The sequence below is a fragment of the Argopecten irradians genome, chromosome 15, assembly GCF_041381155.1.
Source record: "Argopecten irradians isolate NY chromosome 15, Ai_NY, whole genome shotgun sequence".
Taxonomy (NCBI): domain Eukaryota; kingdom Metazoa; phylum Mollusca; class Bivalvia; order Pectinida; family Pectinidae; genus Argopecten; species Argopecten irradians.
This window is the reverse complement of record NC_091148.1, coordinates 28546327-28618415: the sequence shown is the minus strand read 5'-3', so window position 1 is coordinate 28618415 and position 72089 is coordinate 28546327. Positions and strand designations below refer to the sequence as shown.

General features: G+C 34.7%; 3 protein-coding genes across 4 annotated transcripts; all 3 read right to left on the bottom strand.

Annotated features, from left to right (window-relative positions):
- Positions 1-3545: 3545 nt before the first annotated feature.
- Positions 3546-22417, bottom strand: LOC138308500 (UNC5C-like protein). The gene is made up of 5 exons (XM_069249508.1): positions 22097-22417; positions 8903-9913; positions 8101-8243; positions 6537-6996; positions 3546-6106 (listed from the first exon to the last, which is right to left on the bottom strand). Exons 2-5 carry the CDS (start codon positions 9875-9877, stop codon positions 5939-5941), a joined length of 1746 nt encoding a protein of 581 aa, XP_069105609.1. The 5' UTR covers positions 9878-9913; positions 22097-22417; the 3' UTR covers positions 3546-5938.
- A 9772-nt stretch (positions 22418-32189) lies between these two features.
- On the bottom strand, positions 32190-52950 carry LOC138309164 (cadherin-related family member 3-like). 2 transcript variants are annotated; one of them, XM_069250322.1, is made up of 6 exons: positions 44803-52950; positions 42818-44660; positions 41067-41243; positions 40409-40665; positions 39098-40038; positions 32190-38302 (listed from the first exon to the last, which is right to left on the bottom strand). In XM_069250322.1, the coding sequence occupies exons 2-6, from the start codon at positions 42873-42875 to the stop codon at positions 38203-38205; spliced, it is 1533 nt and encodes a 510-aa protein (XP_069106423.1). In that variant the 5' UTR covers positions 42876-44660; positions 44803-52950; the 3' UTR covers positions 32190-38202. The 2 variants fall into 2 exon arrangements, with proteins under 2 accessions (XP_069106423.1, XP_069106422.1); XM_069250321.1 differs by having other exon boundaries at positions 42818-52950.
- Positions 52951-52958: 8 nt separating this feature from the next.
- Positions 52959-61414, bottom strand: LOC138309163 (uncharacterized). The gene is made up of 2 exons (XM_069250320.1): positions 61305-61414; positions 52959-57741 (listed from the first exon to the last, which is right to left on the bottom strand). Exon 2 carries the CDS (start codon positions 57722-57724, stop codon positions 55739-55741), a length of 1986 nt encoding a protein of 661 aa, XP_069106421.1. The 5' UTR covers positions 57725-57741; positions 61305-61414; the 3' UTR covers positions 52959-55738.
- Between the last annotated feature and the right edge of the window lie 10675 nt (positions 61415-72089).

Here is a 72089-nt window from a genome sequence, read left to right as displayed (position 1 = left end):
TATCTGTCACCCAAATTGTATTCATATTGACTATATACTACAATTTGGTAACTGTTTATTGCTTAAATGAATTAGAAAAAATAAAACTTTCCGTCAAAATCGCTGTACATGCGAAGAAAATAATAATATCTATGGGAATCCTAAAAGTCCTCCCGACCGGCTATGAGTGCAGTTCAATCTTAACGCATGCGCAACATCCACCACTCTCCGTAGTAAACAAAACATGGCTACCGTAGTTTTGAACCAAAAGGTTTCCGCCAAAACAACCAACTGACTCACCTAAAATGCGAAAGGAAAGGCAATGGAGCAGCGACAATCCCAACAACTGACTCGGTAAACATTACGACGCATGGAGAGTGTTAATACAACTTGTTATAGTGAAGAGAACAGTTCAAACGAGCACGCGGCTCCGGACCGCTACTGTACTGTACGTACCTAGGCCTACTACCCGGTACTCCCTGCTCAGCTGATAGTGAGTGAGTCTTCGTATTTTGATCATTATGTAAATAGTCCCTAACATGTGTGGTCACATGTTTCATACCTGTTCCCCAATCGCGTAAAACGTAACCCTGGGGTAAATAGCGGTTCTTTCGTGGGGCCTCTTTAGGGGTAATGAATGCCCTGTATATTTATAAAATGTACCGTTGTAATGCATGTACAGTTAGAATGTAACCGCTAGTGCATTATCAAGCTAAGTTTTTTTTCAATTAATCTATAATATTATGCTACCGGTCAATTCATACAGTTCTGATGTATATATTTATAGATTTTTAATTTGTAAATTTTTGTTCTGTACATGTTCTGGTAGTGTTTTAAGGAATGATTTTTATTGTTTGTTGTTTACTGGTGTGTAAACTGCATTTTTTGTACAGATATTTTAAATGACGCGCGTCAGCGCGTCATGTTAAATATATGTACAAAAAATGCAGTTTACACACCAGTAAACAACAAACAATAAAAATTATTTCTTATATTTACATTTCGATTGACCATTTCATTCAAATCAAGTGTTTAAATAAAATAAAACTCTGTTTTTCCAATGTTATACGATCGTTGGAACAGCCGGTCCATTGATGGAATCCCGGAACAGCTGGCTTCAATTTGGCGGGAAATGTTGTCAAATTTAGAGAGTACACAAAATATAGTTCCACATTGACTTTATCTTTTTTTATCCCATTTACACAATATTTGTTATTTTTTTTATTTGCTGACATATAATTTAAGATTTACATAACATTCATACATGCAATCTATTGAAGATGTTTCATACAGAAACAATAGGCCTAACCGGATGCGCATTCACACTACTTGCGGAAGTCAGTGTTCCGGTGTGTGTATTCTTGCGCGGCAACCACTGCGTTTACGCAAGTGTAAACGATTTCGCAGTTGGTAAGGTTATATAGCAAAGAGAAAACGGAAATGTAAATATATACACATACATTGTATATAGGATTTACATTGTAGGTTTATTGGTAAAATTGTATATGTTCTGATATATACATATGTACATGTAGGTTTTAGCTTGTTCTTTAGATATATTTGGAGGACACATACAGTATTATTTCTGGTCATAATAATAAATAGTGTTTGTATATTTATTACAACTGTACCTGGTTCATGTGTATATGACAAACTTTACAGAGTTGAAATGTACTGCAGCCATGTATCATTTATAATTATTCTGAATTTTTGTTGGAACTATAGATAATGAATTTTGTATCTTTTTTGAAACAATATTTGATTCTATCAAATGCATCAGTGACACATTCACAACTTATAAAATGTTTTCTCTAAAATAAAAAAAAACCCTGTAGAATGAACCTACATTTATTCATTTATATATATTTGAAATTGATCATTTCAATTTTTGTCATATTCAACAGATATAAAAAATTGTTGGTTCTTTTTTTCAGGCACCATGCATGCATAGTGACATGAATACAGAAAGTTCATCCCTTGGACCTGTATACAAGTGTATGTATACATATACATACAATTAGCATCATATGAAGACTGAAGAATGTTGATATGAGTGCTCTTGAAAGTAAACTTTTCCAATATGGACCTAGAAGATCATGAACAGAACATTTAAACAGTATTAATTTATTAAATGTTCCTTTCAACTGTAATCATTAAATAAAATTATGATGCAATACTTTTTCATTGTTTAACTTTGTAGAAATATTTGTTTATATTAGTCCTCTAGATCCAGTGATTATAATTCTTGCATCCATATGCCGGCCCATTTGTTTGTCAGGGCTTGTGAGATAGCTTTTCAATTACTTTTAAAATATAAGGATTTTTTTTTACATATAGCAATATAGATACCATTGTCTTAGGATTTCTAAATTCTACTTTACAAGAGAGTAGACTCAACATATAAATAAAACCATAAAACTTGCAAGTTATCTGAAATGTTAAAAATCTTTTTGTCTGAACCAAATTTCACATTTATTGTCTATGTGTAACTTGTACATAGACCATAAATGGTCTTCACAAAAATTTCACATTTATTGTCTATGTGTAACTTGTACATAGACCATTTATGTATTAATACTGTAGTAACAGTGATTACAAACACATAGACTAAAATGTAGTATGTATAGTACTATGTACATCTGTCTTTGATTTGAGTTCTAAACAAAAAAGTGGTACCTATTGGGAAGTTGTGACTTGGGCGGAGGGTGAAATACAGAAGAAATAGCTACACATGGAAAAAGAAAGATATACAGTACCATATGGATTCAAAGTTGCTCCAAAATCAATGAGACTAAATAACCAAAAAAAGCCATGTAAACCCCAAATATGCAATGACCAGATCAATGATAAAGCACCCTTCCACTTCCAGTTATCTGTAGCTATTTCTTCTATATTTCAACCCCCCACTCAAGTTACAACTTCCCAACCTCATGATTCTTCTGTCTTTTAGCCCCCCCCCTCCACCCCACCCCCACCCCCCACCACACACATACCTGATTGATTGTCATGTTATTTCAGGTTCCTATTCAGGTATTATTCCTAAAAACCAAAAAGGGTATACACACTGTGTACTCTCAAAGGAGGGGAACCACTTCATTCAAAAATGGAATTTACAATTTCATCTTAATTTTGAAATTTTCAATTTAATTATTAATTACTACTGGACTATTAAAACAGTATAGAACCCCTCGGCTACAGACAAAGTACTGTGGTACACATTTCTCTTAATTAATTACTTTTCTTCAACTCAATCATCTTTTTCTCCAGAGCACAAAAAAGAACAGGAAACAACAGAAAAGGAAAGTAACATACATGTAGGCCTATATGTTTTCTGGAAATAGATATGATGTGTTAATTCTCACAGCATAGGCCTACATGAATGTGAAGAATTAAATATTATCAATGTTTGAGAGAATTTCCTAGTTGTAATTCTATAGCAGCTACATGGAATGTACGTTTACATATATACATTGTACGATACATATACATCATAAAAGTTTCTTTCCTTCCAGCTGGACATTCATGTCATCTCTCTCCAGAACTCAAATATTGTTTACAAAAAAAAAAAAAAAAAAAAAAAAACCAGAGACATAGATAATTTAATTAAATCTCTGCAAAAAACTACACGAATAATTGAACACATATATTGTACTTGTAAAATATCTATGTATGAGCTAATTTATTTTCACATCTTTGACAGCTACATGCATGGACGTTCTATGGAACGTTTTCGTGTGGTTTTAAATGGGAAATTATGTTACGATTATTTGTATTTAACCTTCATGATTCGGTTGATGTAAAATACGACGAATGCGATGCTGCAATAATTGCCCCTTGCCGGGGCCCCATCTCTGCATCGGCCGAATATTTGTGTCGATTTCCATGTATAAAGATGCTTTTATCGAAAAAATATTACAAAACATTGTCATTAATGTAAGAATACTTCATTTGCATCAAATGTATCATCTCAAAACAACAATTTACATACCGCATTAGTGGTTTATCACACGAAACGAAACCGACACGACTGAGAAACACATGTCCATGTTGACATTTCCACGCAGCCTCGTTTTCAAAGAGTTTGGAGAATTTATATTTAGAACTGTGCTAAATTTACACAGGGCTTCCCTAAAACAAAACTGGACACCGTAAGCAGAACTTGACCATCATTATGGTATACAATGACTTTTGGAAGGCCAAAGAACGCATTTAGACTGGTTTCCTTTGCCCGACTATTCACTTTAAATCACTACTTTTGTTTATGAAAACAAACGACCTCAATTACAATGCAAACTTTATTCATAACAAGACAAATAACAATATTTCATCTACATATTTCGTCTGTAAATATGTATTTGTGCGTGTGACCGTCGCATCAGACGATACTTTCAAGGCCGGCTCTGCAGTATCTCTGAGGGAATAGTTTAAAAATTATCTTCAAGTTTCCATTATAAGCATCAGATCATTATGTACACAATTTACATCAGTAAGTCTGCCTGTGACGTCATCACCCAACTCATAACATTACTAGTGTAACAGAGTGTATAATGATATAGGATATCATCACTGCCTCTGCCAGGAATCGGGCACAGGACCTCTTAGTTACTAGTAGGTGACTCAACCGATCGAGCTAAAGAGAAGTTCTCTCTAGCCGTGATGTGTATTGCAGCTAGTATCACCCATGGAGACACTAGCGATACCATACAGTACTACAAATCAACACCATTACGATATAAATTTGTTGATTGTTTACGTTTTGCAGTAAAAATGAATATTGAACATTACTCTACAATATGTTGCTAGCTAAACTATTCACATGGTATTATTCGCTGTTCAATGTTTGACAAAAAAGTGCGTTGGTAACCACGGCACAATCCAAATTAGGTCATCACACGAGGTAAAAAAAACCTTTTTATAAAAAGTTTTACGAATTGCATTAAACCTATCAAAACTCATATGTAAAGCAACGATTGTGTGAAAAATAATTTAGTAATGATTTAATTCGTTGGTTGGTGGCAGCGTTTCTGTGGCAAATGTTCATTAAATTTGTTTACTTATAGCATGAGTTCAAGCTCTCCTCGAGTTATAATCTCATGCGGATTTTTTTTTTAAATTGTTGTAAGCCTAGGTTAGTAACAAAGCGAATTTAAATCACGAACTTAAATCGAGGAATTTTTTAGGCTCGAAAACATAAAATAAAAAACAGCAATTATGATAATTATGATAATTAGGATAAATAAAGGTGGATTTGCTTATTCTAAGATTATGTTAAGACTGTACATCTATGTCGAGTAAAGTGTTATCATTCCTAAATTAAACGGTTTTACATGTCATTATATTTTAAACATACATGTTTATTTAAAACAAATAATGCTGAAAGGAAGGCTTCTTAGATCTTTACGCAGAGCCAAGATATACATGTGCGTGTATGATAGTATCTAAGCACTAAAATCAAATAATGAATGCCAAAACGTATAATGATGTAACATGTTCAGTCATAAATCATAATAAACTAATTATAAAATAATAATGTAGATATTCAATTAAGTCGCACATGAAAATAATACTATTAGACTCTTTCATATTTGAAGAGGAAGGGTATTAAAATGCTTACCGAGGGTCACAAAGCATTTTATGATCCCGAGGATAGATTATTCATATGGCACACAGGCAATGACGAACATGGAATGGCACGCTAGATTAATGAGACATTTGGTAATATTCAACATTTCGCTGTCTTAACAATTACTTACATGAATATAAAAAAGGGATACAACCAACATTGATGTCGAATATTTTTTCTAAATAACTATTTTGATTCATTGTATTAGTTTCCATTTTGATAATATACCCTATGATCCACTCAAAATTACGACTTCTTTAAGTCTCCTCAGTAATTTTTCTTCTCAGCAAGCCATTGCATTGCTATTGTAATATGATCACCTTTAAACTACATATCCTATAAATCATTCAACTGAGCACTGTTTGATGAATGGCCTATATTTTCGTTTTCGACAGCTTCTCGATAAGGTTTTAGCTGCATAGTATCAGGTTCTTCCTCCGCTGAGTCCAGGAACTCTTGTATGGCATAAACGGCATCATTTCGTCCCATTTCACTCAGCAGTGTCTGTAACAGAGATTTAAACAGATATTTCTTCTCAAAATAATAATATACAACAATATATCAGCAGTTTCTGTGACGGAGAATTAAACAGGTATTTTTACTAAACACAACGCTGTTTCTCAATATATTCTTTTTTTGGTTGGAAAGTTGGATTTTTAGAATAATATTATATGACAACCAGTGAAATTGTGTAACGGTATAAAGTAAGTAACTTTTGTAACTGAAGAAAAATACTAATTCTTCAGCTTGTGTTTTTGATAGCGAAAAAAATAACATTCATTAGCGGTGGAGCATCTGTATAATTCTAAAAAATTAGATAAATAATTACATATATGTTAAATACTAAAGAGTAATTGATATTTCCTCTCATGTTACGACCACCAAAAAGCAATTTGATAAGGAAATAAGGCCTTTCAATAAGTGTTAACCATACCTTTAGATTCTGTAGCGTATACGCCTTATGTTCCATCATAGTTAATACTTCCTCTGTTGGACTAGATTCCCGTCTGTTCTCCAATAATGGTATCATATAATCACAGCCTATTATCTCCGCGAGGCTCTTCCAGTTTTTAGCTACTGGACTTGAGACATCAAGCATAACCTTCAGTCTTGTTCGGAGACATTGCGGAAATGTTCTATTTCTTGGAAGAGGTAACTGAGTTAGCAATTCCTCATGCCTAACTACGGGTTGAACAATCTGTGCAATTATACGTTCTCGTTCATTTTCTCGACCGTCCTGGCTTACCTCCAGGTTTAGGTTGAATTCGTGCATGTCGGGATTTTCCCGCCTGAATGCTACACTAACGTGAGGACATTGTCCATGCCAAATACTGAGGTACTGGATACGCTCTTGTCTGGAGTCGTCCACAATGGTCCATCCTCGCGACACGTACCTACAACAACAATGCAACATGAGCTTTTTGTCAGTAATGGAACCAGAAAAAAACCACATTCTATCGAGCAGAGTTCCATAACCGAGAATCAATCTCGGGTCGCCAGAGTGATATACCAAGAACTCTACCAAAGAGGCATGCTCCGTCAGACAGGAGAAGTAGCATACATGTTACATTTTTGCCCCTTACCAACAAATCACATTTGTTATTGGTAAGACTTCACGTCAAAACATCGTGTCTCCCTCGGGAAGTCATTTCAAACTTCATGTAGCCCTCTTACGTTGAGCAAGCTTTGTCGTTCGTGTAACGGAACTCAAAGTGGTATTGCGATAAACAAACTAAAACGATGACAGAAGACGTATCCTACTATTGTGGCTAAGGGAATTAGTAATAGTCTTATGGAAAAAAGACAAATATAACACAATTACACGCGGTGTAATATACTATAGATATGAGGTAACAGACAGTTGATTACTCTGAAACATACGCCAGGTTTAACTGAAATTACAACGACTTTAACGTCGCAACAGTGTTACTGTTTGGGCAAAAAGAATCAGTATAATAAAAAATGTATTGCCCTGGAAGTACGGATGTATGACAATTGTTTACGAACGGCAAGCCATATTTCGATATTTATTATGATATGCTTTGCGTTAACAAATCGTCATGTCTCCCTACCGCCAGGCCAATAAATACATAATGTACAAACCGTTTGTTATATCATACTTATAGAAATATTTCGCGCGCAATCTGATGACGTAGAAATCAAACCTATTCCAACAGCAAATATACATTTCTAAGACATATCCAAACGTAAGTAAGACTTTACATCTCCTTTGACTGAGCTTTAATTTCTACCACAATTAAACTTTTGACTAAAAATAATTGTAATCAGATACTGGTGTGAAAGAAAATTTTAAATGCTTTTTAAAAACATTTTAGATTACGTTTCAAATAGAAATATTCTTTTGTGTTGAATCGTCAACAAAATAAAACCTTCAAATGTTCTGATATTAAGAAAGTGGAGAATGTATTAAATAACGCTATGTTAGGCCAATGGTACTCTGTGGTTTTTAGCTGAATGTTTTTTCAAGGCACACTCACGTTAGGACTACGAAGACATCTTTTTCTGTTCCAGACAGCAGAAAGAGTTTCTCGGGACACATAAGTTTGCCGCCATATTGAGCCTCGTTATGGATGGCCCACTGCAGTGCACAGTTTGTTTTGTTGAGGAAGTACACTCTGATCTGCAAAGGTAGTAACAGCAAGTGAAAGAAGAATCACAACATCTGAAAAAAATAACATAAAGTAGCACGTATATATACACAGACAATATTTCTGCACGTGAATTTCACGTGAAATTCTATTGAAATTCACGTGAAGAAACACTGCCTTTGGTTAGATGCTTGGTATAGACAGACAAACATCGTTGATATTCAAAGCTGGCTAAAACATATTCGAGTTATGTTATACGAATCCATATAATCAGTACCAAAGTATATTTCGAAAGAAACACAATATTCTAATCTAAACATATAGGTTTGACTTAACAAGGTATATGTATACGTTCAAAACAATACTAGTAGTAGATGTACAGTAACGCTAGTAGAAGTATATCAACTTAAAGCACACTTCAGGGGAGGTAACTCTGGCAATCTACCTGGTTTTACCGACATCATTAAGCATGTTTTATTTTACAATTAAGGTAATGTAAATATCCCTGTTTCAAAATTATATCATGACTACTACTTTTACCATTTGCTTTATTTTGTTTCATTTGGGATAATGTGTAGTCACAGAATGCTGATCCATTCGAATGACAACTATATCCCAAAATTAGTCTTTTAATGTGTCTTTTGTACACCCACACCGTGGTACCTTATGTCCATTTATGGTGATTACTAACCTGCTGATGTTCGATCCCAGGTTTTATACCTTCTGAGAATACGGCCACCTGGAGCCACTTCTGACCTAGTTCTCCGCGTGGGGGGCACGTGAGACACGTGTACAACGTGAATGTGTTTATATTTAACTTACACGTGTCGGACGTTAACACACATGGCCCTTTCTTATCGTTAGGTTTACACATCACTTGCCAATTCTTGGCGGAGTATAGGTCTGTCTCGCTCTTCATTACCTGTACATGGCGAGCGTCAAACGAACAATGCATGAAGCTAAGAACACATGGCTTGTTTAGTTTAATCCCATGCGGCCCCACAAATACAACGGGGCTGACTAGAGCTTGGCTGTTTTGCATTTCGGGATTGTCTCCTAAATCCCAATTTAACAGTAACGTGATAATTTTTGTTTCTCCGACACTGACCGCTCCTCTCGGTACTTCTAATGAGATGCCCATGTTGTCCAGAACGAGGAGTCCACCATAGTCATCAATACACTTGGTGACATATACCACTAACTTGTTTCCGACTGTTTTAGTAATACATCTATCGGTAGTCCTTTCAATTTCTCTTCCAGGAATCTGTGCTTGGTGCCAATCCTCTGATCGTCTGCCCTCCCGTCTGCCAACATGTAACTGACGATCGTAAGCTCCCCCTTGCGGACGAATGTGATCGTCAGGGTTAAAAACAGGATTGATGTGGGTCGATAATCTGTGGCCGCGTTGCCATGGTCCGTGCGCTTGCCCGAATGTATGATCTGGCTCCCAAGGTGGATAACAATATGGATAATGATGTCTACGACTCACATACTCCTCGTCATCGCGACGACGTGATCCTCCAAGTCGTTTGCATATCATGATACAGAGGGCTGTCACAACAAGAAAACAGAGGAAAGCTAGAGTAGCTAGTATACCTATCAGGTACCATTCGCCGCCCATCTCCTCAGGAGTATCCAAGGATTTAGGTTGGATCAGATCTTTCATTTCACAGAACAGAAATCAACATCGAGACAGTTGGATCTGTAAAAGAACATAAACACATTTTATAGCAGTCTAAAATTACAAATGCATTTTTTATAATTTGATAGATTGTCCTAATAACAATCAGGACACGTTTTCAAAATTGTCAGTTTTTAGAGGTAGCAGAACGCCAGACTCTCCGTATTTACAGCTGTAATAGGATCAGGGTAATACACAGCCAGACCATTAGAGGAAGCAGAACGCCAGAATATCCGTACAGCTGTAATAGGACCAGGGTAATACACAGCCAGACCATTTTTCGAACCAGGAACCTCCCAAACACTATATATATATGGGTTTTGTACCGAGTAAGTTACCTGGACGCCATGCGGTGGGCTCGACTTACCCCGGACTTACTGGTCCGCCGCTGTATTAACTGAGATAAAAAGAAATGTTCCTGGCGCCAAACAAAAACACGACTTTATCACTACAGTAACACCTCTCTATTAAGACCACTTGAGGGTCTGAGTGAAAGTGGTCTTAATGGCGGGGTATTCTTAATACCGAGGTGCATCGGATTAACTTCTAATTCGTGTATTTATAAACCTGATGAAACCTCATAAACTACTGCTCTTTACGGATGTATTTGCTCTTCCAGACACCATACACGAGGGTTTCCAACAAGCAACCCTATGGCGGGTGTCTACTGCCGGAATGATAACGTCACATAAATATCCCTATATTCGGACGATTACACACGGTTTGACATAAACGGAATTGATGTTAAAAGGTCTTCAGATAATAACTGTTATCATAGCTCCACTTCCTGATTGAGATGAGCGCTGTTATCTATTGGGATTTGTACATGGTCCACTCTAGTGTACTATATACATTCAGGTGCCTTATATAAAAATCATAATCAATGTCTGTTTGTCAATGAGTTTTCCATTGCTTATATTAGTGACTTTTCCGCAATTTCCTACCTAAAAAACTGGTTGTTCTAAATAGTATAAAAAAACCTATAATCCCGGTATTCGACGTCCTTTAGTTACATACTTCACTTATTAAATGCCATATCTGTAGGTTAAAAATGTTCCATTCACTGAATATTATAGAATATATTGAAAACAGTTTTATTTAGAAATTAAACTATGATAGAAAAATTATATAACAAAATAACCTATCACGATTTGTTGTAAAGAGTTGTAAGTGTTGTATACAAATATGAAAAATAAATAAATATATTTAAGGTATCTGGTATTCGGTAGATTCCCATCCTAAGACTGTCGTCACACGGGCGATTTAAGTGAAAATATTGACATTTGCCCTCCGCCGACGATTTTTCCTCTATCATTAACAAGAGCAGAGTTACTTGCTTTACCCCATTTTAACCATAGAGAATTTTTGCGTTTCATATTTGAATTCAATATAGAAATATCATAACGAATTAATTGCGTCCAGTCATTGGTTCATGTTGTTGCAAATCTTGCTAAGATTAACTGTAATTAAGCATTAAAGTGTGAACTTATAACCTTTTGGTTTTCATTTTTTTTTATATTTTAGATAAGCTAAAGGCCCACTACCTTTCCGGAGCAAAATATAAAGATTTCTTAAAAACGTTTAATAACCTCAGATGGCCTAAAATGAGGTTACAACACCAAACAGATGCAAGATTTCCTGCGTAATATATGATAACAATGGAGAGTTATTTCGCTGTTTTACATAACATAAGACGTCCCGCGTTATGAAAATTAACATTTTATTTATTTTAATTAAATTGTTTAGGAGGTGATAATAAGTGTAGTATTAACGTTAAGTTAATAACTTTTGCAACTCTACAAAATTATCAATCTCGTTTTACATTCCCATTTTAAAAATCAAAAACCGTTTCGGAAAGGTAGTGGGCCTTTAAAGTCATTTGTAGTTTTAAAAACAAATTTTGTAACGGGACAAAAAAAAAACCAAACACATTTACCCCCTATTTTTATAATGGTTTTACAAAAAGCAACTTTTTTCATTAAAATTGCGAAATTCTAGAAAAAGGTAGCCATCAGATTTTTTGATGAAATCTTGAATCTCTCAAAAATTGTAAAGGAAACGTTGTATTTAATCTTCAACATTTAGGCGGTATGGATTACATAATTTATAAAGCTATTATGTGCAAAATTAATGTGTTCACTGGGTAGTACATGTATTAACCTTTTCTGGGAGAAAACATCGGTGTTGTAAACTTTGCAAGCTTTTAGAATTTGCAAAACATTGCTTTAGTTTGTCGTATGCAAATTCACATGTACTGTCAAATAATACTTTGATTCATAATAGTTCTAAATCAATCACACCACCGATTTATTGTTTTAGATATGGAAATGGACTATAAAATCAATCGTGTCTTTTCAAAATTTGAACATTAACTAACGAGAGTTTGATAAACATGATAAACAATAGTCACTTGTTGGGTAATGTCTATTTCCCCTATGTGAAGCCACCCTCTACAACCCTTCGTTACATTAGTCCGTTGACACAGTGAATCAGCGCAGATAATGCAACGTTACAGATAAAACACGACATACAGAGGTAAGTACATTATACCCTACACCTCTGTACCAGTCGGTGACTAAAGCAACTTTTAAAAATACAAATAAATTTTTATTCATCATGAACAATTTACGTCTAAACATGGAAACTTTCAAATGTATTTTTGGAGAGTAGATTGGTGAACATTACTGTAAGTCAGTAACAGTGTATTTTACTAACTGTGGGTAGCGAACACTTTCCCTTTAATAATATCTGCATTAGGCTTATTTCTGATTGTTGGATACTTATGATATATTTATATACGATATCATTGATTACGCGGAAACAAAAGGCCAGTGACGTCGATCATGGCATCGTGGTCTGTGCTTAAATTCCACTTTTACATATTAAAGACTTATCTCCCTTGGTGGAAGGTATCGATCGTGACGTCATTATTTCTAGGGCGTACAGTAATTAAATATGTGTACTTGTTTCATTTCAATATTTTTATCGTAATACAATGTTCACAAGGATTGCACTGTGGTAGCAACACACAGTAATTAAATATGTGTTCTTGTTCTATTTCAATATTTTATCGTAATGTAATATCCATTAGCATTGCGGCATCATCGCACAGTAGCTGATATGCAAATTACAGGTTCCACAACACTTTAATACCACACCGTTCTGTATAATTATATTTCTGAACACGACTAAACACATATGAACATGCAAGCATGGAATCTTTTATCACGGATGGCCTAGACAATGGCTCCCTTCTCAATAAGATCGGGACAGGTACGAAAAATCTAATTTTAGTCGCACTATTATTGTGTCGATCAGGACTTTATAAAAATAAAACATTTAGATATGCGTTAGTCAATCAATGCGTTAGTCAATCAATGCGTTAGTCAATCAATGCGTTAGTCAATCAATGTGTTAGTCAATCAATGTGTTAGTCAATCAATGCGTTAGTCAATCAATGCGTTAGTCAATCAATGTGTTAGTCAATCAATGCGTTAGTCAATCAATGCGTTAGTCAATCAATGTGTTAGTCAATCAATGTGTTAGTCAATCAATGTGTTAGTCAATCAATGTGTTAGTCAATGTTTACAATTACTAAAAGTAAGGAAGAACATAGTTTTTGCTTGCCTGTTTGTATATATATGTATATTTTTTAATTTTCAAATATTTAAAAATAACATAAGGTATGTCGTGTTAAAATTAGGGAATGTCGTGTTAGGACTAGAGTATGTCATGTTAGGAAAGGAAATGTGTAAGGATTAGGGTATGTCGTGTTAGGAAAGGAAATGTGTAAGGATTAGGGTATGTCGTGTTAGGAAAGGAAATGTGTAAGGATTAGGGTATGTCGTGTTAGGAAAGGAAATGTGTAAGGATTAGGGTATGTCGTGTTAGGAAAGGAAATGTGTAAGGATTAGGGTATGTCGTGTTAGGAAAGGAAATGTGTAAGGATTAGGGTATGTCGTGTTAGGAAAGGAAATGTGTAAGGATTAGGGTATGTCGTGTTAGGAAAGGAAATGTGTAAGGATTAGGGGATGTCGTGTTAGGAAAGGAAATGTGTAAGGATTAGGGTATGTCGTGTTAGGAAAGGAAATGTGTAAGGATTAGGGGATGTCGTGTTAGGAAAGGAAATGTGTAAAGATTAGGGTATGTCGTGTTAGGATGAGGGGATGTCGTGTTAGGATAGGAAATGTCGTGTTAGGATTAGGTATGTCGTGTAAGGATAAGGGTATGTCGTGTTAGGATAGGACATGTCGTGTTAGGATTAGGGCATGTCGTGTTAGGATATGGTATGTCGTGTTAGGACAAGGGTATGTCGTGTCAGGATTAGGGTATGTCGTGTTAGGATTAGGTTATGTCGTGTTAGGATTAGGTTATGTCGTGTTAAGATATGGTATGTCGTGTTAGAATTACAGTATGTCGTGTAATGATTAGGTATGTCGTGTTAGGATTAGGGTATGTGGTGTTAGGATTAGGGTATGTCATGTTAGGATCTGGTATGTCGTGTTAGGATTAGGGTATGTCGTGTTAAAATTAGTGAATGTCGTGTTATGATTAAGGTATATCGTGTGAGGACTAGAGTATGTCATGTTAGGATTAGGGTATGTCGTGTTAAAATTTCGGTTTGTCGTGTTAGGATCAGGGTATGTTGTGTTAGGATTAAGTATGTCGTGTTAGGATTAGGGTATGTCGTGTGAGGATTATGATATATCGTGTTAAAGTTAAGGTATGTCGTGTTAGGATTATGTTATGTCGTGTTAAAGTTACGGTATGTCGTGTTAGGATAAGGGTTTGTCTTGTTAGGATAGTACATGTCGTGTTAGGATAAGGGCATGTCGTGTTAGTATTAGGGAATGTCTTGTTAGGATTAGAGCATGTCGTGTTAGGATAGGACATGTCGTGTTAGGATTAGGGAATGTGGTGTTAGGATAAGGGAATGTCGTGTTAGGATTAGAGAATGCAGTGTTAGGATTAAGGAATGTCGTGTTAGGATTAGGGTATGTCGTGTTAGGATTAGGGTTTGACGTGTTAGGATTAGAGTTTGTCGTGTTAGGATTAGGGAATGTCGTAATAGGATTAGGGTATGTCGTGTTAGGATAAGGTATGTCGTGTGAGGATAAGGTTTGTCGTGTTAAGATCAGGGTATGTCGTGTTAAAATTAGTGAATGTCGTGTTAGGATTAGGGTATGTCGTGTTAGGATTAGGGTATGTCGTGTTAGGATTAGGGTATGTCGTGTTAGGATTAGGGTATGTCGTGTTAGGATTAGGGTATGTCGTGTTAGGATTAGGGAATGTCATGTAAGGATAAGAGCATGTCGTGTTAGGATAAGGGTATGTCATGTAAGGATTAGGGTGTGTCGTGTTAGGATAAGAAATGCCGTGTTTGGATTAGGGTATGTCGTGTAAGGATGAGGGGGATGTCGTGTTAGGATAGCAAATGTCGTGTTAGGATTAGGGTATGTCGTGTTAGGATAAGAAATGTTGTGTTTAGGATTAGGGTATGTTATGTTAGGATATGGTATGTCGTGTTAGGATTAGGGTTTGTCTTGTTAGGATAGTACATTTCGTGTTAGGATAAGGGCATGTCGTGTTAGTATTAGGGAATGTCTTGTTGGGATTAGAGCATGTCGTGTTAGGATAGGACATGTCGTGTTAGGATTAAGGAATGTGGTGTTAGGATAAGGGAATGTCGTGTTAGGATTAGAGAATGCAGTGTTAGGATTAAGGAATGTCGTGTTAGGATTAGGGTATGTCGTGTTAGGATTAGGGTTTGACGTGTTAGGATTAGAGTTTGTCGTGTTAGGATTAGGGAATGTCGTAATAGGATTAGGGTATGTCGTGTTAGGATAAGGTATGTCGTGTGAGGATAAGGTTTGTCGTGTTAAGATCAGGGTATGTCGTGTTAAAATTAGTGAATGTCGTGTTAGGATTAGGGTATGTCGTGTTAGGATTAGATATGTCGTGTGAGGATTAGGGTATGTCGTGTAAAAAATTACGGTATGTCGTGTTAGGATTAGGTATGCCGTGTTAGAATAAGGGTATGTCGTGTTAGGATAAAGTAATGTCGTTATAGAATAAGGTATGTCGTGTAAGGATTACGGTATGTCGTTTTAGGATTATGTATGTCGTTTAGGATAAGGTTATGTCATGTAAGGAATAGGTATGCTGTGTTATGATTAAGGTATATCGTGTGAGGATTAGAGTATGTCGTGGTAAAATTACAGTATGTTGTGTTAGGATTTAGGGTATGTCATGTTAGGATTAGGGTATGTCGTGTTAAAATTTCGGTTTGTCGTGTTAGGATCAGGGTATGTTGTGTTAGGATTAAGTATGTCGTGTTAGGATTAGGGTATGTCGTGTGAGGATTATGCTATATCGTGTTAAAGTTAAGGTATGTCGTGTGAGGATTAGGGTATGTCGTGTTAAAATTACGGTATGTCGTGTTAGGATAAGGATATTTCGTCTTCGGATTAGGGTATGACCTGATAGCAATAAAACATGTCTTGTTAGGATTAGGGTATGAAGTGTTAGAATTATGATTATCACATAACTAGCCTGTCCAGCCATGTCATAAATATCGTCAGATCCTCTATACATGTCGGGTTAGTATTAAGGTTTGTCATGTTCTACAACTTTATAACCAATAGATCCATTAACAGAGTGATTAAGATGTCCCTGTCTATTACGAAAAGCCCTCCACCATCTTAACCTGTCACGTCATTGTATGACCCTGGCTTTTATTTGAACGTTATACTAACATTCCCCAAAAAGCATCGTGATTGATAGTCCACAATATCTAGTTAAGCTACATTACATAACAATAAGTTACTACTAGAATACTTATGTAGTGAAACTTAAATCAATGTATATAAAGCTGATAATGCCAGCTAGAAATAATTCATTTTCATAAAACAAAATAAAACTTTTTTCTTTCAAGTTGTTTTCGGGTGTGCCTTGTAATTGACCTCATCATTTCTTATCTCATTACTAATGACACCATTGTGTCTGGCAGGTTCAGAAGAAACTATATTCTAGGTGTAATAGAGTAACGATATCTAGTTCAGAAATTAGGTGTTAGGGTGTGGCAGTAAATGCAACACAATATAAACACAGGTGACCGACATTCTAACCTCCTTTACTGTACTACATACACCGATATCATCGCCTGATGGTAACCTCGCAATATTAAAGTTTAATTTGCCTTAAATGTCCTACTATTACGACCAAAAGTTACCGATATTTTGAAAATTACAATATTTACAATGCAAATAATTCAATTTTACAAAGTTAAAGTTTGTCCTTATAATGGAATCTGGAATCAATACAATTTTAATTTTGTTGGGAGAGTTTTTCCTGTGAGATTATTTCGCCATCGATTCAGTAGAGCCAGCGATACACACGGCCACGTCATTGGTTCTGTTATGAATTTTAAGCCAATGAAAATGTTCGTTACAAGCTTAATTGCACTATACAGCTTTATTTCAATTTATACTAAAACAATATGTTTTTATTAATCAGATAGTTTAGGTAGTGATTTTGTTTTCAATTGCCTTAAGGATCCGCACCTCCGAGGTTTTAGTCTCGTTGAAGTCTCGTTTAAACCTAGATTAAAGAAGCTTTCAGATTTTAAAATTTATTTTATCAATATCTGTAGCGATAAAAACATACCTCTATTCTTTGTAGATTGTTTTAACAGGGACTTTTAGAAATGACCCATTTTGAATAAGTGCCTTTCTTCGCCTGGCATATAATAAAATTGTTATCGGTTTTTTTTTACTTCAATTGTTTTACTAACGGATGCGTTCTTCTGTGGTTTCAGTCCCGTTGAAGTCTCGTTTTGACATAGATCAAAGAATTTATAAGATTTTCAAATGACATATATCAATATATGTAACAAGGTGACAGATGCAAATTTATTCTTAGTACATGTTTTTATAAGGGCATATTAAGAAATGACCCATTCGGCGGTCATTTTGAAAATGTGCCTTTTGTCGCTTCGAGTGGACCGAAAGTTTTACCGTTTTTCGCTTAAATTGTTTTTACTTAAATCACTGCGCCAGTATTTTTAGCTGTATCAATCTAATTTTGCTGGAAAAACTTAACTGGATTAGTGGTTATCAAAATTTTAAGCACTAATGTGTGAAATTATACAATTTTGTCAATTTGTTTTTGCATTTAATGAAAATTTTAGCACTTCTATTTTTTACTCTAAAATGAGGTAACATGGACCCTAATTTCTGATTTAGAAAGAGAAACCTTTCCCTTTAAATATTTCAAAAAGTTTAATACCAGAACTTTTTCTATAAAGGGTTTAATATGACAAAAATGGCTGAAAATGGTGCATTTTATAGCTCAAAATTAAGACGTAGGGGTAGCATATGTTGCAAAAAACGGTAAAAATACGATAAAATCCAATATTTAGTCAATTAGGTATCTTTGAATGGCAATAGCTAAAAAACAAGCACTCGAACAAATATATATTTTCTTCAATTTTCTTGTGTGGTATGAACGCCTATTTCCAAAAACCTATAAGAGAAAAAAGTTTAATATAGGATAATTTTAATTTCTCAGATGCTCATTAGCTCTATTGAGCTAACGTTTGCTGTAAATCTTTACTAGGTTCATTTTAATCGAAAGATGAAGCATGGATATGGGAAAAAATTATACGCTTTGACCAATTTAATTCAAAATTTTAGGGTAATTTAAACACTTTTAATTTTGAGTATAAAATATTGATAAATAATGACTTTTAGATGAGGCAAGGTAGGCTCACGAAACCTCATTTTCTGTTTGAAGAGCAACCCTCCTGATTGCATTTTGTTATTAAAAAGGGTTAAAGTTCCCAAATTGGCTAAAAATGGTGCATTTTTTAGCTCGAAATTACGGGGTAGATGTAACGCGTGTTGTTATTTTGAGAAAAAACCAGCAGTCCTATTAAGCTTTAAGCATAAACTTTCTTACTATGGCAACAATGGTTTATAAAGATGCCAGCGCAGTACGAGATGGTTGCCTGCAAAGTTCTGGTATCTATATAGACCATAGATTTAATCAATTCCTATATTAACGTTATTAACTCATTCGGGGTCTCTGTTTATCAACGACGATTTGATTTTTAAGATGAATCAGCCAACTTGACGGTGATCAGTTGACGTAAACTTGACGGTGATCAGTTGACGTAAACTTGACGGTGATCAGTTGACGTAAACTTGACGGTGATCAGTTGACGTAAACTTGACGGTGATCAGTTGACGTAAACTTGACGGTGATCAGTTGACGTAAACTTGACGGTGATCAGTTGACGTAAACTTGACGGTGATCAGTTGACGTACTGACGGATCAGTTGACGTAATCATGTCAACATTAGTGTCGTTGTAATGATCACAATTTGGGTGTCAGTTATACCCCCATATACTTTGCCTTGGTAAGATTATATAGTGGCAAGTGAATGTAAATATTTAAACATAATTGCTATATTGTTAAAGATAATACTGTAAAATAAAGTCAGGAAACACCTATATATATGAAACCACTCATTAGGAAATTTTAATTCAATGTGTATATCGTCTAAAAGGAAAAAATCCCAAATCAGCCAATAGTTTGTCAAATAGATACATGGTGATATAGGTGTATACTTAGTTGATGGACGCAGGCAGAGTTACCTTTACGTCCATGTCTTGAATATTATGGTTGATATGCTTGAGATTTTTTTCAGTGGCTCGAAAACGAGAAGGTGGATATAAGTTTTTTTCTTCTATTTTCTTCTATGATATGAACTCATATTTCCAACATTCTATATGAGAAACAAAATCTGTTATAGGAAAATATAGATTTCTCAGAGGTATACATACTGAGGGTAAAGTTATGTAGCGTTAATCCTTGGGTTAAAAGACGAGTTTATTTTGATGCCGCTACTTTGTTAAATAAATTTCTATTTCTATTTATTGTTATTTGGTTTGCATGAGGACAGTTTTAATATCATATACATTTGTTTAGTTAGCTCTGTGAATTTGTACGTCATTATATGTTTATAGAACTCAAACTTAGTTTGCTTTGAGTTATATGTATTTCTGTAGTTTCTTTTCTGTCCAAATCCAGATTAAATCTAAAATTGTTGTGATTCTTAAACAACTGAAGCTATTGAAATAATAATAACACAACTATCGTATAACGGTTTAGATATAATAATGCTATTAATCACGCGTAAGTCTATTCAATCACTATTTATTTTTAGTCGTTGAATATTTTTTCTGCTTGTAGCTTGTGTTGATTGTCTATATATTAAGCAAATAAATTTCAAATACATTAATTATACAATGCGTAACGTTGTCATGGGGAAAATAAGTGATGTCGTATTGCGTTCTTGATTTGGAATTGGATGGTTAAAGTCCTTGAAACATCAACAAAACTAAATAAAAATTGATCATTGACACAATACAGCAGTGACCGTTGTTATTTAACACAAAAATATGAGTACATATTTTACTATTGAATTAATTAAGGGTACTTGAATACACCATTTTGCTTTTGTTTCTTATTGCTGGGATTTGTCCAAAAGAAAATGGAAGTTCTTTCAGTAAATATATCTTATTGTTTGGTCCGATAACTTCCGGTTGCGCGATATATCAAGATAACCTAGTTAGTAACGGATAACAACGCTTTTTGCAAGATAGGAGAAGTACATAGTATTGTTCTATAGAATAGCTCAATAAATCTGGGTGACTTCTGAAAAGGAAGTTTTTAATTTAAGTCGAAAACACCATTCAACAACGGACTAACTGGTATTGAAACACGCTTAGATAACTAAGACAAAGTCATTGATATCGAGACATTTCTACTTTGTTATTTATCGAAGACACATAATTGATTTGTATACATATTCCGTTTTGTTATGTTTTGAATCAACAAAGGAATAATAGTTTCAAATGCTGTCACTTTAGGTAAATAAAAAAAGAAATCATTAACAAATTATATCTGACGGTGTTAACTGAAGTCTATACTAAATATAAATTTCCTCGTATTCCGCTAATGGCTAGATCTCCATAAACCACATCCCCCTGAAAGTTTCTAACTTTACAATACAGGTATAAAACAGATGTAATTGATTCGATTAATTTATTGAAAATATTTTATTAGCAAATTTCTAATACTAGATTACCTCCCATAGTTTGAAACTTGGGATCTCTAAAGTCAGACGTAGAAACAAAGATTACAAAGCCATTTTCCTTGGTACATTGTATGTTCATATTCTGATGGTCAATATATTGCTAGCTAAATATTTCGTATGTATTATATTCTGAAAAATAGATGAATATATTAATAACGTATAATTTGAGTTATGCGATAAATACAGATTTAACGGAAAACTGATAACTACACCTCAGCAAAATGTAGAATACAAAACAAAATAGAATGAATATGCTGGGAGTGAATTAAAGTTGTGCGAAAAATCGAGAAAACTTCAGCTCAATCCATCATTGCTGGTAGTTTCAGCATGTGCACAAATGATAATGTTTCCGATGTTTTCGATATGTGACAATTGTTTTATTTATTTATTTTGCAACAATCTTGAACACAGAAAAACAATGCTTTCGCATTAAAATCGCACATGAAATATATCCTTATATGTTACATCCTTTGATAAATAAAATGGACATACACCATGTATCTGTATTTTCATTATTTTATAGAGTTGATGCAGACAAAATTACTAATGTTTTCTACATGACACGAAACCTACCTTTAATTGCAACAAATGATTCCATTGCTTAAATGAATACATCTGTATTACAACATAGTGTACAGATGATGTCATTTTCTGTCACGTGTAACTTAGTTGGCGTGTCCAGCAGTATTAAGTAGATTCTGAGGTAAAGAAATATATTTCTAGATGTTTGTAATTAGATGATGTAATGATACGAGTTAATACTTGAAAATGTTGTAATAAATATCATGCTCTATGACAAAAGAATATGTTTTTATTACTTAAAGACATACCCCACAGTATCAAACCAGCATTACATACAAAGAATTCCAGATAAGCCGTAATCTTTATTAGCCTGTTTGATAAAGGTACAGCCCAGACGTGTGTATTGTGTACCGATAGTTAGGTATATATATATATAGCTGTGACTTGATATGTTACCTACTGTTTAAGCACTACTGTTACTGGGTAGCTAGCGATGACAATTGAAATATAGTATATATTACCTGTTATATTTGGCGTCTGTATCCATAGCAACATCATTCGCAGTTCCCTCCACTTTTGTCTATACAGCCAGGCCACTACTCCAGGAAATACTGTGTCAAACTTTCTCTATGTATCACGTCTGCTCTATCACGGATTTACACATGTTGAAGTTATTGTGAATAATTTCAAACTCTTCTTACAACAATATGAAAGTCTTCCCTTCTATCATTGTTTGGTGTACCCTAAATCACAGCCAAACCCACCCTGTAGACCGTGTGGCACGAATCAAGTGTAGATATGAAGAAAATGTGTCATATGAAGCGTTCCGGGTACCCAGACTACTTACCTGGAAGACCAGACGGGTATTTCCCAACATCGTTCATTCATAAATCTGATTGGTTAGTAATAACGAATGGGAACTACATGTGTGAGCTTATTCTATTTAAATATTGTCGTGATTCAACATCATTGCTAAAAAATATACTTCAAACACAAACATACCGACACCAGACGTTATGTACAATTCACACAATAAACGTAAATAATATTGTGAATATAAATAGAATTGAGATATACCACATGATATATTTATATCAGTAACCTTGACCTACCTGTACGGATATCATAAAGCCGTGTTATGATCGGGGAAAGGTACGTCAGGTATGTAATGCTTTTACGTTTATTATAAGAGTAATAATAAAAAAATCAACAATAAAAGATCACACCTCATTTATCGTTGGTATCCTGACTTTAACACAATGTAATCATAATGTAAAATTTCAATATGTTGAAATTAAATAAATAGATAAATGATAAAACAAATGAGCTCTTAAACAACAAATTAAAGTGAATTCTAATCTTGGAGCGTGATTTTAGCAAATTATTTGAATAATATAAAAATGAACTTGATCACATTGACAAACTAATTTAGGGATGCATTGCTTTCAGATAACAAAAAAACGCTAAGCAGCATCCATATGATTGTTTGTAAATTGTATCAACAATACTTGCGCTGTGATATAATTTCACCTTTTAATGCAGAACCTCTTTTTGACAACGAATCACGTGACAGTTTATCGTACTGTTAGGGCTGTTTTACATTATATTTAGACTGTATGTATGTAAGGTCTGTAAATAATGTAAGTAATGTCTGCAAATAATGTAAACGAGATCTGTATATAATATTAGTAAGGTCTGCAAATAATGTAAGTGAGGTCTGCAAATAATGTAGGCGAGGTCTGTAAATAATGTGGATGAAATTTGTAAATAATATTGGTGATTTATGTAAATAATGTAGGTGTTGTCTTTAAATAATGTAAGTAATGTCTGTAAACAATGTAAATGAGACCTGTAAATAATGTTAGTGAGGTCTGCAAATAATGTAGGTGAGGTATGTAAATAATGTAGGTGAGGTTTGTAAATAATGTAGGTGTTGTCTGTAAATAATGTAGGTGAGGTATGTAAATAATGTAGGTGAGGTTTGTAAATAATGTAGGTGTTGTCTGTAAATAATGTAGGTGAGGTATGTAAATAATGTAGGTGAGGTATGTAAATAATGTAGGTGAGGTATGTAAATAATGTAGGTGAGGTATGTAAATAATGTAGACGAAAAATGTAAATAATTTAAGTGAAGTGTGCAAAGAATGTTAGTGAGATCAGTAACTAATGTATATGAGACCTTTAAATAATGTATTTTGAGTCTGTAAATAATGTAAGAGAGGTCTGTAAATAATGTTTGTAAGGTATGTAAGTAATGGAAGTGGATCTGTAACTCACATCATTTACATGTCTAACAAACATTATTTAATGACTTCAAATACATTATTTACAGACCTCCCTTACAATGTAGGTTAGGCCTTTAAATAATGTAAGTGTGGTATGTAAATAATGTAAGTGAGGCCTGTAAATAATGTAAATTAGGTATGTAACTAATGTAGGTATGGTCTGTAAAGAATGTAAGCAAAATTTGTTTTTTTTTCTAAAAGAAATTATGCTTGTTTATTAATTAACCTACGGTTGTCATTTAAGTATATTTAAGTGTTTGTTTTAAGGACGACCCACAGTTACATACACAATTTAATACAACTATTTTTTGCGAACCCTGACATTATTCCATCGTTGATTTATTATTAGATATGTGTAATATTATCATCAAATAGTTGATGAATTAATTTATAAAAATTCATTTATTTATGAAATTAATAAAATAATACATAAGAATATACCATTAGTTTTATTATTTGTTTTCAAAATATCTATTAAAGAAATAAAAACACTACTGAATGTTGTTACCGCATTTTTGATATGGTATTAGAATAATGTAACTAATGGAAAGCAGCATAACTGCACTATTCTTTCTTGCTAATGATCGCCAAATTTTTTCTTGACTAATTAATGTAGATTATATCGTGTTGAATGGTCGTCATTCACCATTTCAGAAGCCGAAAAAAGAAAAGAAGAAAAAATACTTTTAATTTTCAGTTATAACTCCAATGTATTTTTCTTCCGTAAGATAGTAAATGAGATACAGAAGAAATATATCGTTTTTATATACAACAAAAAGCACCTGGTTACCACGCGGACTAGCTGAATGTTCTATGTATGGGGGAGATTTATATATCGTTTTTATATACAACAAAAAGCACCTGGTTACCACGCGGACTAGCTGAATGTTCTATATATGGGAGAGATTTATATATCGTTTTTATATACAACAAAAAGCACCTGGTTACCACGCGGACTAGCTGAATGTTCTATATATGGGAGAGATTTATATATCGTTTTTATATACAACAAAAAGCACCTGGTTACCACGCGGACTAGCTGAATGTTCTATATATGGGAGAGATTTATATATCGTTTTTATATACAACAAAAAGCACCTGGTTACCACGCGGACTAGCTGAATGTTCTATATATGGGAGAGATTTATATATCGTTTTTATATACAACAAAAAGCACCTGGTTACCACGCGGACTAGCTGAATGTTCTATATATGGGAGAGATTTATATATCGTGTTTATATACAACAAAAAGCACCTGGTTACCACGCGGACTAGCTGAATGTTCTATATATGGGAGAGATTTATATATCGTTTTTATATACAACAAAAACACCTGGTTACCACGCGGACTAGCTGAATGTTCTATATATGGGGGAGATTTATATATCGTTTTTATATACAACAAAAAGCACCTGGTTACCACGCGGACTAGCTGAATGTTCTATATATGGGAGAGATTTATATATCGTGTTTATATACAACAAAAAGCACCTGGTTACCACGCGGACTAGCTGAATGTTCTATATATGGGAGAGATTTATATATCGTTTTTATATACAACAAAAACACCTGGTTACCACGCGGACTAGCTGAATGTTCTATATATGGGGGAGATTTATATATCGTTTTTATATACACCAAAAAGCACCTGGTTACCACGCGGACTAGCTGAATGTTCTATATTTGGGAGAGATTTATATATCGTTTCATGTAAAAGATGATGTCACCCCATTATTTCATTTATCGGCGCCATTCGCAAACAGAAACCAAGCCCTACTCATGAATAGGGTGTCAAATGAAAGATTGCAAAACTATTAGGAACATCCGGATATGGTTTCATAGTAGGTTTCGTTCTCTTGAGTGTAAAACTTTGTCAAACGTGTCAATATAAGTATAGAAATGATTTTATCTTTGAATTTTTAATTTCCAAAATATTTTTTTTGTTATTGAAAATATTTCTTTTACGAATGGCTATAATCGTTGAGTGTGGTCATTTAATTAAAGTTATATGTGCCGTATTTTTCATACTCACGAATCAAGATGAGCTTTTAATATGTTATTCAGCACCAACTTTTTGAAAATTACAGTGCTTTCAATGCATAGGTTTTAATTTTACATGTACAAATAAAAGCTGAAAATGATTTTTGGCAGTACTGCCAAAAATCATTTATTTACATCAATAGTGAAGTGAAATGAGAACATACGGTGAGACCATGAAGCCAAATTGTGGTCTACAATATCATTACACATTTTTACAATGTTTTTAGTAATTGTAAAGTGACTTATACAGGTATGTTTTCATTTAAACATATTTAAGGCATAAAAACCAACAATTTTATAGTACAAAATTTCTGTGTTGTAACTAACGTCTATAAGTCATCTGAAGCCATTTGAATGATTTTTACAGCTTTATTCATCAAACCTTATGGTTTTTATAAATTAATGATGGAAAAATAGCATTTCAAAATTATCGCCCATTTACAGCACATATAACTTTAACTGAAAAAAAAGTTTATTTTTTAGGGATTTATATTAGACTGTCGCCATGGTTCAGTTCTATTTTTCATTCATTTAAAAAAACTGAATATGGTTAAACAACAGGTAATGACTATATATAATATAAGTTTTCTCCTAGATAACAAAACGCATTTACATCTATACACAAATGAAATGAATTATAATATCTCATACACGACATATTGATATAAGTATAGATTAATTTTAGAACAAAATTAATGAATTGTTTATCTTTCTTGTTTTGTTATATTGTTCGATTGCTGAATTGATTATGCTTGTAAGATCACAAAAGGTTTCCAAAAAGATATGTTGTAAATGGTAGAGATCTTACTATTTTCAGTTATAAACATATAATTACATTAAATAGTATTACCTTGTATAAATGTGGGACATTTTAATTATCTGTTTGAGAAGTACGTACACCTATGTATTGTTTATTTAGATTTTTAATGACCGTATAATATTCTAAATATAGGTGAATCAGAATAAAATGTGAATGCCTCTCTCCATACCCAACCCACTGTCACTAGAATTATTCGTGTTTAAGCCAATAGAAATCACCGCTCAGTAAAGAGACGTATCCAATTAGATTACGGCTTCAGTCCGTGTCCATATCTTATAACACTCGTTTCTTTAAAGCAGGGACAGTTCCTCTTAGCGTAAGAAACACACATATGTTCCGCGTAGTAGTAGCAATATTATAGAAATACAATCACGATATATGCAGCCCACAAATAACTTGTTTAACATGATAAGGCATTCGGAATCATGCAAGGCAAACGTGAAAAATTGAACTTGAATTTTATTTTCTAACACCGTCATCTAACAATACATGAACACGATTCGGTGATGACCTTCCGGGTTCACAAACAAGAATTCGACCCTGATCCTGATATAATCAGAATAAAATGTGAATGCCTCTCTCCAATACCCAACCCACTGTCACCAGAATCATTCGTGTTAAACCAATAGAAATCACCGCTCACTAAAGAGACGTATCCAATGAGATTACGGCTTCAGTCCGTGTCCATATCTTGTACCACTCGTTTCTCCTAAGCAGGGACAGTTCCTCTTAGCGTAAGAAACACACATATGTTCCGCGTAGTAGTAGCAATATTATAGAAATACAACCACGATATATACAGACCACAAATAACTTGTTTAACATGATAAGGCATTCGGAATCATGCAAGGCAAACGTGAAAAATTGAACTTGAATTTTATTTTCTAACACCGTCATCTAACAATACATGAACACGATTCGGTGATGACCTTCCGGGTTCACAAACAAGAATGCGACCCTGATATATATATAGAATTATATCAATCAGGATAATGACGTAGCAGGGAATTCCTTAATGCGCTATAAATAAACTATCCAATGACCTTACACACAACTTGTACACAACATAAGCTCTCCGTGACCGGGTTTAACATGATATCTGATCTAGGTAAATTCTTATTTCTTCTAAAAAAAACATTAGTTTCCTATTTTTAGACGTCGGGCCGTTATAAAAGGAACACTTTGTTGTAATCAGTTTCAACATAAAATATTAAAAACATATTCTGGCTTCTGTGTGGAGCATATGCTGTACTTCATTTTGCTTGTATATTTGTATTTGAAATGATTTTGGTTACGACATTGCCTTCAATCATGAAAAAAATAACACAAGGCATAAAGCATTATCATTAAATATGTTTATTTCATACGACGTATCCATTCTCAGGAAATCAGTAATGTTTAGGACACGTACCATTATTGTTAATGAATTAAACAAAGAGTTTACACTAACTTTTGAACGAAATATTGTGCTGTGTTTCAATATTTCATAGAACAGTTATCAAACACTATCTGTATAATGATACTTTAGAGAATATCAGACATTTAAAATTTATTTCAAAGGCAAACAAAGACAAAGAATATGTTGAATCTAATTACTTATAACGATTTCGGGTACTCCTTTAAGCATTAAAAATTTAGAGACCTTACTAAATTTGGAATCAACACTTTATTAAGGTATGTGCTAATGCATGTATATCAGTCAATGTATGTTGTAGCTCCTTCTACTAAGTTACTTATGGTAATAGTAAGTGTTAGGTTCCATTACTGGTATATTGATTGCGATATTGTTGGCCAAATCAAACGACCACTTAAATGACCTACTAGATAACCGGATATTTAGTGTCCGATCACGTTATCTAACCAATCTGAGGAGTGCCGCCATCACATGAGACAAGTGTTTTTGTGGAATTCAGTCAAACCTGTGGGTTTATCTATCAGGTATACCCTAGAGAGATACTGTAATCAGGGGGGGGGGGTATATCAGGTTTACTACAGAGAGGTACTGTACTTGGCGGACATATATCAGCTGAAGTGAAGTAGTCGGCAGCAGGGGATAATTGAATTACATAATTCAAGTTGACACGAAGAAGTGGATTGGACAGGTCAACGCAAGTGAAAGATTATGGCTGGTCAAAACGAGGCTTGCCCATGGTTGATGACCGAAACCGTAACCAACGGTTGACGCATGCTTCTGTCCACTTCACAATCCCATGTATGATTATGTTTCTCCGATACTTCGATAGACAATTTTGCAAATTTAATAATTTAGGAGCATTTTCATAGCGGCGGCATCACATAGACGTCATAATGCGTCAAAATCAATGATGTCGTCGAGCGTTGTTCCGGCATATGTTGATGACATCACGTCATTGTTGTTTAACTACCCCGATAAAAGGAATGTTTTCGCCAACAACCATCGGATGACCCTGTCAAGTATCAGTTGCGTAGGAAGATGAAACATGTACATTATATATATTTTTTCATATATCATTACAGATAATCCTTGTACACATCTATAGACAGTGGCGTCGCTAACAGGAAATCAATGAATACGCAAATTAGTGGTCGAGTTTTGGGGTCCTGGGGTATCCCCTGGAAAAAATTAACGATTTAGAATGACTGAGATGAGTTTTACGATCTATTTTGATGAATTTGTGAGCGCCGAAGACGCGACATTTTGCTGTTTTGGGGGTCCGGAGTTTTCACCCGAGAAAAACATATTACGATTTGGAATGGCTGAAATGAGTTTTACAATGCATTTTAATGATTTTTCGATTTAAAGTTACCTGCATTTAGAAATGATAATTGTGAATGTCGTCATACCATTATGCAACCCTGCTCAATCTGAACATACCGATTTCACACCATCGGCACATTGTTGTGTAACTCAAAATTATAATGAATTGATTGTCTTGCTAAGAAATATAAACAAGTTAATATTTTAAGAGGCATCTTTTGAAATAGTGTAATTCATTGATGGACATTTTAAGTCTAGTTCATGTGTATTGAATTTTCATTATTCAAGGTTTGAACATTTGTACGTTCTTGATCATTTTAGGAAACGCGACGCGCAACGGAAAATTTTCTAAAATGAAGTACGAAAAATGAGCAGGAGGACCCTTTTTCTTTCAAATATGCATTTCGTTTCGCTTTTGACACAAGTTGGAATTACATAAATGCCTCATATTTATAATTTCACAAAATTCGTATATTACATATAAAGCTACAGTCATGCGTTTTCATGTGTCGCTGTAAACTACTCTATTTTACGTCCTATAAATACATCATTTGCAATTTTAAATATTTCGTGATCAGGGGCTGATCAGTGTGTTTACTTTCTGTACAATTATTATAGAAATATTTTAATTTGCGTTCTCGTGAGATTATGGGAGATTTTCTATCTGGTGACAATGAAGTGTTATACAGAGTCTGGAATACAACGGTTGATTCCTAATGTTCCGTTGGGTTGAGGACAAAACATCTTAGCAGCATGGATTTTAGATTCATATATATATTATGTAAGAAAGTAACATATATCAAAATAGTTGATGTACATTTTTTCTAATTATGAGTTGATGTCAGGGATATAGCGTAGATATGTTTTGCTTTTTGTTCACTTGGATTATAAATGTATCAATAAGAGAAATTACTTTCCTTGCATAGATTTTAAATTCGTTTATATATTGTGTAAATAGGTAAGATATCAAAATTAGCGATGCACGTAAAATCATGTCAGGGATATAACGTACATGTTTATAATTTTTTTCTGCTTATACAATTGTGAGACATTGAAACTATAACAAAATTAATATGCACCATACACTTAATATGGGACAGAAAATTTAATTGAAATGTGATACAACGAATCCTTGAATAAACTTGAACATACATTTAATTATATTTACACCTGCGTATTTATTTTGCTATTTTTGCCATACAACAATGTGTTAGATTGATTCTTCTATATAGAACACAATCGTGAGACATTGAAACTATAACAAAATTAATATGCACCATACACTTAATATGGGACAGAAAATTTAATTGAAATGTGATACAACGAATCCTTGAATAAACTTGAACATACATTTAATTATATTTACACCTGCTTATTTATTTTGCTATTTTTGCCATACAACAATGTGTTAGATTGATTCTTCTATATAGAACGCACATACATACACCATACATTTTTGGGAAGAAAACTGTAGAAAAAGGGTATTGACGAACTAGTAAATATAAGATTGGATGAATAAGTAAATAAATGTAAACCAGTAAATATAAGATAAAATGATTGGATGAACAAGTAAATATTAGATAAAATGATTGGATGAACGAGTAAATATTAGATAAAACGATTGGATGAACAAATAAATAAACTATAAAACGATTGGATGAGCAAGTAATTATAAGATAAAACGATTGGATGAACCAGTAAATATAAGGTAAAAGGACTGGGTGTAACAGTAAATATAAGGTAAAAGAATTGTATAAGGTAAAAGAATTGATTAAGCGATTAAATGAAAAAGTGAATATAAGATAAAACGTTTGGGTAAACTAGAGTGTAGTAAATAAAAAAAGAGATTGTATTAACCCACTGTTCGACTAGACAATAGGCTAGTTTTACCACAACTACACCCAAACGTTCTGTTTACACAGGTAGATAACATTGTCCCTATACACCAAGTGACACACATGTAGCCAGGTAACATGTGGCGATTTATTCGTTGTGATTTGTAAAGGCCTGCTACATTTGCGATGTTAACACGTTTACAGTTTGTATAACGTCAGCGATATTCCGGGTACTGTGTAACTTCAATAATAAATGTTTTTCTTACTTCTGTTAGTTGGCGTTATGACCTCCAGTAATTGCGTGGTAATTAGGAAGACATCGGGAAACATAAGACCATTCGCGTGAAGAGAATAAACATTTAAGTTAATTATGTCTCCATTATTCAGGAATTAAGTGAACTGATGATAATTGAAGTTATTACTTAAGGAACTCGTACAAACGCATTTAAAAAAATTTAAGAGCCGTTTCGGGTAAGGAATATACATTTAAAGATAGAAATACATCCGCCACCCGAACCTTACACAACAAATACAATCATTACCGATGAACGTATTTTAACATTAGCAGGTCTTTTCAATTGGAACGATGTTTATCGTCCACGCAGCAGGTGTCACGGTCAACTAACTAGGAAAGTGTATTTCGCTGTCACTGATTAACTTTAAACCATACAAACGTTATTCGGTGTACATCACACCATTTAACCATGAGTATTCTGTCATAATAACCGCGTCTTTTTTTCTGGATAATTCTCTGACACTGCGACAATTGAATAGTGAAGTTAAGTTTCAAACATTTATTATAATAACTGAAAAGTATCACAAGGAAGTAAGATGTTTATTTCTTTTATTTAAAACAAGTCAGAATAATTAACTTTAATAATGGCAAATAACTGGTGAAAAGTCAAAATTTTCTGATGACTTACCTTTTTTTGGAAAAGGAAATTTATACCGAACTTAAAAAGGTAATAAAAATGATATGGTTGTGTGCCTGATTTTGAGATATTAAAAATGAATCAAAGATGGCTATTTGACGTAAATTGTGATTTTTTACGGAATTTCAATGTTTTTTTACACGACAAACAAAACAATATTTTGCAAATTAGTTTTCTGATAAGTATGCATATTCGCAGAAAAAAGACAAAACCAATGTTGTCTTTAAGATAACAATAATATCAAACAGTCAATCCGTCATTTTTGCAAATTTTGTTAATTTCATTATCATTTGATAAAAAAAAATCAAATAACTTTATCTCCAATTAAATGTAAAAAATATTATAACAATAGTTATGATTCTAATTTTAAATGCTTATCATGTTCAGTGAACCTAAAGCAGATTAACAGCACCTCTCCACAAAATGTAAAAATCTACCTTTTCAAAATGCCTGCCAAATTGGTCAGGTCATAAAAATTGAGTATACAAAATTCTACAAGCAATAGAAACCATACTAATGTTTGACATATTTTCCATATCGCAACCTGCTACCAATTACTTTTTGAAAATCACATAAAACTCTTTTATTAATGTTGAATTGAGACGTCAACGAGACTGAAACCTCACCAGAGCAGATCCTTAGCGAGAGTTTAAGCAACTTAAATAATAAACACGTTTCAGTCATTTGCAAGATGGGATCAACTACATGAAGGGGTAACTTGCAAGAGTGGTGACACGTTCAATAATTTGATGTGGTAAGAGCGAGTTGCATTTTGAAATTATATCACATAGCTAGTTTTAGTTTACAAAATAGAGATAAAACTTAGTGATGTTTCTATATAAGTGTAGAAAACACCGGGTCGCTTGTTGCGATTCTGTTTACCGAGACCATCAAACGATGTCACATTTTGATTATGCTTATGACGTCATAATTTGTTATTGCAAATGATACGATAATTAATGACATGGCTATGTGACATTCTTTAAACGACCAGTTATGCAATGAAACATATTCAGCTCCACTTAAGACATTAAACGATTATATCATTTGTGGATAATGGGGTTTTGAAGTTTTTTTGTAGTGTTTTATAGGAACCTTGGGGGAAAATGTCATAGAAGAGTTGACCCTAAGCAAAACACTTTGTAGATTGTTTAGTTTTTAAGTACGACTTAAGATATTTCAATATTTAAACAGGTAAACGTTACCTTTATCAAAGTACAAAAAGCATTTTTTCTTAACAAATTAAACATTATTAATATGGACGAATATATAAGTATTACATGAATTTGGACGGACATATTAGAATGACATAAATTTGGACGAATTTATAAGTATTACATTATATTAGGCGAATGTATTAGTATTAGCAAAACATAACTATAATATTACTTTGGACAGATGTGTACAATTGTTACATAACATTACTTTGGACGGATGTGTACAATTGTTATATAACATTAATTTGGACAGATGTGTACAATTGTTATATAACATTAATTTGGACAGATGTGTACAATTGTTATATAACATTAATTTGGACAGATGTGTACAATTGTTATATAACATTAATTTGGACAGATGGATGTACAATTGTTATATAACATTAATTTGGACAGATGTGTACAATTGTTATATAACATTAATTTGGACGGATGTGTACAATTGTTATATAATATTACTTTGGACGGATGTGTACAATTGTTATATAACATTAATTTGGACAGATGTGTACAATTGTTATATAACATTAATTTGGACAGATGTGTACAATTGTTATATAACATTAATTTGGACAGATGTGTACAATTGTTATATAACATTAATTTGGACAGATGTGTACCATATAATTATGTCTCGAAACGTGCTTTAATTATGACATTGATTGGTGCATTATGCATATGAACGTAAAAACAATATTATTATATATAGTGTCTATAAATAAACAAATACACCTTCATAATAAGAATGATACGAGACGCAGAACACGTAAGCATAAAATCTTAGTACAAACAATTGATATATACGATTAATTGAAAGAAAAAGAATGCGTAGCAAGATCAGTATAATGTGTACCAGTACATATAAAAAAACCTCCGTATTGATTATTATTATTAAACTATTACAGCTGTCAATATACAAGAACAAACAGTATAAATCTCAATCAAGTCAGTCAATCTCATTATTTCACTGGCATTACCTAGACCTATAAGCGCCTGTAAAACGAACTAAGAATTCACTTGTGGTAATTTACCACCAGTTTGCAGTATAATTGTAAAATGAACGTAGTTTTATGGGCGTTTATATAAGGTCGTATTGCATCGATACAAAATACAAACATACCGGAACAAAAGTTGATCGTGTGCCTCTAGGGTATTAACACAGAGAATAAAAGATGATCTTGAAATAAAGTAAACACGGCGTGATGGATAAATGATTAACTATATAGAAAAGAAAACCAATTTAATTAACTATAGTAATAATATTTTGCGAGACAATCTTGATGTCAATCATCAAAGTTTGAGTTGTCTCTCTTTCATTACTCCCTTTCTGGCGATGTCCACACACATCGATATATATTATTTTAGTAACGAAGTGAATGTTAACAAAGATATTTTAAGTAAAACCTAATACTTAGAATATTTTCATTTCAGTATGTTTACATATACAAGATAATTTCAAATGTTCATATTTAAAAAAAGAAATATCTGGAATCACTCATATTGCAATCAAATGTATTATACATCGGAGGGTCCCACATGCACTCCCTCAAAAAAACCCTCCGAACCAATATTTTTCTTACCCCTTATGACCCATTGATCCCAAACCAAAAGGTAAACATTGCATAAGTTGGGATGAACTTCCGGTTATGACGTCATAAAGATGGCCGCCATCTCGAATTTCACTAAAAAGTGAAAAATAGTCATAGCATCGACATTTTTCAACCAAAGTAGACAAATGAGGTATCAAAACGACCACAATAGAACATATTTTGCTTGACGCAGCGAAAATGATTCCCAACAACAAATTATCATTCGTAATCAGTTATTTTATGTCTTATCAATCAGTTAAAACAACAACAAATACAAAAATATAAAAAAGAATGATTGTTATACCCTAATTAGGTTTACAAAGCATCACCGGGTACGTATAATGGACATATGATATTTTTCGAACTTAAAACCGCTGACACTACAGTTTCCTGGTGTATTATAATTTCCTTAAATAGAACATTGACTATTGATGATTTATACGTTGAAAAAAGATTAATGTAAAGTTGACAGAATATCTAGGTGGGACCAGTCACAGTTTAACATAATCCATTTTCATGTTTGAAATTTTGGAGATTAGCAGTGTCTCAAAAATAATTATTACAGCACAACACCTACTGATAGCGTAGCAAATGTAACATAAATAAGCCTGTCTTTCCGTTAATATCATTAACGGTTTCCAGAACGTTTGTGTCTTTGAAAATGAGCACATTCATTGTTTATTTCCTATGCATAGCATAAGCAAAATGTCAGATGGTTACTACAGTGTCACATATATTTCTTTCACTGGTTCTTAATGATAACCATTATTATTGTGCGTGCTTTCTCGACTCACTGCTCTATCCACTGAAGAGACTCGGCATGTCTGGTAGTTGGACATCTAAATAAGAGTAATCGAGATATCAGTATCAAATTCGGGATTCTAACACATATGTATATGCTGTTTAAGATTTCTCCAGCATAATGGAAATTACACCAGATCCACATTCTTCGAATGGTGGAATTGGTTGTCCTTAGTACATAGCTTCATAATTCGTATGAAGTACCATTCATCAATGCTGTGGACCCTCGTACGACCATAAATGGCACAGGTGATATCAACGAGGTCGTTAATGAGGCCATAAATGTTAAATGTTTTTCATTGGTCTGACTTTTCCCCACTCCCTCGAAGACAAAGAACTAATGAAAGAAACATGTGGCACTGTAGTAACCATTTGATATTTCCATACGTTATACACAGGAAATAACAATGGATGTGCTCATTCTTAAAGACGCAAAGTGTTCCGAAGAGTGTCATGGTATTTACGGCTTACCTCAGTTTTAATTTGATACCATATAGCTACGAGGGATGTTCCGAAATTAATGTTACTTGCGCAATATCTCGTAGAAATCGTGCTAAATGGGCTTAAAACTACCTCGTGGCGATAGCGTGATATCTGAAGCGTAATATAGGTAAATATCTCGCTCACAATTACACTGACCTTGGTGCTGTGTACATTGTTTTGTAGCGCACTCGTTACACTCTATACAAATATTGTTGGCAAGAGAGTTGAAAACGTATTGAAATTAGGGCCTATATCAAACGTAGGTCTCTATTTGGCTTAAAGCTGTTGGATATTCATCGTGAGGTGTGTGATATATATGGGAAGGGTCAAATGTCATATATGACTATTTGTAGGTGGGTTGCTCGATTTAAGTCAGGACACCAGCAGCTTAAAGATGCTGCCCACACAGGTCGCCCTGCAACAACAACAACAAAGCATAACATTGAACTAATTCGGCAAATCCTTGAAAAAGATGCAAGGTACACTGTCCGGCCATCTTGATGTTATAACCGGAAGTTCATCCCAACTTATGCAATGCTAACATTTTGATTTGTGATGGGTGGGTCATAAGGGTTAAGAAAAATATTGGTTCGGAGGTTTGAGGGGGGTGCATGTGGGACCCTTCTAGCCCATGGCCTAACATTATTAAGCCATCGTTTCCAGTAAAAGCATGTTCATATTATCAATTAACTAAAAAGTACCTGTAAGCATGGTCAGTGACAATATGTTATATATCTTATCGGATATGTACTTGATGTTAAATACATAGTAGCTATATTCTGTATTTGCACATTACAGAGTTATCTGCCTTTGAGGGTAGGTATTGATTGTGACTTCATGTGTTTGCGGGCGTAATGTCATACTTTTGCAAAATTGACATGAATTTTTTATAAAAAAATGACTTCACAATGGATGCATACACGCACAGGAGGCAACTTTGTTATATGCAAAGACGGAATAAATGTAGCTATACGTGTTACAATGAATGAGCTAACATCTTTGTGTTTTGAAGACCAGAATGTGGTGTTTTCATTGGTCATATATCTGTTTATGACCACAACGCTTTTGCTATTAAGCGAAAGGCCTTCCGCTTTCTCACAGTTGGTGAACTGAAATTTCCTCTAAAAGGATCATAGAAAGCCCCCAACAGCCACCAAAGTTATGACATTTTAAAAATATAAATAACTATTTTTTAATCAAAATTATATCCAAAGTTGTCCTATATTGTGAACAAGATGATGATAGTTTGTCGATAGGGTATCAAAGTTGTTCTATCTTGTGAACAAGACGATGATAGTTCGTCGATAGGGCATCAAAGTTGTTCTATCTTGTGAACAAGATGATGATAGTTTGTCGATAGGGCATCAAAGTTGTTCTATCTTGTGAACAAGACGATGATAGTTCGTCGATAGGGCATCAAAGTTGTCCTATCTTGTGAACAAGATGATGATAGTTTGTCGATAGGGCATCAAAGTTGTTCTATCTTGTGAACAAGACGTTGATAGTTCGTCGATAGGGCATCAAAGTTGTCATATCTTGTGAACAAGACGATGATAGTTCGTCGATAGGCATCAAAGTTGTTCTATCTTGTGAACAAGACGATGATAGTTCGTCGATAGGGCATCAAAGTTGTTCTATCTTGTGAACAAGACGATGATAGTTTGTCGATAGGGCATCAAAGTTGTTCTATCTTGTGAACAAGACGATGATAGTTTGTCGATAGGGCATCAACGTTGTTCTATCTTGTGAACAAGACGATGATAGTTTGTCGATAGGGCATCAGAGTTGTCTTATCTTGTGAACAAGCTGACGGTAGATTGTAGATGCGACACCAAGATTGACTTATCCGGTGAAGAAGACGACAGTATTATGCCGATAGGACAGTTAGGTTGTTGCTACAGTAATAATGTCAGGTTTCCTAAGATTGTTGTTGTGCAGGCCATTCTCAGGAAGACTTGGCGCTGTCTTTGTTTTCTTTTGATTCCTGAAGTGATGAAAGATCATAAAATAAGAAATCAAATAGTAATTTTATTCAAGCGGGACAAAGGACACTTAAAAAGTCTTTTTTGATAGTTTTTAGACTCAGTGACAAAGCGATTCATATAAAAAATAATACAACTAAATGGAGGCTTCTGAACCCGAGCACACGTTTCCTCATGGCAAGCATGCTGATTACCGGGTGGTATGGCCTATTCAACGATGCTCAACCGCCAACAGGGCATAAACGATACTCATCATTTAAACAATAATTAGTGTTTAATTGTGATTATATATGTTTAATTAACACAAAAATAACATGAAATAATTTATTTTGCTTCTGGTGTTTCACAATCAGTACCTCATTACATATAGGACAACGTGACATGGATTTTTTTTTCGAAACGCAATTAATCAATTTTAATATTATTTTCTTTAAATATAATTAGAAGCTCAAAATTTTCAATGGTTGTAATAGTGTATGGTAATTACAGTTGAACTCGGTTAATACGAACTCGAAGGGACCTATATAAAACTTCGAGTTATCCGAATGTTCGAATTAAGTCTACTGACGATCTCTTTACATGGTAATAGATCTACTTGTTCCGTGTCGTAAAACGATGTGAGCAAGAAATATATCACAATCGTCGATGGTGGTTGCAAAATCATAACAATAAAACATACGTAAAATTTGTAACTGAAGATGTCTAATGATTCGTCTGTTGTTGTTTTATATTGAGAAAAAATACCATCTATCAGTGGTGTAGCATTTTAAAACAATAATGGGGTGCGAAACACTTACTTGTACAGGCACAAGGCGATGATGATAGTGGCAATGCCCACAGCGACTACCAATGGTATGATCCAGCAGATATCGAGTCTAGTGTAGGTGACGTCTCCAGTTTGTGTTGGACATGCTGGCTGCTTGGTTAGTGACGTCAGTGGAACAGTTCCGTCTGAACACGTACTGGTCAGATAGTGACGACATTTAGAACACATCGTCGTAGGACAGACGTCTATACCAGTGTCATCTACTACGCGCTTCTTCCGTGAAGGAAGTAACGTAGGGGTGGCCGTTTGGATTTCTTTTGGTGGTGTGGTCGTAGTTGATGACTCGTTACATAGATCGCATCCTCTCTCATCCTCTGCCGTACAGAAAGGTACAATCCACACCTTGACATGCGCTGTGACCGGGTTAATGTTTCTACGAAGTCCGCTATTTGCTGCAACGCTGAATGTAAGTACACCATTCTTTACCGTGTTGAGCGGGAGTGGGGATATCAGTTGTATAAACCCTGTAGATGATTCTACACTAAAATACATATTCCCTGTTACTATTGCATATGTTACAGTGTCGCTACCATCTGCATCATCGGCATGGACGTATCCAATGTTAACTCCTGTTATTTTTGCGTAATCTTCCGGAATTAGTATGTCGTAACTACCGCTTCCGGTAAACACAGGAACATTATCATCGATGTCAATAATATTAACGATCAGTGTTGTAGTATTGAACAGACCACCCTGATCGATAACCTGTAAGGTGAATATAAGTACATCCGGGTCAATGTTATTATCCACGTCGTATCCCCCAAGGAGAAGGATATTTCCGGTAGTTCTATTTATATCAAAACGTGTCCCTTCAACAGATGGGAATATATTATTTATTTCATACCAAAGCGTATCGTTTACATCAACATCGCTTGCTTTCCCGGGTAAGACTACAAATGGGTCCTGAGAAACCTAAAGTAAAACATAAAACAATAGGATATGTCAAGTTCATCCATTAAAGAAATAAAATAGGGAAAAATAGAACAATCCTTTTTTGGTGGCGTAAAATGCTCTATTAACATATAGGATAATTTTATGACGAATATGGTTAAGCAACAGGAGACAACACACCAATCAACTGGCAACTGTTCCACGTGGATTTGAATTCGCCACCAACAAGTGGAGGGCTAGAATAACGTATCTCGATACCATGGCATTGGGTCCAAAGCTTCCTCTTTAGTACCACAGTAATACACCATTGATTACCCACCCATTCATTAAGGTATGTCAAGAATCTAGAACATCAAAATATGTGTTATCAGAAAAATAGCTTTGTATTTACCGAACTCTCAGGTGCAGTGATGAAGAAGTTGGGACTCGAGAATTCTGGAGGTTCATTAACATTGGTGATGTTGATGTCAAGTACACCAATGCCTGCGGTGTTTGGTAGCGCCTGCCGTTTTTGCACTCCTCCTGTTGGGAACACTAGCTCGCCTTCTCCAGAACCCTCTATACCGAGTTGGAGCAAGATGATTTGGTACTGGTTTGGAAGTGTCTCATAATCCAACGTGGCGCCTTGTTTGACGGTTACTGCAAATCCTAGTAATAGGAATAATTCATTGTGTTGTTATGTTAATACGTTATGTTAATTTATGTACTTTGTACATGTATGTTAAAGGGTCAAGTATAGCTAAAGTGCACGTAGAGATAGCCATGGGAACAATCTAACATGGTAACTAGTGTCTTATCAAAACAATGGCAAATGATGTAAAGAAAAAATAACGATAATTACTTCATAAAGTTATAAAAAATATAATAAACATGATAAAATAAATAAAATGAAAATAGTAAATTTAATTCAAGAACATTTGAAAGATAGAAATTAAATTTATTTGAAATAAAACTAAATAGTGAAGTAAAATTCCGAAATTAAAATTATCCATATGTAATCACTGTAGTGTACACGATTCAAGTTCTAATATTGAAGGTTCATATCCTACCGACTGGTACAACACTGACGAGGAAGAGAGTCTCAGTCTCCGGAGGATCATACTGGATGATATAGTCTAGAGGAGAGAATGGACGCGTACTGATGGTTATTGTAAACACCGGGGTACCTCCGGGACTGTTCTCAGCTATACTGGCAGAGTTGGGCAGATTTCCAAACTGTGCCGTCACTGTAAATGGTACACAATGTATAAAAGAATGTCCGTCATATATGCTTATTTTTTGTATTTTTATTACTCGATATGTCTTATTTTCACAGACTTAAAAATCAAGAGCGAAGGAAATATACAGGAAACACAATAGACAATTATCAAATATTAAAAAAGACATTGACCCATTTACGGCAGTCGTGAACGTTAATGTTTTTTTTATTGATGAGACTAAAGTTATCATGTAACTTCAAACTTCAAACAAAACGTGACTAAACCCGAATATGGCGTTGTCTAGAAACTGCCAACTAAAAAGTACGGTTATCATAACAACTGTCTTTTATTTGTATACGATACCTAGAGAACACATTAATAAATCGTGTGAATTTGTCTGATTCGGTTGTACATATATGGCATTAAAAATGTTTAAATCGAAAACAAATAGTAAGGATACTTTGTTACAATCGTTACTTGGTATTGAAATCCCTAAGAATAAGGAAATGGTTGGAATAGTTCATAAGAGAATTGATTTATATATTAACACACTTATGTGGTATTTATTACAACGCATAGTTTCAGTGAATAGGCGATTTGGATCGATATTGAACTGTTTCAGCTTTTAAAAAACCCCAATTAACTTGTTCTTTTAAAATGTCCTATGTTGATATATATTAGAATTATATGTATTGTACAGTAATGTTACAATCTTCGACAAGGGTATCCAATACCATGAATATCACAAATTCATTAGCATCCATGATATCAAAACTAAAAATAATAATCATCAGATAACAAGATTTATCATGAATACTTTTTTAATAATTCAAAATGCTTTTGTATGTCAAAATACAATGCGAGTACCATTCACGAACATGCACACATTTAGATTTACTTTTAAGTAACACATATCAATTTAAATATCATATAGGATAAACAACATTCAATCATATCAATATATGACTACAGAACAATCACGCCACCTATTAATATATATTTACGCCTCATGGAATTATAATTTTTTTTCTCTAATTCTTATCCATCAAATGCTTATACATATTTAAACATAGAGTATCGCCTTAAAAAATATCAGTGACCATTATCATGCTTTCATGGATGCAACATTATCGCTCTTGAACGCTTTTTTCCTAATGTGAAAAAGAATCCCCCTGAACATCAAACAACATTTGGTAAAAGACGAGCAATATATATAAATTCGCGGTCAATTCATTTTTGGCGAGCTTTGATATCCGCAAATAAAATGGAATGAATGACAAATAAAGCCTTGTTAAAGGTAGAAAATAACAAATGTGTGATAATTTCTAAGTATCAAAGACAGAATCGCAAACTTTCCTCCAGCCAACAGCTGTAAAGGGTCGACTAAATGTTTCATTAAGAGGATGTATTCTTTCTACCAGAAAGTGTATATGAGATACGTAAGTGTGATGGTACATACTGAATCCTAATGGATTGCATTAGTAAGTTCCATGTAAGACGTTTAGCTTTATAATTCCTTTAATGATAGTAAATGAAAAAGGATAGAAATAACGAATAGAAAATGCATTTAAGAAATAACAAATAGAAAAGCTACTTCTTACCTTCATTTGATATTACCAATACAATTAAAGACACAACACAGGCGGTTTTGTAAGTCATACTGTCCACAATATCACAGACTGTTTTCTCTCAAAATGGTGTTCTATGTGCCGCCTTCCACCGAGAAGCTGTCTGTTAAATAGCTGTACCAAGTGTACCGGCACGTGTCCGATAAAAACGATTGCAATACCTTGATAACGGACTTTTAAACTCCACCAGGCGTATCCTAAGTGTTGACCATGTATCTTGGTTTGCCATAAAAAATCACGGAAAAATCCAATTTACATCTGACGGGTTTTGAAATGGTAATTTAGTAAATAAGGTTTAGAACAGGTTGTTCTGACACTGTTAATACATTTCAAAAGGAATTAACGGCGTAAAAATGATACTTAGCTGTGAGCAGGACGTAGATGAAATGATCGTATTCATGGTGTGATGATAACATTACTGTGCGAGATAGGAAAAATATTGACTTCAAAATAATAAACTCAACTTTCTACGATTTAATTGATTTGATTCGCCCTAAATGAGCTGTTGCAGTTTATTTAATATTTTAACTTCACGAAGAGATACACGTCCAATGAACGTCCACGGTTATTTAAGAATAAATTATAGAGCACTGACTGTTTCTCACTTTACGTATCCTCGCTAACTTATACAACTTAGTAAGAATACAGGTAATTAACGGATAAATGAGGTACGACGTTTGTGCCACGGGGTACTACCAATATTTTATGATATTAGGTCGTGAACAGGACAAATTGCTGGGTCTAATACACACGCACTAGTACAAAATAACATTTTAATGTAAACAAGGTTATAACGGTGTTCGATACTAGTGGACGTGTTTTATTTAGGCGGAAGTCGGGGGATGGAAATACCTAGTGTTTTATAAACGCTTTATGTTTAACAGCGACTCCACCATTTTATGAAATAAGATGGAAATCGAGCACACTGTCAACCAATGTTTAAGCTTATTTTAGAAACGACAGCTCTTTTTTTCGTTTAGGTTCCAAAACGATAAAATTAGTGCTGAAATTGTCAAAAAATGTGACAATTTGAGTATTTTGGTCATCCAAATTGAAGGGGTAGACTAACTGTGAGTTAGAACTATTTTTTTCAAACAAAACACTGGTTTGTTCAATTGTGCAAACAATTATACCTCAGACAGACAAACCAGTTAAATTCCGGTTGAGTCTCAGTCTCGTATATGTGTTAAATATCTATCTTTGATTTACCTAATCGAATACGATAATATATGATTTTAACTCCATTTGCAGCAAAAGTATGAACTCCTAAATCGAAAATCTATATTAGAAAAAAACAACAAGGTAGTTATAGGAACATTTTGATATCCTTAACCCAAAGATGTGATTACTTAAAACATATTTCTCTCTGTATCAAAGGTGTGGTTATTCATGAAGTAATAGTAAAAACCCTTTAAATCAGTTACACCTACAGACGTCTAACAAACATTTATCTGTAAATTGATTTTCTATATGATGTTCTTACCCATAATGCATTAGATATATAGGTACATATGTAGATAGATGAAACGTGAACCCGGATATGATTCACTCTAAAATAAATAACTATCACTTGTGACTCCCTAAGCTATTCATGTGAAAAATGAATTTCCATAAAATATGTTCTCGGTTAGTGTATCTATCATCAAATCAGTATATGAATGTGTTACTCGTTTCAATACTCATAACAAGTCTTGTCAATGTCCTACTGCTATCGATGGATTTCCTCCAGTACGAATATGAGTACGAGCAGTTTGAATTTTAATATTTCAAATTCTAATTATTGTATATCTATAAGCACGATTCAACTTTGAATTTTCTGTTTTATTCATCAATCCGCCTGGTATCTAGTGGTTTTACCGATATAACATGTTTGGATATGTCACTAGTGTTATGTAACCTGGAACGTTTTTCATAGGCTGAAAACGCAATGTGACGTCAGCTGTACACTGAGACGTTACCTGACAGGATTCGAAGACGTCTTGACAAAATGGCGGCACATTTTTCATAAATGTAATCATAGCAAAATCAATTTTGACTGAAATAAAATGATCATGCAGCTATCAACATCGTTGAATCAATCTATTTTGAAAATAGCCATTCACCCCCCCCCCAAAAAAAAATGTTTGAATTAAGAACATTAATTAATGTTTATCATATATATTCTGTTCCAAATTGACAAGTTCCTCATCAAAAACATCAAAATATTATAAGTAATTAGGAAAATTAAAGTTCAAAACTATTTTTATTTCCTTAGATGAACATAAAATTGTCCATTTAGTTTTCTGCATGTCAAACATTATCAATACAATCTCATAAAAATAACATAAATAGAATATGTTGATATTATCAATAATAATTTTATAATATCATAATTTATAAATCCACCAATAGCTATACAATTCATTACTTTTGTTTTTCAAGTCAATTGTCCTTTAAAGCCGGGTCATTCCTGCACGAATAGCAAATATCGAACATCCTCTTGTTGATCTATGCAGACACACGCGTGCAAGTCTCAACAATAAGGTACCACGAAATACAATACATAGCGCATGTACACCTTGATCCGCGTACAATACACGTACAGTATATAGCGTGTACCAGCGTGTAAACAACTTACCTAACTCCTTAAACAAGATGGACTGATGTAATTTACGATAATCGATATAAAAGCATTGTCAATTTATAATGATGATATATATTTGGTCGAAAAATGCAGCTGATTATCATAGTCTACTCTAGCAATAAATTCGATAATAGTTGACATTGTACTCTCAGTACTTTGATATGTCGTTATAAAGGCATGAAGTTATGAAGATTTTTTTCACAATGACTAATGCCGGGTAAAAGGTAAGGGGCGCTAGAGTTATCAAAAACGGCACAATCGGGTTTAAACTATTATAGACATATGTATATTCACGATGCTCTTCCCGCGAAGAATGCTATTTTTTATCAAAAACAGAAGCAGACGAATAAGTATTTTTCTTCAGTTATTAAGATTACTTTATTTTGATCTTCTTATTTCAAAAGATAACACTATTAATTATGATTAATCGCATCCCGAATAAAAAATCCCATGGCATTATGCCCTATATGGAATTAAGTACAAAAGGTGCATGCAGCAAAATCATTTTATATACACTTTTGTGTTAGTTAGACATATACAAACACGATTAAACATTAATTATTGTTCAAATGATGGGTATCGTTAATGCTCTGTCGGCGGTAGATTTAACTAATTTAAATTTAAAAAATCAAACAATTATCTATTTCACCCTATATTTGTTTAATACGATATGACTCAATGTTTCTTAGAACTAAAATCTTTTACAGGTATGATGGTTATGGGGTTTGTTCACAATATGATGGAAAGTGAATTTTAATAGATGGAGCATGTTCTTATGACATGGATATCATGTTCTAACGATAAATATCAATATATATGACTACAGATGAAGCGATATGAGTACAGAAAATGAAACTGAATTTTCATGTATTGTTATGCACAATTTAAAGTTGTATGGTCTATAACCTTTCTCATTTTGTCATCGAGAAAAATTACATTTAAAGTGTTTAATCTAAATATTGACACTATGTCAATAGCATATTGATGCTTTTATGGATAAGAACCATCAAATTTAAGCATCAATATTCACACATTTTATATTTTATGACAGTTTGCGATGGTGAAAATTTCAAGAAATACAACTTTAACTAAAACACTAACGGTTCCATACACACACGATTTTTTTTACTTCTGATTTAAATATTTAATGGTATGTATCACTCACGAGGGCCGGTTTACGTATCAGTGTATCTTCAGTTAATATCACCAACAAGTTACTCAAAAAAATGTCATTACATAATAATTATCAGCTTTGATTGGTGTTGTTGTTTACATGTGCAATTTAATGATTCTATCATCATTTCATCTTCATATTCATATCAAAATACATTAAGGGCTAATGTAAATTGTTGAGTAAACTACTGCCTAAATGGATATCATAAACGTTTATGTTTTTTACATGTTATTTTGTAATAAACGATTTCCGTGAACACCCGGTGAGGTTTGGCAGTGCCAGGCTCCAAGTATACTGCCAGGTAAACAAATCCCTATCTCTCTCTATAAAATACCTTGGTATCTCCCTGCATCCGGGTTTATCAAACTATCAAGCACTTAATTTTCCTTGCTGCATTGAATACTAAAGTCATCACATGGATATATTAACCAGTTAGATTGGAATTCAAGTTAACATTGGTTGACTGGCTTTGCTTCGAAGTGTAGAGATACTCACTGGAGTACAATACTGGTAATTGTAATAGTATATACGAGCGTGTATTTACTGTTTGAGATATTTACAAACTCAAAAACGAAAACTACTGATTTTGAGTTAGATACATCCGACATATTTTTATTTGGCCCAGTCTAGTTTGATCTACTGTCAGTAATGCTTCTTTTCTATTTTGTTTTCTTGTTCTTTTCCACCTTGTTTGATAGTTCATACTTATTGATTACAAATATTGACAATTTGAAAACTTAAGCTTATTCAATATGATCGACTAACATGTAATATACTAAATTCTTTCATACCTACACGTGTAATACTGGCTGGTCTATGGCAATACACTCATGTCGCCTGAGGCTGTATTGCGGCTACCCATGCAATAAAGTCTCGTAACGTCACGGCGTCAACAAAATCTCTTTTTTTCTCGGTAAAATTTTAACATTTTTTTCACAAAATTGACCGGTTTTACTATAAAAGATGCATGCAACGGAATTTGTGTTGAAAAATATCATGTAATTTTTCATGTATGGAAATTGACTTCATGCAGTCGTGGATTTCTTCGAATTTATTTCAAAATGGCGGGATATTATAGTTGTAAAATTGCAATAAAACGTCGAGGTATGACACAAGAATACTCTTTCATAAGTGGATATGACGGATAGGGATATTCTACCCTCGGGATCACAAAATATTGCAAAACCCTCGACAAGCCTCGGGTTTTACTACATTTTGTGACCCTCGGGTAGAATATCCCTATCCTTCATATCCACTTTTGAAAGAGTCTAATAATATCACTATCTATATATTAATATTAATCCCAAACACTGCACACAATATTCACGGTTGGTTTGGTAAGATATATACACAGCTTCATAACATTTTTGCAGAGTGACATATAAAGTTTTATGGTTGAAATATATGTGGTAATTTTCACCTGAGTGAAAATATTTTCACTCATTATTGACCAATCAAAACACAGCAATTACCGTTTTTTGAAATATAAAACCAAAATATAATATCACGTGTATTGTTGCTATAACTATTTTCATTTTCAATTCTTGGATAAGAAATGTGTTAAATTATATTATCTTGTTTTAGTATTGGAATCATTTGGCCTAGAACTAGTATAAAGAGGTAAACATGTAATAATTCGCCTTCCTTAAGTGTCCACTCCAGGAAATATTACTGTTATTCATCACGATACAGGGAATAGTCTCTATATATCAAAATCGTGGTTCTATGCTATTTCAATACTAATAAAAATATGAAAGTTTGGTACGAATTAAATCGTACCAAACTTTCATATTTTATTAGTATGGAAATATCAAATTTATTGTGATCATAAGAAGTATGAAGAGCTAATTTTATACCATAATTTCATTTATGTGCATTAAAATATCTCTAAACCATGCAATTTCTTCCGCATGATGCTTTTATATGTGTTTAAATATTGGTAGTGGTCTGTAGGACTCAACATCAATGGTGTTATTGTAACGAAAATTATACAAACATACTAGTACTGTCTACGAGAACAGACAACATACGACGGTTGTTGTTCTGGCCGCAGGAATTCATTCCTTACATTTACATTTAGTGATTATCTGGTCTGCAAACTCTGGCATCTATAAATACCCTAGATTACATAGGGTTTAATACTTAAATATGACTTACACGTTGACGTCGATATGCCATATTGCCATACAGTTTATCCACTTAGTAAACAGATACTTGAAAGATAAGTCATTATAATTTTATCAATGTACAGTGTGTGCATTAAAATAGTTTTAAATCATGCAAGTTTTCTTTTCCTCGCATGATGCTTTTAATCTTTTAATCAATGGTCACTGCCTAAGGAAATTCTATTTTGTTTTTACACGTATTTCATTAAGTGTTCAAGTTCTAAATCCAGCGTATTGAACTATTCAATCTAAACAACATTGTGAGGTACATGTAGTTTCATGTATGTTTGGTGGAAATGCAGCATATTTGAAATATTATGATTACTAAATGATACAATGGTGATTCATCAGAAAAGTCGAAGGTAGGTTATTTCGTCAGATCGAGCGTTTAGAACTGAAATGTTTTTTAATGTAATTTACACTCCGTTGCTTCAAATACTCGTATTTAAAATCAATTTGAGATTTGTTCTCAAATAAATAAAAAATAATATCCACTCCCTCAAAGATCTATAATAAATCCTATACTAATCACCGGTAACCCCGCCCACAACTTACTGATTCCAAAATGTATCTGACCCGCCAACAAACTCATAATTCCAAAATATATCTGACCCCGCCAACAACCTACAGATTCCAAAATATATCTGACCCCGCCCACAACCTACTGATTCCAAAATACATCTGACCTCCACAACTCACTGATTCCAATATATATCTGATTCCGCCCACAAAATTACTGATTCCCAAATATATCTGACTCTGCCCACAACAGATTGATTCCAAATTACATCTGATCCGCTCATAACCTACTGATTCCAAAATACCTTTGACCTCGCCCGCAACTTACTGATTCAAACTACATCTGACTCCGCCCACAACCTACTGAACCGAAAATATATCTAACCCGGCCAACAAACTACTGTGTACTGCCTTAGCGATGTGAGAGGATGTGAAGGGATATTATGAAGAGAATCCAAACACCTTCTTGTCTTCAATTTTTCTTTATTCTCCCGGAAACCGGAAGTGAACAACTAAACGTAAAAAACAAGATACGGAGACGGAATACAATAATACAAAAAACTGCGAAATTCCGTATATTCTATTGATGGTAAAATAATACATATACCATGTATATAACAACTGATTTCAAAACAGATTCCAAAATATATCTGATTCCGCCCACAACCTACTGATTCTAAAATTTATCTGACTCTACCAACAAACTAATGATTCCAAAAAAATTAATGATCCTGACCACAACTTATTGATTCCAAAATACATCTGACCCCCACAACTTACTGATTAAAATTGTTATCTAACTCTGCCCTCAACCTACTGATTCCAAAATATATCTGACCCCATCCAAAACTTACTGATTCAAAAAATTATTTGACTCCGCTCACAACCTACTGATTCCAAAATATATCTGACCCCATCCAAAACTTACTGATTCAAAAAATTATTTGACTCCGCTCACAACCTACTGATTCCAAAATATATCTAACTCTGCCAACAACCTACTGATTCCAAAAGATATCTGACACTGCTAACAATCTAATGATTCCCAGTTCAGAAACATGAAACAGTCCACGTCATCTCGATTCACACTCACTGAGATGCAAACATGAATTAGTCGGTCCACGTCATCTCGATTCACTCTCACTGGGATGGAAACTAAAACAGTCAGTCCACGTCATTTCGATGCACACTCACTGAGATCGAAACATGAATTAGTCGGTCCACGTCATCTCGATTCACAATCACTGGGGTGGAAACTAAAACAGTCAGTCCACGTCATCTCGATTCACAATCACAGGGGCGGAAACATGAAAAAGTCAGTCCACGTCATCTCGATTCACGCTCACTGAGATGCAAACATGAATTTGTCAGTCCACGTCATCTCTATTCACTGAGATGGTGATTAATTCGGTCATGTCGCATTAAAAAGATTACACCCTTTTCAGCATAATGTAGCTCATATCGATGTTCCAGGGGCTACAATGACTTATATCCCACCCTGGATTATTTCATACGTAGAAAAACTGAAGGCAATTCAAGAGAAAAAACCCCAGACCAATCACAGGCCTGCTGAGACTGAAGATTACGGAGAGAACGACGCCTAACTCCAAAGCCACATAGTCAATCACAGTGTAGCTTTATTCGATTCTTTTGGTAAACATTAAGGGACAAAATTACATGTGTCTTCTGGTGCCTTCAGTATATTTTAGGCTTGATATAACAACTGTTAAAGTAACCCCTGGAGTATCCACGATGAATGAAGTTATCGTCATTTCAATTTTTTAATATCTTAATGCACCCGTATTGATTTAAGGGGTTTCTTAGGTGGGCTGTTTTATATAGTCCAACGTTCTGAGTTCGAATGGACAAAACGTTGGTGCTGACGTTGGTACAGAAGAGTTGCAAAATGGTTGATTATCTCAACAATGTCCGGGGTGCTACGAAGAAAATCTTATTCTTAATCAAAAGGGTGCGTCATGAAAAAGTAATTAATTTTGACATATTGGCAGGGAAAATATATCTAACTAAGCAAATTATAGTTCCAATGCTTCAAATCACAAACCAGTTAATGAATTGCTATTTCGCTTTTGAATCCCGAGGATATTACAATTTTAGGTGTTTTTTTTTTAAAATTTACATGACTTGTAAAGAATGACTTTCGAATCATTCGCCAAGGACAGATTTCAGCGCACCTAGTTATGTTAAATCAAAACGAGATCTGAACGTTGTGATATAATATCTTTAATATATATTTTGAAAACTACCAAACCATACTTAATTATGAAACTTTTTTTCTTATATAGATTTTTGAAAATAGGGGTTCATACCATAGAAAAAAATGGAAGAAAACTATATGTCCGTGTGCTCGTTTTTTAACTATTGTCCCCTCAAAGTCACCTAGTTGACAAAATATTGGATTTTATGGGAATTTTACCGTTTCACCATATACACAAGACATTAAAGCCAAAAATTCATAATAAGGTGTTTGATATGTATGGATGTTTGCTGAATTTATTTTCCAGATGTCTTCGTTAAACATATAACAGCTATGATTAAAAAGACTGATTGTTTTTCTAATAATAAGAACATATAGTACCCCTACTCCTTCATTTTGAGCTACAAAATGCGCCATTTTTGTCAAATTAAACTCTAATAAGACAAGGTTCTGGTATTAAACTTTTGTAAATGTTTTCAAAACAAACAGGGGAAAGGTTGCTCTTTCTAAATCAGGCAGAAAAATGGGGCTCCGTATGCTTACCTTTTGCCCCATTTAAATTTTCGTTATTTTTCAATATTTTACAGTAAAAAGTAAAAGTGCTAAAATTACCATTAAATGTAGAAATAAAGTGAGAAAAGTGTATATTTCATAAAATGAATGCTAAATAATTTAATTATCATGAAGTTAGTAATGATTTACAGCAAAAGTTAGCTCGATACACCTTGAAATGTTAGCGCAGTGGATGATTTAAGTAAATACAACTGAAGTAAGAAATGGTAAAACTTTGGCTCTACTCAAAGCGAAAAAAAAGACAAATTTTCAGAATCGTCCCTAAATGGGACATTTCTTAAAATCATCGCATAAAAAATTAATAATAGAAATCTAAGCATGGAGAAAAAAATTGAAAACTGGAAACTTGCTAAAGAAACTGATACATCTTATTTGAAACTCTCATAAGTTCTTTGATCTATGTCGAAACGAGACTTCAACGAGACTAAAGCCTCAGAGGAACACATCCTTAAACAGCTTATTCGGCAACAATGGACATAATGTAATATTTAATAATTCCATGTATGCACAGAGACAGCATGTTAAAACTAACATACGCTTAAAAGTAGTTAGATAAGGAATACAAGTCTATGGATTGGCAAAGACCGAACAGGAGTTTCAAACATGTTTCTGTATGTAGCAATGTTTACTTGTTGAAGACACATCCATATGGCATTTTGTAGTTTGTCGGGCACTAATCTGGTGTTCCAATGAACTATAGCGGCTTCTCGTGCAGCGTCATGCGAATTGATGCGATTTTAAATTAGATTAGTTGATAGTCGAATATTCTTCAGGGTTGACACTTTTGCGTTTTCGCGGGATATTTATATAGTCGTGAATGTTATTGAATGATAATTGGTGTGTGTTTACGCTATAAACCACTGCAGTAACAGCGTTTTAGTGTTGTTTATAAAACACAAATCATGTATCTGCAAGCTTTATGTTAACAATGAATATATATACCTACTTTAAAACATCAATTTCATGTCTTAAATATTAAAAAAATACATAAATTATACAAATAAAAAAAGATATTCTGTATTTGCATATTACAGAGTTATCTATTCCTGTCATTTTCATTGCGGAATGATGTAAGACGATCTTTAAAGCATGAAAGAACAGTACCACATGGTAATTGTCTGTCAATATCTGAGTAATATAATATAACACGTCTAATATAACACGTTCTTGTAATAAAATAATAATTGTATCTATAGTATGTGTGATGTGTGAATGGAGTATGAAAAATAGTTATCTCCCTTTAATTGTTGTAAAATTTTCATTTCAAAGCTTAAATATAAAATCTATAATTGATGTAAGTTTAAACTATTACTTTTGCCACCATTGGAGAGAATTTATATAGGCTTTGCCTGTTATTTAATCCATTTGACATCTTTGTCAATAAAATTTGTTGAAATGAAAAAGAACAGTACCACATTTCATACACAAAATAGCAAAAATTAAAACTGTATGCAAAGAAAGAATAAGTATCTTCTTTTAACTATAGATGACATTGTGCTATAGATATTAAAGATATATATATAAATAAAACTATTTTAGGAATCTCATTATATTAAGAGTCAATAAATAACAGTAAAAAGAAACAATATCAGAAAGGAAAGATTGAAAATTAAAACCACTTTATAGTACATATACATATATAGTGATTTTAGTTACAAAACTTTAATTAAAATATATAGTTGTTAGGAAAATTGCAGAATATTTCTGAGCGAAATATATAAGTATGCGTTAAAAACGTTTTTTAAATAATGATAATAGTTACAAACAATAAATACAAATACCGTTATATTACCCTTGTTTTCAATCATGACAGCATCAATAACTTAAAGATAATTAGATAAATATATATAGGCTGTTCAACTTAAGTACGATCAATTTAGCAATTCGTATGAAGGGTTTCGAAAGTACGTACTAATGAAACATTTTAATGGATACCACCGTACAAGACACTTTTATATGTGGATATGAAGGATAGGGATATGCTACCCGAGGGTTACAAAATGTTGTAGAATATCCCTATCCTTCATATCCACACATAAAAGAAATGAATGAAATTTGTGCGATATTTTCAACGGAAATCCTGTTGTTTGTATCTTTTTAAGTAAACACAGCCTAGTTTCTGAAAACAAATTGTTAACATTCTGCTGAGAAAATAATACTTTTGTTGACGCTTTGACGTAACGAGGCTTTAATGCATGGGTAGATATGCGATACAGCTTGTAAATGTTGACAATATCAGAAATCATTCTCTGTTAATATCAATAGACAAGATTATCAAATACTGTTAAAAATTAGCAAATAAGTTCATTGATCGCTGGCACATGATATGTTCATTAATACCTGTCTGAATTCACCACATGTTAAGTTCATTTCGTTGATCACCGTCTTGAGTCATCACTGGATAAGTTCATTGACGACCGTCTAGGTTCACCACTGGATAAGTTCATTGATCACCGCCTAGCTAGGTTCATCACTGGATAAGTTTATTGATCACCGTCTAGGTTCATCACTGGATAAGTTCATTGATCACCGTCTAGGTTCATCACTGGATAAGTTCATTGATCACCTTATAGGTTCATCACTGGATAAGTTCATTGATCACCGCTAAGCTAGGTTCATCACTGGATAAGTTCATTGATCACCGTCTAGGTTCATCACTGGATAAGTTCATTGATCACCGTCTAGGTTCACCACTGGATAAGTTCATTGATCACCGTCTAGGTTCATCACTGGATAAGTTCATTGATCACCGTCTAGGTTCATCACTGGATAAGTTCATTGATCACCGTCTAGGTTCATCACTGGATAAGTTCATTGATCACCGTCTAGGTTCATCACTGGATAAGTTCATTGATCACCGTCTAGGTTCATCACTGGATAAGTTCATTGATCACCGTCTAGGTTCATCACTGGATAAGTTCATTGATCACCGTCTAGGTTCATCACTGAATAAGTTCATTGATCACCGTCTACGTTCATCACTGGATAAGTTCATTAATAACCGCCTGGGTTCATCACTGGATCATTGATCACCGCCTAGCTAGGTTCATCACTGGATAAGTTTATTGATCATCGTCTAGGTTCATCACTAAATAAGTTCATTGATCACCGTCTAGGTTCATCACTAAATAAGTTCATTGATCACCGTCTAGGTTCATCACTTGATAAGTTCATTGATCACCGTCTAGGTTCATCACTTGATAAGTTCATTGATCACCGTCTAGGTTCATCACTGGTGATTATAATCCATCACCATCGACTTTAGATAATCGTCTTTGTTCAAATTTATATACAATACAAATTATCGCCTTAATTGATTGCATTCATCGGTCAGCGGTTAACGTCATAGCTCGATTTTGACATCAATTTGCGTCTTATATAATTTCTCCTTTCAAAGTTTTTAATACCGGGTATATTCATTAATCAGTGTTGTTACATCCCACAACAAACTTTGAAAATGTTTTTTATAGTGAATACGATAAAGTAATCTACTCGTTACATTGCAAGAATTTGTTGGTGATGCATTGCTTTCATTTTACGTGCGATGATTCAAGAGTTGATAATAGTAATTATAAATCCTGGAAAAGAGTTCAGTGCGAGTTTAGAGGACCTAGCAAGATGTGAATCAATAAAGTTGATATACATGCACATTATTCTTGTCTTGCGATGAAACGTTGGTTACTACAAATTTGTTCCCGTGTACAGATATAGCCATCGGCTTGTCAATACCATCCTTTGCCATCAGCAGTTCTCGAATCTGGGTCCCGTATCTAGACATCTGTACAACGTTGTTAGATTCATAGCCGCAAACATAAAGATTACCTTCCCGATCTACGTCTATTCCTCTACCAGACTTGACGACTCCAACACGGGCCACGCATGTCTGTACATCAGACGTCAGCTTGGTTACCACGACCTTTTCAGCTTCAGATGTTGAAAGAGTGGCGAAGACCTCGTTTTCGTCTGAGGCGAGGCAATAACAATCGTAGGGTAATGACTGGATTTGCTTTAACTCTCCCTCCATTGGTATCTCATATATATTGCGTGGAGTGGTCACGAGGAACTTGCCTTCTCTAAACGTTATACCGTATGATGCTGATGGAGTCTTTATAGCAGTTGAGGGTGTTAGTGTACCGTCCTTTACTTTTACAATCCGTATGCCTTCATCAGAAGAAGCGGTACTCACAGCCACTGTATTATCATCCACCAAACATAAGTCTCGTGGATCATTACTTAAGGTGATTTCATTTAAACATCCACCGTCGCATGAATATAATCTCAATCGTTTGTTTTCATAGTCGCTTAAGACTACCTTCCCGTCTGCCATCACTAAAACACCTTGATGATTACACCCATAGCGGTAGGACGAAGTATCCACTTTAATTGTGCCGAGTTTCCTCACGCGACTTTCGGATAGAACGCCATGATTTTGTATGTATTCCACCCAGTCTGGTGTGCTATAGGGCTGCTCCTCGACAAGAATCCTTCCAAGGGACAACGGGCTGGTTTCGTCGATCGTTGTGAGGCTGGGTTCGATGTCATGTTTAATATCGATTGCCTTGGATAACGATATCTCGTCAATCAAGTCGTTACAGGCACGAATCTCTGCCTGGCCGCGATGGAACAGTTGTATCATCTCGATATGATCGTCTAACTGAGCCGCTGTTCTGGACGCTTCCCTTGTGTTTTGAATGGCCACCGTTAGCCTCCTACACTTCTGTCTACCTAAATCAACCTTGTCTTTTTCAGCTTTATGTTTTGAGATCAGCTCCTGAGTGACCTCCTCTTGTGTCTTGTCGAAGTAAGCGTTGAAGCATTGCCTCAGATCTGTTATGCTCTTTAAACCAACGTCTTGATTATGATGAATAGATTTCTCTTGATCGTCACAAGCCTGGCTGACCAACTCCATACGATTAAGTGCTTTTTCGAGAGATTTATCCATGCAATATAAAAATTCGGTTTTCCTCTGCTTATCACAGAATTCTTTAATAGTCATCACTGTATGGCAGGCTCGGTGATCTGCTATGATACACTTGTTGCATCCAATAAACTTATGTTCCTCACAGTAGAAATCCATCTCATCTTTGTGTGTAGAACATGTCTTCGTTACAGGTTCCTTCCATGCCATGTCATCGATCACCACAATGTTGCAAGAGCTGTGCAATAAATCGTGAACATTATTTTTACATGCGTCACAAAGCAAGATTCCGTTTGGTTTACACAGATACTTTGCCGGTGTTTGAATTTCCTTTGATTTGCAACAAATAGTACAGTCTAATTTGTCGTTGGACATTACCTTGGCGTTTTGGATTCCCTGTATGAGACTATTGGTGGGGAATTGTCGGGCCCAAGTCTGCTTACCGTCAGAGGAGTTCACCGGAGATGTGATCTTTTTACATACAGGACAGGGGAATGAGGTCATGGCCGCCATCTCACCTGATAAGTCTGTGACGATGTAGGTACCAAGACATTCCTCACAGAAGGAATGTAAACAAGGAAGAGACTTTGGGGATCTCATCTCTGTTAGACAAATAGGACAGTCCAGGAGATGACCGGCCGGCAAGGAAGTGACGTCATTTTTATCTTTCTTTTCCTGTCCACTTTCCGCCATTTTTATAGTCACCGTGCCTAAACAAAAATATCTCTTTAAGCATTTGTTTTGTGTATTTTAATCAAGTTTGTTTTAATCAACCTTAAATCTAACAATCGAAGTTAATTAACATGAATTTTAGAACTAGTGAAGCATCCTACTTTAACTCAATGTATTCTTTTTGATTAGCACTAAATGTAATAGTTTGCAGATATTCATGTCATTATTATAACAAGTATCTTCGTTTAAAGTTTTTGTATCACATAACTGACCCGTCTAGCCATGTCATACGGCCATGTCATGAATATCGTAAGCCACATGTGTAATTACACTATTGTGACGCTACAAGTATCTTTGACGTCATAATCTTTATATGACGTCGCTTGATTCTCTCAGTAGACGGAAAAGTCACATCCGAGCCGGATTTCTACTGGTTTATAGACAAAATTAAAAACTTCCACTTATATTTCTATGTTAAGTTATGTGATAAATAGAATCTTACAATCTTAAGATCCTCTATTAGTTTATTGCTTCGCATTACACGTATGTTGATCTAAACGTTAAAACATGATTGTATAACTACACTTTGTGTCACAACATAACTGAAATACTATCCAAGGCATTGGCTTTAAACATACACGAACACGTTGTGTTAGTATTATTTTGGACTGAAGAAGACCTTATAGTGGCTGAATATATATTCCATAGAAATGAGTTTGATTTTACTTTGAATTTATTTTGGTCTATCATTTCGGATTATTAATATACTAGCTTTATACCGTTTTTTTCCCATTATCATTGGGTTTAAGATTATTGAGATTAGGTTTTGTTCAATCAATCGTTTTTGTTGATGACAAAAAGAGAAAAATGAATTAAACTGTTGAAGCAATTTATGGTCAAAGCAAATTGTAAGTTTGAGTTAATTTAGCTTTAAAAAAATGTTAAACGTATAATAACAAGAGATCCCAGAGGGATCTTGGCGCCCACCAAAGAATGATCTATGTCTGCCAATGAGAGAGGGATTTTCTCTCTGCTTTTCAAACCTTTTCAAACATACTACATATAAAATTTGAGACAGATCACTTCAGTACTTTCTGAGAAATAGCGGTAACAATCTGCAACTAACAAAATACAAGATGGTTACCTGTCACCGTTCAGTCCCAAAATGCAATATGCAAAACTAAGGCTTTAGGGGAATCTGGATATAAAATTTTAGAACGATTCAGTACTTTTTTGGGAAATAACGATAACAAACTTAAACTATAACAATCCAAGATCGCTGCCTGGTGGCCAACTTGTTGAACGATTAGTACCAAAACGCAATATGGACAACTAAAGCCCAAGGGGAACCTGAATATAAAATTGGAGAACGATCCATTCAGCACTTTCTCAGAAATAACGATAGCAAACTTTGACTATCAAAATCCAAGATGGCTGCCTGGCGGCCATCTTGTTGACCGATCGGTCCCAAAGCGCAATATGCACATTTAGGGCCTTAGGAGAACCAACATATGAAATTTGAGAATGATCCATTCTGTTCTTTCTGAGAAACAGCGATAACAATCTTCAACTGACAATATACAAGATGGGGACCTGTCGGCCATCTTGGTCACTGTTCAGTCCCAAAATGCAATATGCAAATCTAAGGCCTTAGGGGAATCTGGATATAAAATTTGAGAACGATCCATTCAGTACTTTCTGAGAAATAGCGATACCAAACTATAGCTATCAAAATCTAAGATGCCTGCCTGGCGGCTATCTTGTTGACCGATTGGTCCCAAAACGCAATATGCACAACTAGGGCCCTAGGGGAACCAACAGATGAAATTTGAGAATGATCCATTCTCTACTTTCTGAGAAATAGCGATAAAAACTTTACAAACTGTAACTATCAAAATCCAAGATGGTTGTCTGGCGGTCATCTTGTTAACCGGTCGGTCCTAAAATAAAATATGCACAACTAGGGCCTTAGGGAAACTACATATGAAATTTGAGAACGATCCATTCAGTACTTTCTGAGAAAGCGATAAAAACTTTGACTATCAAAACCAAGATGGCTGCCTGGCTGCCATCCTGTTGACCGATCGGTCACAAAATGCAATATGCACAACTAGGGCTCTTTGGAAACCTACATATGAAATTTGAGATTGATCCCTTCAGTACTTTCTGAGAAATAGTGATAACAAGAATTGTTAACGGACGGACGGACGGACGAAAGGAAGGGCGGACGACGGACCACGGACGAAAGTGATTTGAATTGCCCACCATCATCAGATGGTGGGCTAAAAACTTAATATACATATATTTTATCTCATGTATTTGTATTGAATGTATTATTAGTTAAGCAAGCATGTTATATATCCTTTCATTTGTTTAAGTTTAGTGGCACAGAAATGACATGATATTTCAGTTTTATTTTTTATTTGAAATTAGGTTTTACGATTGCGTATCATCAATGGTTGTACATCTATAAGGTATACATTAGGTTCGTATTCGATGTTTGAAATGGTTAAATATTTGAATAATTAAGATTTAGAATGAATATTACTGCTACACCTATACACCCTATATATTTGGCTTTACATGTTTTCTTCCTGTTTTTTTCATGTAGTCACGATTTATCGTAGTGTTGTGTGTTTTGTTTTTGCCGTCTCTTTAAAATATAAACACAGAAACAAAGTATTGTCATTTTATACTATGGTAGAACTACGAGCCAGAAAACATTAAGAATATTTCTATTGTCAACTTATTGTTTACCCAGCATCGTTAACCTTAGCAAGCGACCCCATCATCGTTAGGTGATGGCTTAAATTATAGTTACATAACATCTTCAGAAACAGTAAATGTCAACATAATCATAGGTAAAGCACACTAAACATAGTATTGTCGGCCTATTGATAGGAATAGTAATATGATCCCGAAAACATCAGACAAAGTATTGTCATCTTGATTTCAAAGTATGATATAATAAATAATATACTGTCTGTTTGATACTGTAGGCATACAATTCCAAGGCACCATGTCGACACTGCATACTAATTGTCATATATTCAAATGAACCGTACTAACACGGGCCTAGACGATATAATAACCATCAACAGGCTATCATGTTCAGTGACGTGTATACAATTGTCAAAACATTCAGAATGAATTTTGATTGTAGCAAAACTTATTTCAGTAACAATGTAATGAAAACAAACTGAACAAATACACAATATGCGATAACTGCTTCACAATGGTTTCCACAATTCGCAGAATTGTGTTGCTGTACTTTCGTTTTCCAAAAGCTCCCAAGTGAGGGGAAATAATGTAATTTCTCTAGGTATGCGAGCACAATATATTGCTATAAAGCGTACACGATAAATGCGTATACAAATACAATACATACAGCTCTTTAGGAATGTAAAGTGATAGTAGACATACCGTTCGACGGGGAAAAGCTTTACGATTTCACCAATTATCTTCAGATATGTCTGTTTTGGAAATGTCCCCGCTCAGCAATTACTTGTTTGATCAATATTTTTAAATATGTAAATCAGATTTTTCGATTATTAGTTTATAAAACATATATGTTATACTTCGTACAGCACAATTCACTTACCAATGCTAATAAATGACAGAGACTTTGTAGAAAATGGCAGACAACCACACCAAAACAGCAAGCAGAGACTTGTTACGCAATACTGACGTCAGGTAGATTATATACCAACGAGTAAGGTTAGGATAACGGAGAAGTCCGGAAATATCCGGAAGATTTAAATCTTTCATATACATATATTAGATTTAAATCTTTCATATACATATATATTTTTTTCATATTACAAGAGGTGGTTAAATTTAATGTCACTTTATTGTATTATATTCCCATACATGTTACTTCATTGATATAATCTTTTGAGATATGGTCATAATAAAATATATATTTGCAAGAGCGAAGAGTTGTTGTTAGCTTTCGCACCGTCGTACATACATGTACATGTATTTAAAATATTATCAAATATCCCGATTGCTATTTTGTATTCCATGTTCACACTTGCTCAGTAATTTTTGTATAGATAATGCATTTGAAATATCCCCAGAATGTCAGTGTTACATCTAACTTTAAAAAGAACTAATGCTGAAAAATGAACATTTATATACCACAATTTTTCCGTAGAACACACGTGCTTTACTTTGGTAAGTATATGTATACTTGATGTAATTGATCAGTGTATTGTTGAAAACGTTTTCTTTTGCGGACATCTGTATTATTGTTATAAATCAAGTTTGCTTGGCAATAATATAAGACTCTTTCATATGCGGATATGAAGGATAGGGATATTCTACCCGAGGGTCACAAAATGTAGTAAAACCCGAGGCTTGCCGAGGGTTTTGCAACATTTTGTAATCCCGAGGGTATAATATCCCTATCCTTCATATCCACTTATGAAAGAGTATTTTTCTTTCATACCTCGACGTTTTATTGTAATTTTACAACTATAATATCCCACCATTTTGAAATAAATTCGAAGAAATCCATACCTGGTAGCCGATTTTCCATACATGAAAAATTACTTTAAATTTTCAACACAAATCCCGTTTTTTGCATCTTTTATAGTAAAACCAGTCAAGTTTGTGAAAAAAAATCATAAAATTTTACCGAGGAAATAGAAATTTTGTTGACGCCATGACGTCACGAGGCTTTATTGCATGGGTAGCCATACAATACAGCCTCAGGCGACATGGGTGTATTGCCCTAGATCAGCCAGTATTATACCCGTAGGTATGAAAGAATGCCGATGTACATACTCAATATGTCATGGATCAGGTTTGTCAAACCTAAAAAACATGTGTTCTACAGAAATATTGCAATTATTAGTAATAAAAAACCATCCCTACAATTTGCACGTGATATTTTGATTCATTAACATCTACCGTCTCGCATGTGCTAAACGCGAAATATTTCTGGTATAAGAAAATATAATGAAGTCAATGCACTTGTTTGGGGGATGAATCTGCAAAATTTCTTAATCATGTTTGTACATAAATATTTCAGTTTCGATTACCTCTTTTAAACTTCCGGTGTGTAGAATATATAAACATGCATTTTCCACAGGTATTTTATCCTATCCCTTCATTCATTCATTCAAACATTCATTCATCCTAATTCATTTCAATATGTTTCGGTGCAATACTATTAAAGTCACAATAGACCTGGACTGTACGCTCTTGCTTTATTGACCGATCGCCTGGTGTTACATAGCCACGCCTCGTGCTCACAAGCGCATGTATTTCTATTTAATGTCGGAGCAAACATCGTAGCACACTCAATACAAAATGCAAAGTCACGTGCGGTATGATTGACAGCTGGCGATCCGTCATATAGAGATGTTTATACACAACAGTTTTTTTCATTTACTTCTACGTGTATTGTAGTCCTAACCTAACCGATCTGGATTTAATGTCGCGATGTAAAGTTGATCTCTATGTGAAAAACAATTAGTATGTGTTGTTTTCTTTTTGAATGATTGCATCGACAATTTGAACAGTTTCTGTAACTATGTATATGACACGTACAGCATTGTAATATAAAAAACTTACTCATGTCAAATAATGCAGATTTGTTTGATTCGTTTTTATGCATTCTACATCGTTTAATTTTGTTATTTGTACTCTCCGACTCTGGTAGGTGATTATACATAAGTGTATGATATCCTAGTACACATCATCATAAAACACACATACCACTTCTATATAGAGAATACACGGATAGTATTTTACAACTTATGAAAGCCGAGATGACGTTCAAAACGAAACGAATTGCTGGTTATTTACTTGATTTAGCTCGAAGCGAGACGCTTCTTTGATACACAGGAAAAGACCGAATAAGAGTATACTCATTTTTACTACCATAGGAAATGTATGAGCGCCTTCGAAAACAGTACCAGAAATTTCTGTTTAAGGTGAAATATCACTGAAAATATATGGATATACTAAAATCAAAATAGATACCCATCAGCAAGTTACTTTACAATACATACATGTACATTCGCCAGGAGTCAGGAAAAAGACGACACCGCCATGGAATATTTTTAGTTATCGTAAATATATGGCGTCATTCCGGTGAATGTGACGCACTTTTTAGTGGGATTGAATGACGTTTCATTCACAGGAAGGTTACAGTTCGGGGTCAAGTAAGAAAAAGTTCCGTCAGATGTGGAACAAATTCACGTGCTGGTATTGACGGATAAAGCACAAGTTTATCCGGCAGTAGTTACCCGTTAGTATGTGTAACAGTTGCAGGATAAATATTGTTCACAAGGTGATATGAACTGTATACACAAGCGTTATGGAGGCGTTCATTTAAGTGCATTCAGGTGCCACTACGACACTATTTAAATCTTACATAAAAGCTTCACCTGACTTCACGGTAAACAGTCACCAAGACAACTCTGGCAGGTCTGCCGATATTTCTCCTTACACTTCGTACAATATTAATGAAGTGATTATTTATTGATACGATGTCCTGCATTCACACGCACACACACACCCTCACACACACCCTCACACACACACACACACACACACACACACACACACACACACACACACACACACACACACACACACACACACACACACACACACACACACACACACACACACACACACACACACACACACACACACACACACACGCACGCACGCACGCACGCACGCACGCACGCACGCACGCACGCACGCACGCACGCACGCACACACACGCACACACACACACACACACACACACACACACACACACACACACACACACACACACACACACACACACACACACTCACACACACACACACACACACACACACACACACACACACACACACACACACACACACACACACACACACACACACGCACACGCACACGCACGCACGCACGCACGCACGCACACACACACACACACACACACACACACACACACACACACACACACACACACACACACACACACACACACACACACACACACACACACACACACACACACACACACATATATGTACATTAATTTGCCACTTCTGCTATATAAACAAGCCAAGGCAAAATGAAGTCTATGAGTGTATAACTGACACCTAAAACATGACTATTATGACGTCACAAATATTAACATGGTGACGTGGATTGATCTTGTGGGTTAAACGTGTTTCCTGTTCTAACTTAAACAACGTTAATGCAGATACCCCCAAAATGAGTTAATGTAAATATAAGTATAAAACTATCTTTATATGAAATATATTGTCTATATAGACAACTAATGTCTGCAAAGCTCTGGCATCTTTATAGACCATAGATTAAATAGAAAGTTAGTTTAATGGTTGGATAACATGACGCGGGTAAGCAAATCGCATTGTTATATGACTGAGAGTTTTGCCGTTTTCTAATTGGTCTAGACCGCTCGGTCATGTCTTGACAAAATGCAATGTCAACCTGAGACCGATAAACACCTGTTCAGAGGTTGACATTGCAAATCCGGTAACCTGGCTATAAATAGATACATGGAATTCCCTGTCTCTTCCACATTTTTGACCAATCAAAATAGAGCATTGCCGATCATCGGGCAATAGCCAAATCCAACATGGCAGACAACCATGAGGTAGGATTAGGAAATATATTTTAACACATTTTAAATGTAGCTATATGTTCGAAAGTTATATTGTGAAGAATTACAGCAGAAGTACATGTAGTAAAATTACCTAATGAGGATTCATGGAAGAAGATTTTTTTTTTAAATTTTTGTTTAATTAGTCATTGCGCTGTCCTTGCTTCAAAATTGTTCCAAGTGGCAAATTTTGTATCATTGTAACTTGTTATCGTTTCATATAACAAAACAATTATTTACTTTTTGTAGGTTAATACGAGGAATTATTAAACTCTTGAAAGGTGATATTTCCCTCGGCCTTCGGCCTCGGGGAATATCACCTTTCTCAGGTTTAACAATTTCTCGTATTAACCTACAGAAACTCAATATTTGTATAATATTTCCCTACTGCCACAATCGGATTACATCCCATAAGGGGTCATGTTCGGATGACCTTTATACCACTTCAGATTACATTATTTTCTACACCTTGCTATGTCAATTGTAAACGCCATTTCGTCCAATTATTTATTTACATTAAGCTTTATTGTGTTCTATGGGCAAGTTGACTACGTCCACGATCTGATCAGACGTAGTGATGATATAAAGGATATCAATCAGATTGCCTGCTCTCTTTTACCGAAAAACTATAAAGTTTCTTACACCACAACACAAGCCTAACATCAATTAACTAAAACAGAAATGCTTTGAAGATGTGTTTATTATTCATGTGTCTTTGTAATCTTCATCTTTATCGAGGCAAACGAGAATAATTATTTACTTACATTATATGTAATAATAATGATAATACTAGTATGGTAGATACCGCTGGTGAAATATGCTAAAACACAGTTATTTGGTAAACTCCATTACGAGATACTCTACAGTGATTCCGAGCAGTAGTTCTGGTTTTGTATGTGATAGGTAGGCAATACGGGTTTGTCATTTAATCTAACATAGCATTGACAGACAGACAGACATTCTTTATTTCCTCTGAATCGAGATTGCGTACATGTCATTTTAACATTTCAATTTAACTGCAAAACGGACGTATTTACATTATAATTACAAGAACTCAGTCATTGAGGAGTACATTCATCTCCGTAAACATCCCTTCCACTGCATTGCTTAGAGCAACCATCATATTCTGCCATTCGATATCCTCCAATTGAATAAGTGTCCTTCCACCAAGAATGAATGAACACTTTTCATCTGGCTCTAATGTGTCAAAACTAACGTATTTCTCTACGCTAATACAGTTTACAATTTGATCATATAAGTTGTCCCTGCTTTTGTACAGTGATGGACACTCAACTAAGAAATGTTTTACGTCATTGTCCACTCGTTTGTTGCACAGTTTGCAAATTGCATCGTTAAGCTCAACCCGGTACGAAAGTTTGACCAATTCACAAATTTTCCACGTATTTTTTGGAAATTTCAGTGTTAAATCCCATAAGGGATTTGGTCCGAGAAAATGGTGAACTGCCTTATAATATGATAAATTAGGACGATTTTTACATTTTTCCGACCATATATCAAAGTAAAAATTTGTCACTGCGTTTTTAATGAACGATTTCCACTGAAATTCTCTATAAAATTCACCGGAGATAACAAAGTCAAAGAAGAAGGCTTCAATGCTAAATTTCACCATTGTGTCGAGGATATCCACGATAAAGCTGACGTTTCTAAGTTTTTGTGGCGTAAACATAAATGTACATAAACGAATAATAAAGAGAGTTTTCCAAACAAAAGACGACTTAGCACGACACAGCTTGTTCCATAGATACAGTTTCCTAACTTCCACATCCGACCATATATCGTCAGGTAGATCTATAGCCCTGGCAGTTATAGCTGAGGGTGATGTTTTCTCAAAGCTTTGGCATCTTCGCGCAGCGTACCGTATTGTTGTATTCAATATATCATTCGATTTCTGCGTAGTATTCGCCCAAAGTTCACATCCATAGAGCATACCTGGTATGATAATTGCCTTAATGAGATTTGCACTTTTTAGAGGGTTTAACCCGCCAGGATAAATACCTACACTTATTAAACTGTTGAGGTTCCGTCTACCTTTGTTACACGCGTTTACTATGCCAACGTCAGCTTTAAGGTCAGAACAAAAGGTAATTCCCGCGTAAACTTTCGAGTTAGTCCATTCTATTATTGCGCCTCCAAGTGAGCACACTGCTGTAGGGTAACTGGCATTTCGTTTCTTATGAGAAAATTGCATCAGCGAAGATTTGCAAGAGTTATAGTTTAGCCTCCAGGTTTTAGCATAGGCACTAACGATATTAAGTTGAGCTTGTAGATTTGCAATACTACCTGCCAATACGAGAGTGTCGTCGGCTAACAAAACACAAGGAACGTGTAATGTCTGAATATGTAGGCCAAATTTTGCGTCATCAAGGTCACGCGCAAGATCATTTATCATAACGAGAAACATCCAGGCTGACAATGTTCTCCCTTGACCGACCCCTTGCTTGACCGGATAGGGTTCGCTCAGTTTACCTTCAAATAATACGCGTGATGTTACGTTTTGAAATGAATTGTTTAATATTCTCCAGAATTTTCCATTGAAACCTAAGTTGTACACTTTGTGTAGAAGCCCGTCTATCCATACACTATTAAATGCTTTGGCATTGTCCAGGAAAGCTGCGAATACGTTGGACCCATTTTCGATGTAATGACAGATTGATTCCTTTACCGTGAATGCGGCCATGATACTGCCACATTCCTGTCTGAATCCTTGTTGTAATTTATGTGGAAACTGAATTTCGGCACAACGAGCTGATATGCGTTGGTAAAGAATTTTTTCAAATAACTTCTGTAGAACCGATGTTAATGTAATGTCTCTGTAGTTGTTTTTGTTCAGTTTATCTTTATTTCCGCCTTTGAATAGTGTTATAACTATGCCTTTTTTAAAATGATCGGGATATTCCTCTTTGATTAGTATTTGGTTAAACAACATAACAATCGCTTCTAGTAGGCTTTTGCCGCCATAACGGATATGTTCGATTACTATGCCGTCGTGGCCTGCGGCTTTACCATTTTGCATACTTCTGACTGCTGCTTCAGCTTCTCTTAAAGTTATTGAGCGACCACAAATGCCATCTTCATTCTCATAGCTATTTACAACCATGTTCTGAATATCCATTTGTACCCTGATCTTATGAATATCATCAAAATCATTTTCCTCAGATGGTAGAGCTAGTTGCCTGTAATGCTCACACCACACATTCCTCAGTTCATCGGAGTCACGAATAATTTTATCTTCAACTTTTAGTCCTGAACCTTTTTTATCTGAACATCTACGTGCGCGCACGACCTTGTAGAATGTGCCGACATCGATTTCGGCCGCTTCCTGTAGCTTATCGAGCTGCTGTTGTTCGTAAAGTTCTCTTGCTTCTTTTAATGCGTTACGAAAATATTTTTTAGAATTCTTGTAGTCTTTGTACACTGTATGTTCCATACCGCGCGGACGACCATTCTCTATCCAAGCTCTACGGAATTGCCTCATGTTCCTGTGATATTGTCTGACACTTCCAAAATTCCAGTAGGGTTTTAAGTATTTACGATATCGCTTAACTGGCAGCGTTTTCGATGCATCATTGATAACACAGACAATGTCCTGTACGAAACTGTCAAGCTCATTACAGTTTTTCTCGTAATTATTGATAACCTTTTTGATCGACTGCGAGACTTTCTCAGTGTAAACGATTTTCTGTTCTGAGGATATTTTCCCCCAATGTATTGCCGTAGTCGAAGTGTTTCGAGGCTTGTTTCGTATTGCGCATCGGAGTTCAAAGGACACAGGAAGATGATCTGACGCGTTTAGAAAATGATCGTCGTGTATAACACATTGTGTTACATTGTCGATGTATTGTGCTTCTATTAAAATATGGTCAATCAGTGAACTATTCAATCCATCCCATGAAACGTACGTTACATTGCCGCCCTTCGACCATTCTTGTGAGTTGACCGATACGAGATAATTCTCAGTGATGAAAGTTTCAATGAGTGCTCCTCTGTCGTTGGTTTCGCGCATATTATTTTGACCGAAGCGTTCAGATATGTGTCCATTAAAGTCTCCAAGAGTTATAACTTGCCCTTGTTCACTATATAACTGGTATAAATCATTTAAAGTCTGAAGAGTTTCTCGATATAAAACCATCGATAAGTTAGTTGACGGCATCAAAACACCAAACACATATACAAACGATTTGTCATCGAGTTGTATCGACGCGCCTATAATGCGATCGTTTCCTTCATTAAGAAGAGGAGATACCTTCAAACATTTGTTCCACAGTATCGCAATTCCACCAAACCCTCGCGGATGCGTCCTCAGTTCCAATTCGATAGGAATTCGTGTATCGCTGCGTCCGAACGATTCAAAATTACTGTCAATAGTATCGAGAAAGTTGAGCTGTTCTGGAAGTAACCAGTGCTCGGTAATAACAGCAATGTCTGTATCTCTCAAAATATCAGCGAGCAATGGGGCTCCATACATTACCCCACGAGTGTTCCACGTAAGAAGCTTCACGGTGAGGATAAATAAGAACCACACCAATGTAACATACTTTATCACCATGAATATTGATTGTCAAATCGGCGATTTTTCCTTCTCGACCATTCACCTTCGCGGCTTCCATATCGGTTGTCGACACGATCCTCCCATTCGCGTACGAGAACGCCATCGGGCCAAAAGTAAGGATCCAATGCCGTTTCAAAACTATCTTCGGATACATTTATACGTGCTGTATACGTTGGATCGTCTGTGTTCCAAAACTTTATTACTCGCATCATAGTCACTTTAACCCCTCCTTCCGCCGCGTATGCCTTCACTGAATTCTCAACTTCATCTGTTGAGCCATCTGCAGTAATGCGTGACATTAAGAGTCGTTTGCTTCTAGCTTTACGACGCACGCCGCGAAACTCGTAAGCGGATGTCTTTTTCTCCTCAGAAGACTGATTCTGTTGGGCATTGCGGTGTTCAATATCAACTTTTTTACATTGACTATCTCGGCTCTGTCTGATCACACCATTTTCACTATTACTGTTGCTCTTACGTTACTATAGCGCGTCGGTTCATCGGCTGAACTACCTCTATTCAGACAAACTGACGGTTCCTTCGTTGGCGAATTTGTTCCATGTTGACTGATAGCCATAGTTGTGTTCGATTTGGAGGCATCTGTCCTTACTTGTTTGTTGCTGGCAGTGACCTCTGCGTACGTACCTTTATCGCCGTGCTCCATCTTTTGGTCAAGAGTATTTTGTACAAATTCCATCCTTCGTTCCAAAGCGTTTATCGTCTTATCCTTAACCCTAATTGTCTCACGTAGACCACGTATTTCGTCGCGCAGCTCGCGTATGAGGTGTCGATTTGCATTGTCTATATCACTGAGCTGATCCATTATTTCACCTCTCATGCCGACAATAAGTATTGCTAAATCAGCGAATGTCTGTATTCCATGTTCTGTTGTAATACTACTTTCTCCGTGTGTGAATTTGTGTATATCGTCGTTTACAACTTGCGCGTTCGGCGATTGACTCAATACTCCATCTACTGAGGTACTTACATTAAGTACAGAATCATTGGTTTCACAAATTGAACGATGCCTGTCTTTGTAGGTTAGTAAGTTACGAACTTCTCCTATTTCAACAGTTCCGTCTAAATAGTTGAACAACGTGTAGATATCTTCGAGATATTTTTCAACTGCTGAAGAATTTCCCGCGTTTGTCCTTTTAACGAGTGTACCTGAAGGTGTTTCAGGCTTCCTTACCAATGCCGTGTCGTATAACGATTGTCTTACATAGGATAAGCTATCTGGCTGATTTTTATAAACAGATCGAACTTTTTCTTTGAATTTCTTTTTGTCGCGTCCTCCGGCTATTTCGGTTATCAAGGTGTAAACGTTTTTGTCGATTTGAGTTGACGTCATACTTGATTCGTCTAATTCTTCGTTGAAATCAGACAGATTTTGCAAAAGTTCTTTATTCTTAGCCATATTAGAAAAGTACACAGAGGTCCATAATATCTCTTGTATACACGATTTACCTGTACACTGACAGCGAGAGTACAGTTCAGTACGGTCGACAGGGTTAACGCTTCACTGGTCACTCTTCAATGTCTGTATATACGTATCACTCACATTTTGTAAAGTCAAATTTCGCCTTATACTATGCAGATAAAAGTCATTAGAACATCACATTTGCTTCATAATAACTTACTAATGCTACATGCAAATTTGTAACGATGATGCGCATCGAAAATTCGAGAAATTACAGATTACCTGAGGAGAGTGGTACAACCGTGACCACTCACCTTGACCGCTGTTCGCTGTAGCGGCTTAGCTTTCACTGAGAGTACACTCCCTCAATCAGTTGTAGAGACAACCATGAGCTACCATTTGTCGTCACTAACATCAACAGTCCATTCAACCAGACACATTACAAAATACTTGGAAAATTTTCCTTTACAGAAACAAAATAATTTTTGCAATAAATAAAACAAACAGAATTTTCGTTAGCAACAATATTGTTTTAAATGTACAACTGAGTCTATCATTTAACGAAAAATTCAATGGAAATGATCGATAAAAACACAACTGAATTGCCACATAAATATTACATTGGACAAATAGTGTATTATAGCGTTTATCCTACTTCACGCCAAAACACTTTTAGAACTCTTTATATAATTCCGATATTCCAGCAATATAACATGTCATGTGCATGTTCAAAACATTTAAATTCATCATATCAAATGTT

Bases quoted from the DNA above. Each gene is read 5' to 3' on its own strand.
- LOC138308500 (XM_069249508.1), bottom strand. From the start codon at position 9,877: ATGAAAGATCTGATCCAACCTAAATCCTTGGATACTCCTGAGGAGATG. The intron at 6,997-8,100 runs GTGAGTGTGCCT...TTGTTGTTGTAG, and splicing joins GATGTCTTCGTAGTCCTAAC to GTACGTGTCGCGAGGATGGA. The intron at 6,107-6,536 runs GTATGGTTAACA...TCTCTGTTACAG, and splicing joins ATACGCTACAGAATCTAAAG to ACACTGCTGAGTGAAATGGG.
- LOC138309164 (XM_069250321.1), bottom strand. From the start codon at position 42,875: ATGACTTACAAAACCGCCTGTGTTGTGTCTTTAATTGTATTGGTAATA. The intron at 41,244-42,817 runs GTAAGAAGTAGC...TACCATTTACAG, and splicing joins ATTGGTAATATCAAATGAAG to TGACGGCACAGTTTGGAAAT. The intron at 40,666-41,066 runs GTAGGATATGAA...TCCTATTACTAG, and splicing joins CGTCAGTGTTGTACCAGTCG to GATTTGCAGTAACCGTCAAA.
- LOC138309163 (XM_069250320.1), bottom strand. From the start codon at position 57,724: ATGGCGGAAAGTGGACAGGAAAAGAAAGATAAAAATGACGTCACTTCC.